The sequence below is a fragment of the Atractosteus spatula genome, chromosome 7 (assembly GCF_055471065.1).
Source record: "Atractosteus spatula isolate fAtrSpa1 chromosome 7, fAtrSpa1.hap1, whole genome shotgun sequence".
NCBI classification, from domain to species: Eukaryota; Metazoa; Chordata; class Actinopteri; order Semionotiformes; family Lepisosteidae; genus Atractosteus; species Atractosteus spatula.
The window spans coordinates 41,165,020-41,229,038 of record NC_142712.1 but is presented as its reverse complement, the minus strand read 5'-3'; the positions used below and the strand labels follow the sequence as shown (position 1 = coordinate 41,229,038).

At 39.5% G+C, this 64,019-nt stretch overlaps 1 protein-coding gene across 4 annotated transcripts; it reads right to left on the bottom strand.

The window, feature by feature from the left end:
* Positions 1 to 3,705: 3,705 nt before the first annotated feature.
* On the bottom strand, positions 3,706 to 33,796 carry csf1a (colony stimulating factor 1a (macrophage)). 4 transcript variants are annotated; one of them, XR_016091315.1, is made up of 11 exons: positions 33,489 to 33,796; positions 26,208 to 26,321; positions 22,317 to 22,379; positions 21,227 to 21,397; positions 19,202 to 19,388; positions 15,349 to 16,539; positions 14,634 to 14,827; positions 13,468 to 13,511; positions 12,690 to 12,748; positions 10,937 to 11,712; positions 3,706 to 3,887 (listed from the first exon to the last, which is right to left on the bottom strand). XR_016091315.1 is itself a non-coding variant. In XM_088920859.1 (10 exons), the coding sequence occupies exons 1-10, from the start codon at positions 33,528 to 33,530 to the stop codon at positions 11,699 to 11,701; spliced, it is 2,079 nt and encodes a 692-aa protein (XP_088776985.1). In that variant the 5' UTR covers positions 33,531 to 33,796; the 3' UTR covers positions 7,514 to 11,698. The 4 variants fall into 4 exon arrangements, 2 of the variants coding, with proteins under 2 accessions (XP_088776985.1, XP_088776986.1); XR_016091316.1 differs by lacking the exon at positions 15,349 to 16,539 and having other exon boundaries at positions 33,489 to 33,777; XM_088920859.1 differs by lacking the exon at positions 3,706 to 3,887 and having other exon boundaries at positions 7,514 to 11,712.
* Between the last annotated feature and the right edge of the window lie 30,223 nt (positions 33,797 to 64,019).

Below are 64,019 nucleotides of genomic sequence, written 5' to 3'. Positions count from 1 at the left end.
AGCATCAAGCCACCACCTCTGCCCACACAGTTTACTAGTGTCCAGGGACTATTTGTGATTGTGAAAATTTCTCCTTGTGCGTGCTGGTGTGATTCACCTCAAAGGTTCTTGAAAACTGCGGGCATGCTCTTTTAGCAATACTGAATTATGTTAATTGTGTGTACATTGTAACTCAACATAAACCAATCCATCCACCCATTTTCTAACCACTTTATCCAATAGAGGGTTGCGGGGAAGCCGGAGCCAGTCCTGGCAAGCAACGGGCACAAGGCAGGGTACACCCTGGACAGCATGCTAGCCCATGGCAGGTTACACACACACTCACTCCTTGGGCCAATTTTCCCTGAAGCCAGTTAACCTACCGGTGTGACTTTGGACTGTGGAAAGAAAACCCATAAAACATGAGGAGAACATACAAACTCCACGCAGATAGAACCCAGGTCTGGAATTGAATCCAGGGTCCCAACACTGCAAGGCAGCAATTCTAACCACTGTGCCACTGCTGTCCCACAAGCCAGTTATTAAAGGTAAATTATTAGTACCCTTCCACATCTTCAGTCTTTTTACAAGTAGGGGTTAATATTTTCCCCGAAAAACTATTGCATTGTGCTGCTAAATAATAAAGTTGCTTAAATTATTAAGATGTTGGTTGTTTTTATTCCAACAACACGATGATATAACGCTTATCAAGATAGTGATTAATTTTTTCCCCATTCGCCAAAGAAAGGGGCCTTTGAAATCTGATGGTATTTGCAAGCTTTAGACAATATTCCTGGCCTTTCGTTACTGCCTGTACAGTTACAGGGGCAATTATTCAGTGTGTGAGTCTCCCAGAAACACATTATTGTTCTTTGTATAGATTTAAACTTGAGTCCTAAAGCACAGCTGCACTTCGGTGTTCTGCAGGTCCTCAACACTGGTGATAAGAGGGGGCGGACATACAAGACTCTGTACAAGGCAAGACCAGGTGATGAGAGAAGGTGGTCTGATAAAACAATGACTTTTTTCAGTTAGCTCATTCTCGCAAAGAAACTATATAATTCCTATGAAGGGTGTTCCTGTGAAGACTGCAATAGCCAAAGCATTGCAGTGCACTAAGTTCTCTGACACAAGCTAAGGGCTAGGAAAATAGTATATATGACTATCAGTTTCCTAAATCTCCTACTGCACATCAAGTTTTAATTTATCCAAAGGATCTTGGGTTTCATAAATCAGGACATTTAGCACTGCAGCACTGGATTGGTCATGTGTGGAAGGGGCCGAAGGTCAAAGCTGCTTCCAATTTGTTGCCCCACCAGGATGAGGGAATGGGGTTTACAGCCCGTGTCATAAAAACGCATCAAAGCCATGGCTGAATTGTGGAATGTCCTTTGCATTTGATGTGCAGAAATGCATAAGCATATTGTCGTTGCTACCATGGGACCATCAGAGTGCATTCCCTGTGTTCGTGCCCTTAATAAAAAGAAAGGCTGATGGATCTGAGGCAGGCTTTATAAACAAAAACTGTTAGACTGTTCTTAATGGAGCTTTTTCATTTTGGATTCTGGCATCAGAAAGGCATGAACTGCAATATACCGGCAACAGTTCCACACTAAGGACAACACCTTTATGATTATTTCCATTTATTTATGATTAATCTCTTCTCGAACAGAGCACTGTGATTTTTGATTGGGTCATTTTTGAGTCTTCCCTTTCTCCTGTAGAAATAAACTTTCTGCTGCATTTTTATGGTTATTAGCACAACCTGTGCAGTATTAATGAGTATATTACTGGGGCTTCCAGGAAATCTGTTTATTATCTGTATTGTTTTTTCTTCAGACTATATAAGTAGCAGATGCTGCATGCTGATGCTGCAAGGGTGATACAGTAGCACATTATTTCACTGTAGTATATAAAGTTTATCTGGTTTATTGAAGCCAAGCACGAACTGTGACTTTATTTGTAACCCAGGCAGACATATGTGGTATGTCCTTGACTGACTTAAACCCTGGGGCAGTAGTTCTTCAGTGGGTTAGACCTAAGGGTCTCTTTTTTATCCCACAAGCAGATCAGTTGAAATAGCACTCTCGCCAGCTTCAAAGAGATTTCATTCATTTGCAGAGGTTTCAAGTTTGGATGGAGATTAGAGTCCAGTCTTTGGACTCAAAGTCTAAGATTCTTAAACAATATACCATGTTAATTCATCTTAATTCATTTCTGTGGTTCTAGATCAGATTTTATCACTTCCTTTTAAGGGTAATACAGTATGTACTGTATGTAATTTACTGTATATACAGCCGTAATTTTGTAAAGTCATTCAAATGCACCTGATTATTTCAAGAACTGCACCTCATATCTTGGTATTTAACAACTAGACAGACTTAATGTTTGTGGGCTGTTTTTCTGGCAGCTCTTTTATTTTAGCCAACCTAGTGAATGTTTTCCCAGATTGATTCAACTGGCATTTCCCCAAGGCATTTCTTTCCTCTGATATCATGTGTTGTATTGGGTGTTGCCACACCTGTTTTTGCTTTTACCTTGAATTTGCTTTGCTCCACAGCAAAAAGAAAACCTGCCAGAGTATGACAAGCAGACATTTTCGGGATACTGTAGTAGTGGTGGGTTCCACTCTCTGTGAGTGATCCTGTCTTGACCTGGTGACAGTCCTGCTCTTTCCCCACTGCAGTGCCATCATCACGACCATAGCACCCACAAACCCCATATTACGATGACATAATGTTACATTTCCAAATAAAATCCAATTATTTAATTGGTGCCTTTTCATTTCTTAATCTAATCATTTGTAGATTTAAATATTTACTTAAATATAGTAAACTTAATTTACTATAATATCAACTTTCCATATTTACATTTAGGATATGCAAGGTCATTAAAGTACTATTTTATTGCTGCTTCACAGCAGTGTTTCTTCCATTTTATGAAGATGCATTGTCTGGGAGACTTTTTCAAAAGCTGGAGTTAACGAGGAAGACGTGAGGAGTAAGGTGTGAGCGTGCTTTCTCTGTCATATAGTTTGAGGAGATGCATAGGCCTGGTTATATTTAGATGGAATCAACATTACAGCAACATTGAGTGTAGGAAACCGCAGTGGAGTCTTAAAAGTTTAAGTGGTGAAAATGCTTATTGAAAAACAAATCTGTTTTCCATGAACACCCTTGTAATAAAAATAGTCCTACAGTATATACAGTAAATGAACCTGAGTTGTGAGTTAACAGGCTTGGCGATACAGTGTATACTAAATGTCACTTCAGTGACAGTAGTAGCACTATGGAAATGGGAAACTGTTTTTTTTCCATCAGTGATGGGTTTTTGTTGGTGGTGTGTAAGGCTTATACACTTTTCCTTCATGTGTGTTTCCTGTAAAGAAAAGGTTCCTTAGACCTACCCCTCTTGTTAAAACAACTTTTAATATTACCTCCTTAAATTGAGACCTGCAAAACAGCTCTCTAATTTGTACGCTGTCTCTAGAAAGAGTCTTCGTTATCCCCAAGGGGCAATTTGTTGTATAGCAGTAGACAATATAAAAGGTGAACCCACAAACAAATGCTACACTTCTACATACATGAGAGAATCATATAGGATGTGTTTTTGTTTGTTTTAGTGATTACTGATGTGCAATCCCAAAACTGTGGTTTCACTCCATCGGTATTGGTAACTCCTGTTGGTCACTGTGTGATCTTGATTATTGAATTAGAACACTTTTACTTGTATAAGTGTTTCGAATAAAGCTTTATTGCAGGTTGTGATTTATCCAGTGGAGCAGTGGCTAACTTCTGGCTCTCTTGTGGGCAAAATGTCGGGGCGTAGGGATGGCAGTGTCGAGTTGTTGCTCTTTCACCACCAGGCCTGCATTTATAGTATTCTTTTGAGTTTGTGGATGTTCTCACCTGGAAAACAAAATTACAGATGAAGACAGTGGTTATCCATTCTCAGCCTGCAAACATTTGAAAATGTCTATTAAGAAACTACATCCGTACTTGCCTTCCCAGTGCTGTGCACTGAACTATCAATATTGAAGTTTTTCTTTCCTCCTAAGGTTTTTGTTTCATTGTTTTGAACTCTGCTTTCACTTTTGATAAAGACTTTTATGGGGTTTGGAACGAAGCATTATCCGTATAACATTTCTGTTTTTGGCGAACGCTAGGGAAAACCTGTCTAAAACCATCATTTTTCAGTTGCTTTAAAGACTTCCATTTGAGTAACCATAATCTAAAAGGCCAAATCAATTAATATTAGTGTATACTAACATTACACAATACTATGGAATATCGGATCATTACAGTGGCATGGTGTTCAGTGCTTCTGCTTCACGAACCTAAGACCCTGGCATCAATTCTAGTTGGTCTATGTGGTCTGTGTGGAGTTTACACGTTCTCCCTAGTTTTGCATTTCTCCCAAACACAGGCTGGATTGGTTATTTGAAATTGACCCATTCTTCACAGCCCTGCGATGAATCTCTCATCCTGTGAGAGAAACCCTGCACTTCTGGGATGATCTCTGGTTTGTCATGACCCTTCCCCAAGATAAGTGGTTTTCTGAACATGGGAGATGTAAGTTTTTCACACAGATTGATAGAAATTGGTTCAGAATGTCATTTCTGGGCACTATCTAATGAGAGTAATACTGTACATAATTCCTTTTTTGATCTCTAAATCTTAGGTCACAGTAAAGTTGTATGAAAATGGCTGCTGGAGTCTAAAGATGTATCTGAGCCCTTTGTACGTAATCCCCACTGCTTTCACTTGCTTTAGGGTAAATGTTCTCTTCCCACAAAGACAAACATTGTTCTGATAGTATGACCTTCAGGGGCTGGTGTCCTTAGCACGCTAAAGAAATCTGGTCACCTATTCTGGCACTTAAAAATGGACACGCATGGCATTTAACATTTTTATTTGGGGTCAGATGCTGCTCCAAAGCCTGAGAGGCTGCAGGAGCACAGCAGGGAAGACCTGATGGCTATTCAAAGAGTCATGCCAGTTCAGGAATTCCAGAAGTTCTTCAAAGATCAAGGACACTGGGCCGGAGTTGCTTCCTGCTGGGTTTTGTTCAGTGTGAAATGCTTAAGTATTTCCATACTCCTGTCGGAATTCTGGTGCCATTGGATGCTTGTCTCTCGAATCTGTACTAACCATGATATCTGATGTCACCATAAAATTAAGGACCTAAGCTGATACTCGTCAATAGTAAACACTTTAGTCTTTTAATTGCCACGTATGCAGAATGAATGAAGATGCCTTGGACAGGCCTGACTGCATGTCTGCATTAAAGGAGTACAATTAAAAGTGGGAACAAAAAAGAAACGTGTTATGAAATGGAATACAGTAGATCCAAGTGCTCTTTAAGATAATTAAATCTTTAAGGTAATTAATTGCAAATATTGATGTCACCCATTTCTTACTGATCCAGCAGCAACTTTAATGATTAGCCCAGTTCTCACTGATTCAACAACAGCTTTAATCATCTGGCTCTGGAGCTGCATTGAAAAAAATGATTTCAGTTAGAATACAACCTATGTTGTACTGAATTTACCCTTGGAAACCCTCTTCCTACTGCATTAATCCCCTGACCCTTGTATTTGTAAGTTGTCTAAAACAGATCATGCAGGTGATTCTTACCTGAAGTCTTTTATGTTGTAGTGCCAGTTGACCTTATGGTTTTTGTCTGTAAAATTACCACTCTGTATTCTGTTTTCCTGAAATTTAGCTTAAAACGTACCAGATCCTTCAGTTTTGTATAGAAATACTCGCCTAAATTTTTTGGGGGGTTGGCAGTAATGTGCCTGTGATTCAGCCTGGTTTCGTGCTTTGTGAACATCTGTTTTTATGTGCACACTAAATTTCAGCGTTCCCATGAGCACAGGATTGTGTTTTGGAGTTCCTTCAAAATCGATCTGCAATACATCTGAAACTACTACTAATATAATATTGCTAAAAGACCAGGTTTTCTGTACCCTGGCTCTCACCCATTGCTTGCCAGAATAGACTCTGGCTCTCCTGTGACTCTGTATTGGATTATGCCATTAGAAAATGGATGGATGAACAACCACGTGGAAATGATCAATCCACTCAAGTCCCAGTTATCAACTGAGATTCAATGAGCAAAGTGGATGAAGATTTGAAAGTGTGAAGTTTTCCTGCTTCCTTTTTTTCACATATATCAATAATTTAAAAACTCAAGGTTGGATATTTATCTACATTTTTTTACCAGTGTTTCCTTCTTCATTCAGGATAATGTGTGTACCATTTGCAAGAAGTTTTATTTTGGAACATTTGTGTAAGTGTGACACTATTGTAGGTGTCTCAGCGCTTTGCGTGAAATGCAGTCAAGACTTTGGTAAAACTTGTTCCTTTAGAGATTGTTTGGCCCTGTTTATGATAGGGGCCTTAAAACCGGTATCCAGGTTAAGTTTTACTCTGGGATTACACAATCTGGCGTTCCATATAAGGTAACATTTGCGACCAAGGTACGGTACGTTACCGTTAACCCAGGAGAGAGGCTACTTCCATGTGAGAGTGTGAGATTAATGAGCCAGCTGTTTTGAATTCAGCGAGTTTTCATATGGCCGTCACCTGGTAGCAGCAAGAACAGTATGTAGTATTGTTTTGATGTAAAAAGTCATTTGTTAAAAATTAAGTGCATACTCTCTTTCCCACATTAATCCATATTAATTACCATCACTGTCTCCTTTTTTTCCAGCTGAGTTTGTCTTGATTCTTGCTGCTGCTTTTGCACGCTTTGCCTCACAAGACTTCCTCCAGATCGTCACTTATTGCAGCCTTGCAACCTTCTTTTGATGGAGACTTTGAAACTAAACATGCAGCTGTAGCAATAATGTAGCACTTATGTTGAAGGAACCATAAAATTGGATATATTCTTGCACTGAGAGTATACAGATAGACATACAGCCTACTGTAGGTGGCTCATCCTTCTCTCTGCAGGTTTTCAACCTCATTTTTTATAATATATCGCCAATTGGGTGTTAACGTCAGGACCCCATTGGCCACCCGAGAGGAGAGTGAGCAGTGTGGATGGCCCCCTCCAGTGTGCCCATCTTTTAAAGCATTGTGTTTTTTTAACACACTGCGAGCTATGCAGTGACGTACAGGAGGTCCAGCTCTAACTTAAGGAGAGGTACAGTACATCCCTTGTGACACACATGAGGCCACAGGGGTCGCCATTTCAAGTGGGGCATGAGAGCCCTGGCCTGCTTATCCGGCCCTACCCTCGGTGGTGCTCGGCCAGTTGTGCATCACCAGCTGGAGAAATCCAGTCACTGACGGCAAGTGGCGTGACCCCGGCTGGACCTCCTGACAGGCTCATAGAGCGCCTCTGCTGCTTGGCCCTGCTGTTTGATTTCAGTTAGTGACTATGATGCTGTATTTGCACGGTGTAATGCACATTTGAAACCAAAAATAGAAAAGTACATGTTATAATGCTGTAATTACATGGGTATGTACATCACACTTGCATTTTACACAGGCTGTAACAAGAATGAAGAACCAAGGAGTACAGGTTTCTAAAGTTAAAATGAATGTTCATTTTATTTATGCAAGCAAAAAGTGTTTTAGTTATTGTTTTTCCAAGTGAGCATGCTGGTATTCTAGAAGTCTTCATTCTTTCTCTTGTAAGTCTCGACCTGCAAGCATTTCCTATAGCTGTAGCATTATTTATATACTGTATGTATATTTACACTGTTTTATTAGTATTATCTTAGGGAAAGATAAAGTACAATACCCATGAACACTTGTAAGTGGGGGTTATTACTCTTGTGCTTTAATAATGTTTGAAAAGAACATCTGGGTCCATCAAGGAAATGCAGGTCTCAACAACAGCAGTGATTGCAAGAAAATATAGATTCGGGTCCATTAAGCAGTGCCAAGGTTAGGTTGCCGAGACCTTTCCATGAAAACCTATCAGTGCCCAAAAAGCAAAATTGAATTGTTTTGCTCGCTTTTGAGAAAACAAGTGCAACATCATTTCAGAAATAATTTGCAAGTCTTGCGTCATCCTTCTGTCTGCTCTCAAGAAGCCACATGTTAAGTCCATTCCCATTTTTCCTCTTTTTTCTTTATTGTATAACTGACTTAGCAAATGGCACAAAACCAACTTGATTCGGCCCCATTTCTTTTCTGACTCGCACACATTCGAATGCTGGATACAGTACCATCACCGCAACAAATGAATTCAAATTAACCTCAGAAAAAGACCATGTGTAGCAGGTGAATGGGCATATCTGTCTTTGCCTTCTAGCTGAAAAATTGTGGATTAGGAAGCGTTCAGTAGGATGACGGTTAACAGCACTGAGAATATGTACACTATGTAACAATGGTTATTTAATGAGTGCTTGTCCATTAATGATCCCCTCACAGTGTTTGTAACAGTAGTTGTGTTAACTGTGGTGTCCTGGTGAAATTCCACAGATTTGGATACTCTTGCTTCCCTAAATGTCCTCCTTAATTCTCTCTCTGATCTATGGTATAGGAGGGCTGCTGGTACATTCTGGGAGCTACAGGTACATATCAGTGATGGGTGGATTAGATCCTTTTTATATATAAAGTGCTTTGGGATTCAAAGGGCTACTGTATATAGATGCAAAGTATTAATACTGTAAAAACATTTAGGCTGACTCTTACAAATCAGTCAGGTAAGCTGCATGATCTGAAAAAAATCAGGTAAGATTTTGTAACCCTCATTCAGACTGTTGCTTTATTAGCAACAGTTAGCAACAGGCGTTTTCTCATCTACTGAGATTTCAGTTATGGTTTCCAGTGCTGCGGATAACTTAAACGAACTCTATAAAATCTACAGTACGTGTCTACTGAGGCTGTGGTGTCCATCCTTCTCATCCCATAATCCGAACAGTTGATAGGAGGATAGAGGTTCCAAATCCACTTTACTCAGGTGCAGAAAATGAATTGGGGAGTTCATTTTCCTTTTCCCATTCCTTCCTCATGGGGGGGTAAATCCCTAAGAGAGTCAGGAGTGGAGCCAATCAAACCTGTCCTGCAGATCTTTGGGAGCTTGGGGGAAGTCCCAGCAAACGTGGGGTGAACATGCATTCGGCTCAGACACCGAAGGAGGGAATCAAGCCTAGAGCTTTGACGCTGTGGTGATAATCTCCACTCCACCAGGCCTCCTGTTAGCAGTTATTAATTTTAATTGGGAAAGGAACATACCCAAGAGGACAGAGAAAGGCAGATTGAGCTGGGGTTTTGCTTCACATTGAGAAGATTTTCCGAGATGTAGATGAAATCATGAAATCACAACTGCAGTCTGTTGCAAGTTAAGCTTTTGGTTTGTGACTATAGTGCAATTTGCTTAGGGTAAAGGAAATGGCATGTGTCCTTCCTCACCATGTGCTATTCTCCAGTGAAGCACCATCAGTTATCAAATCCTGGAGGTTCATAGAAGAATGACCCATGACAGGCTTCATTACTTACAATCTAGAAGTAATCAGTCGAATCATTTTTTTTTTACAGTCTGAGGCACATTTAAGAGATGAGGTTAAAAGAAGAGAAGTGTGACTGGGGGGGAAAATTACTCCTCTTGGATCAAAGAGGAAGAGGACAAAGCAAAAATGATTTCCTTGTATAAAATTTCAAATTTTGTTGAAGATTGTACGTTTCTGGTTTACTGATAATTGGCTGATGTTTGCAGAATTGTCTGTGTCACTTGAAACCTAAGTTTCTGATCATGTAAATCTGATCTTGCAGCATCATTTCAAACACACTGTTTGTGTCTGTGTTTTTTATATACTGTGGAAAATCAGTTTGGGCTAAATGGCATCCTCCTGTGAGCTTTTAGTTTGAGGTTACTAAAAGTTTCTGTTCACAAATATCTGTTTCATGATCCATTTAGTCTCTTCCGCCTTATGCAGAACTGTTAAGAATATAGAAACAGTATTTCATGCTTTCAAGAAGCCAACCATGTTCTGTGCAAACCTGCAGTGTGCAGGAAGAAGCCAGAAAGGGAAGACTCCATTTAGTCCATCACTGGGGGACACTGGTCTCCTGTGATGGGAGACCATCGGCACAGTGAACTTTACTCATTCAATAAACCCCAGGTGGCATCTGTGCTTGGCTGAGAAGTCATAAGTTTGAAACTGCATCTGTGGGTTTATGACTAAACCCCTTTAGGACAGAATCCCCCAATAAAAGGAGAAATTCTAATTGAAAGATTAATGATCAGTAAATCAGTAATGAGGCACTTGGGCATTTGAATGCTCTGTAACTAAGGCTCAGGTTAAATAAAAAAATTCCAACCTGCTGGCTAATTCCAAAGATATGTAGTTGGCTGTTTTCCACAGGATGAAAGCAGGAAACCTCTGGCAAACTAGAAAGGCTCTATTAACTTAAGTATCCGGAATTTCCAACCTGACTTGGTCAAACTTAAGCTTAAGGGGTGCAACATCATGCTTTGCAAATTACTAACAAGACAGTTACACCTGGCTGCCAGGCCGAAGCTTTGTTTTAAACAGGGCCTGAGTTCAAGTGCGGTAAATATGTGTTTTTTATGGTGTTAAGGTTATCGGTAGAGGACTTTTTAGCCCTTATTGTAAGGTGCAGACAGATCTGCTTGAATTTCCACAACTTTGCCAGAGGATGGATTGCTGCAGTTTTATTTTAATTGTGGGGAGAGAAGTCTGTATCATGGGTCTATGTGGTCATTGCCCCTGGCTGTTTTTATTTTACTTGTACAGTATTGCATGGAATAGGAGTGTACTGAACTTATTATTTTGTGAAATCGTGCCCTAATCCTGACACAATCCATTAACTGCCACATAGAACAGTAACAGCCCATGAGAATGATGGTCAGAACTCTTTCACATCATTAAACCCTGAAGCCCCCAAGTAGAAACCTGGACACAATACCTCACTGAGTATCAGCCAGCACTCACACAATATCACAGAGCAGATCCAGTAAATGGGGTACAAACCTTGAGATCTTGAGATCGAGTTTTTTGTCCTGCTGGGGTTCCCCCTCACATTGCCTGAGGACTGAATTCAATTTTATTCCAGTTACACCACAAAAAAAAACAAACTTGAAGCTTTTGTGAAGCCCAGTAAGTGTGGCCCCTGAGAGGGGCTGATTTGTCTTTTGGCATGAAAGCAGTTCAGAGCAGGTGTGGTTCCCAGCCACAGTGGAAACATCTTGAACGTTCTGTCATCTTTTTTTTTAAGTTTTATGGTTTCTGTCTCTTGAAGTAGCAAGATGGCCAAGTCATGTAGGCACAATTAAGGCTGGGGGTTTGCCTTCTCTTGGTATCCAGTGGATCCTGCTACAATATCTCCCTTGTTCCTTTGGAGATCAACTAAACTGAAAATGACATCATCCTCTACAGTTACTGGCACACCGAGCTGAAGTCGCACGCTCAGCCAGGGAATGTTCCGCTCTGCTTCATTTTGTTGGTGGAATTCTTCATCAGTTCAGTCGAACACTGCAATAGAATTAACGATTTTCGACCCATATTCTTCATTATCTTCATCTTTGTTTGATACAATGTCTTTATGTATAAAAATATAGAAACTTTATTAATATTTTAATATCCTTATAGAATTCTATATATATTGTATATACTTATCAACTTAGAAAATCCATATTAAGGAGTGAAATAAGTCCATGCTGTAAAAATCTTTTTGGAAAGGATTTAGTCTTCCTCCGTTTGTTTGTTACTTGACATTTGTGGAGATTCGCCAAGTTACAGAGTTGAATCTGTAGGGAGGAAACCAGAGTTGCTTTAAAAAACAATCCCAAGGAACTATGTCATTTCTCAGACAAAAAGCAGAATAATACAATATAACACCATGGAAAATCATTGCTTAATGCTGCCTGCTTTTATTTCTGACCCATTCCTAATGTGTTTTTTTGCACAAACTCTTAAATGAGCCATCTGCAATATGCACTTGTTGTAACCTGTGGCTGTCACTTCATCCATCAACGACTTAAATTTGAACCTTTTTCATTGTTTGACATGTCTCAAATGAAGGAAATGAGCTGTGCTGTATTTGAGCTTAACGGTTTAGAAAAAAGCATTCTCATAATAATGTAGCCCCTAAGGCAATACAGGGCTTTTGTGGAATGTGCAGTCATTAAATAGGAGAAAAATATGGTTTGTTGTTTGAATCGTATTTCGTGCTGTTGGTCTGTGAGATGGAATGAGAGTGTCCATTACCAATCATTAGTCTGTTATATAGTTGTATAGTAGCACGTGTGTAGGTGAGCATATGTTACCTTCATATACAGTATGGCTGAGTTATGTGTCTTTTGGCCTATATTAATGTTCTATAAAAACCACAGAGGCAAATTACCACTTTCTGAGGCCTGACATGTGCTTTCAGTTTACCATTCTAAAGAAATGCATGTGTTGACTGTTCCTTGTGTGGCTAATCATGAGCTAGGCAAAGTAAAACCTACAGTAGGATTTATGGTGAAAAAGTAGTCTGTGGTCTCAGTAGGAATCCTGTGCATAGGATGGGAGAGTTTGGTAGTGCAGAAAAATGCCAAAGACTGTTTGAGATTAATAAAGGGAGATTTGTAAGTAAGAAAGGGCATCAATCCATGGAGCCTAATGAATTACAAACTAAAGAAACCTAATCCAAGGCTGCTTTAGAAAGAAACATAGCTGAGGTTGGGATCTTGTTTACTTGTCTAGAAGGCTAGAGAGCAAGGGCAGCTGAGAAGAGCCTTACCAGAGTTCTTCAAAGGTTCAGATTCCTGCATTGCAATTCTTGAGCTACAGTTGTCTACCCTGTAGTGGAAACAAACACCCATTCAGTGTTGTCAACATCCACGTCTTGGTGTTTGCATGCTGCTTCATCCCTAAACCTCTCGGCAAATCCCTCAGATATCTGCATCTCTACGGGGTTTCAGTGTAGTTACAACATCCTAAAGCTAAACTTGCATCATTGTAAACAACAGTTTTTAATTGTTTCCCAAAGTATTGCACATGCAAGGGTTCTTGGATATAATCTAAATCCAACCATGAAATTTGTTTTTACAGCAGTGAAACTATTTTTTTAAAAAACCTAAAGGATGCCTATTTTTCAGTAGGTGAATGGGGGTTCTTTGTCTTTAGTGCTTTTCCACAACACAGTACATTGTTCTGCCTGTCTGCTTTCCAATATCACTTGGACACTGCAATCACAAATGAGCATTTTAGGAGTTTCTTACATTGCACATTATGCAGTTATGCAGAAGGTACTTCTCCATCATAACTCTCCATCTTTTTTTCTAAATGTCTTTCTAACATTTTGGATTATTCAGAGAGCAGATGGAAGATAGAGTACCATCTAATTCATGCGTCACTTTCTTCGGAAGGTCTTATTTTAATATTTTGTCATTTTTAAAAAGTCCTGTGCAAAAATAACAGATACAGGATCTGTAAATAAACCCTGAAATGGACATACTGCAACACCTCGTCATTTATACTCTATCTAGGAGTTTAAAAACTTTCGAAAAATAATTTACCTCTCTTCATGATGTTGTGATCCATGTTTTAGTGCTTCAAGTTTCTGCGGGAGAAATAATTCGAAGAGGGTATTACACACTGGAAAGACTGTAATGCAGCGTTATTAGGGAACTGCATTCAAATCTAGTAAATGTTTTTCCATCTCAGAGGATAGAAATATTTTTTCCCCGACAGGCAATAATGGCAAGATCCGTAATGAAAGGAAATTACAAAAAAATAATATTGTGGAAAGCTTTTCTTTGGCAGAAATCAGATAAACTTTGTGGCACGTTTCTATTGGATAGAGAGATGTGGTCATGGAACGCCACCATCGATGATGTGGTTTGAATTTTGGCAGGGTTGAAGTTTTGATTTAATATCTGCTCCTATTAAAATGGCAGTGGGAAGGGGGTCATGTAGTCCTTCTATTCTGCAGTGGTGCAAGAATACAGCAACTGTCTGGAGAGTTTTGAATTACACAGAAACTCATTATTTTAAGAATGTACTGTTACACCATCTATTACACTGTTCAAAATGCTTTTCTTCAAAATTCAAGACTCTTAAAGGAACATACAGCAGCCACTGGCAGAAGACTTTTCCTGAGGTGTCCAGGGCTGTCATACACCCTTGTTTATTTACATAAATACATCAAATGTACAGTACGTCAAACTTTGAGAATTGTTTGCTTAAAGCCTAAGGATAAAAGACTATAGCAACCACTTTAGCAATTCAAACTCTGCTTGCTCTAGTGACTCAAGTAACTGTGTAATGTATAATGAAGCACATATTAATGAAAAACAGCAGCTGCAAATACAATTTACAATGCCATGTGGGAATAATTTAAAGTCATTCAATTTGAAAACCGTATCCATCAAATATTCCCATGTTGTTTTCTGTCTACATTTTTAAAATATCAGCATGCCATTTTCTTCTTGGTACAAAGAGCTACGAGATTCAGTTTTAGTAAGGGTTGAAGCTGGACTGTTTTTTTTGTAGAGGCACTGTAACAAACAACTATGAAGCCTTTCCCATGTCATTCAAAGCAAATTGGAGCTGATTTTCAGTCAGGGTTAAATATTTCATTGTGGCATTTATGCACTGACTTAATAAGACTCCACAAAGCTGTGGTCTGCAGGAAACATACAGTAGTTGCATGGCCATCCTCATGCTAACTATACAGTATTACCTTTTTCTGTATGAAGCAGTAGAGGGTGGTTATAAGCAGTAGTCCTCCGCACACAGCCGCCACAATGAAGGCAGGCTTGTAAGAATTATTTGAGTCCTCTGGAGTCCCACTTTGGGACTCTTTCCCTGAGTCTTGAGCTGTTGGATCTGAAGCCAAGCTTTTGTCGATATGATCCCAGGTGCTTGAATCATGACCTGCAGGCAAAATTGAAAAGGTTTGAGTGCTTGTGCATTTACCATTTGCAGGAGGGAGGGCCTGGAGCAGGAGAGACAATCACACAGACTGTAACACACATTTTCTGTTGCATTGCTGACAGGATGCTGCTCCTGTGGTGAACTCAAAACACTTAGACATTTTGGTAGCATTGACTGTTAGTGGTTGAAATTGAACAAGAGGTTAGAATAAACAAGAAATAGACCACATGTCTTTAGGGGTTAGAAACTCAGCAGCTCTTAGTGGTTAGAGGTGAAGGCAGCATTTGTCCCTAAATGTTAATGTTTGGAACAGTCAATCCTTAGTGCTTCTTCCTCCTTAAGACCTGAAAGGGCTTCTTTTAAAGCGGTCCTCACTGTGGACAGGTGAAATGATCATTTCAAAGTGTCCAGAAAGCTGTGTGACCCTGCCGAATCCCCATGCATCGGAAGGTCTACACTGTGCACAGACGTGAAGCAGACAAATGGTGCAGGTGTTAGTATGAACTGTTTAAACGTACTACCTGGGATGACCTTTTCCTCATTACTGATCTTGCTATTAATCTGTTGACTTTGAGGGGTATTTGAAGGTGAAATAGTAGAAGAGAGTGGTGTTCTTTGTTGCCCTTTAAAAGCTGCAGATAACCTCGGTGACTGCTCTTCAGTTTGCATCCAAGTGGGAATCACCTTTTCTTGCCAGGTTTGCCTTGAAGTGCTCTGTGTAGGTTGATAGCCATTGTAGCTGACAGTTTGTGGAACTGGTGACCCTTTCCTGAAATTACCCAGAATTCTTTCAAGAACTTCCTTTTCTTCTGGATCATTCAGTGTACCAGATGCCCAGGCCCGGTTTATTTGAGTGTCTGTCTCTGAATTATAGAAGGATCCCTCCATCCTGGGATTTACTGATCTCTTGGCTATTAGGGCAATTGCTGTACTTTCTTCTGGTCCATTGGGTGTATCACCAACCAGGGTGTCCTGGGATGGTAAGGAAGTGGTTGGGTGGTTCATAGAATCTTCAAGGGAAGGTGAAGAGTTAATTATATTGTCCTTCCCAAGATGAGCATAGGCTGTGTTTTTTTCAGTGTTTAACCTGGCTAGTCCATCCAGATTTGGGGTATAACTCTCTGTCAGCTCTTTAGTGTCAAAGGTTGTCTCAGAAGGGCTTTTCTCCTCTATAACAATACTGCCCAAACTAGGAACTGTCAGTGGCATGCTCTCGTGTGGTTTACTGGAGAAGTGACTGTGATCCAAGTATTCAGGGGTGCTGGGTATCAGTGATAAGGGTTCAGAATGAATAAATGGATTTGTAGTTATTGTTTTCCGAGTATCTTTTTTGTTGGAAGGTGTGGGAACTGTGCTGTATCCAGAGGTAAGAAAAGAAGAATCCTTAGCTTTAGGAAATGCAGCCACGGTGAAGGCAAAGTAGTCCCAGAGTGTCGTCTTCTTCTTCTGTTTTTTCCCATCAGGAGAGGTCACAGATATAGTATTCCTGCTTCCCTGATGCTTCTCCAGCATGGCAGGGCCAGAGTTTGGAAGGTGTCTGCCTCCGGTGCTTGAGATCCTCTGAGGAGGATTTGACTGCTCATAGGGTTGTGTGGGAGGCTGAGAAGCAGTGAGCTTTGGAAGGCCTTTCCATAAACTGTTGGCTGCCAAAGAACCCCCTTCGGAAGCCCCATAACCTGCAGTTGGACAAGAGCATTGGCATACGACAGGACCTACAGGAAATTGGAAAAAGAAATATTGTAACCTACCAGGGAGAAGCTCGTGGAAGATGAATAGGATGAGCTTTTGGGGAATTATCAAAGCGCAGAAGGACACAAAGATTAAGCAAAGCTTTCAAAGTACCACTACATCATTAACGATTGAGGCTGAAAGGCAAAATTGTGAAGAAAAGCAGAAGAGGGGAAAGTGTCTCAGAAATGGCATGTTTTGACTTTGGAATTTATACTGTAAATCTTGGATATGACTCAGAGGGAATTTTTTTCTATCTTCTAGGACAATCGAGTCTGCAATTGGAAAAAGCCCTGCTGCACTGCCTGCCTCTTTCTGAATTTGATAATGAAGTGTAGGTGGCTTTCTTTGGTTTACATCTTTGTTTTAGTTACATTTGGTGCATTTACATTTTGAGTTTCATTAAAGCAAATTAATTAAAACAAAAGAAAACAATTTAAGTACGCAATTTATTTTGTATAAGAAATACAAATGAGAGATTAATGTTGCTGTTTACAAATTTGGCTGTGCTTCAAAATGTCAACATCTTGCGTAAAAATCCCCTGGCAGTGTTAGACCGCACATTTTTCTAAGGTTATATAAACATTGTTCATCCTTCATTCTATTATCAAATGTTGCTCTCAAAAAATCTCTGAATCGGAACAAATTCTAAAGGAATTCGTAAGGAATGTTTTATTAATTTACATGTAGTTTTAGGAGCACTACTGAAGGAATGCTAGGGATTCATGTGCAGTGTGTTAACAAAGCGAAATGGCTACTATTGTGGTAATGCATATCTTCCTGTTAATTAAGGGGTTCCTGAAATGTGTACATCTGACATGTTTGTGGTTTACAGCTTGTAGTACAGCTTGCCTCTCATTTCCATGAGCTGTAAAGAAGAGTGAAGGCTGGGAACGCTTGTTGCTCTTGCATGAGCTTTTGTCCATGCAAGTATTTCAATAGCTGGCAGATGTTGTTGCCGAAAAAAGAAAAACACTTTCATACCGCCAGAATGTTTTCTTAGAAGCAAGGCCCACTAGGTAGACCTAGGAACTAGGAACTAATAGCATGCGTTTTAGGAAGGCTGTTGTGATTGGTTTTGTAATCTTGTAATGATTGGTGAAGTCCGTGGCCATCAGCAGTCGTCAGCTGTCACTCATGCACTGACGGCACTATCCAGTGATCTGAATCTTGTATTGTTTTTTCACTTTTTTTTTAATTAATGGCCCAACAGTAAAATTTAGGGGGAAATGTCCATCTTGCAGACCTAGACGTCACATCTTTCAATTTTTATTAATGTATCCCACATAGCCATCAACATTTTACCTCCCAACTATTCAGTGTCTCCAAGAACAGGAAAGCGTGCAGTCTTGATATGGACCACCTGCCCGTTTCCTTTGGTCAAATCCTTAACGGATGGTAGAGGTCCCCCAATTACTCCTTGCTTTGTCCTCAAAAACTGAATGACCCCCCACTCAATGGCATCAAGCACTTGTCACTCCAGATCCTGTCTAGTCTGAGCTAGAAATGACAGTGGTCGTTATCTCTGATTTTTCTTTTACTCGGCCTAGGTCTGCTGAAAAAGAATTCTGAAACATTAAGCAGTAGTCTAGGCTCTCAGGAACGTGCCGAACGTGCATAAAATCAGATGCTGCATTTTAAGCTCTTGAGCTGCTAATTCTTCACAATTCTATGCTCAAATACGATAACGGAGTGTGACCAAAATTGAGACTGCTCTTAAAATTGCTAACACAATTGCTAACAGCACCTCCCTGTTAATGACTTGGAATTCAGGATATAATGGTGCATGAATTGAAAGTATTGCCAAAGAATATGGGAAGAAAAGGCTGTGTTTAGTATAGTACACCTGTATGAGTCTCACATCAATTCTGGCCAGAAAGTAAATATGTGATCTGTTTTTAGAAGTTATAATTGCTTCTTCAAGCTTGCCCTTCTTAACTGCAAGAGCTATTTTTGTGGAATATCCCGACTTCTTAAATTTATCTAGTGCTGTTGGAGGTTGTCAGGGAGATAGAAATGTGTATTAATGAAGTAACCTACTCCTCCTGGTTCTAGAGCTGAAAGTAGAATAATACACTATTACCAAATTGTGCCCCTTCGTCACCCTCCCATAACATCAAACACCAGAAGCACCATAATCAAGTAGCTGAGTGATTTGAAATATACAGTACATGTATCCTCAGAGCCTTACATTCTGCAATGTCTTCTAAGATTCCTTTGATGTCCAGTTTCCTGGAATGGTCATTTTCAGTGGAAAGACTCTGAAAAGTCTCTATTCTAGTTAATTGTCTGCCATCTAAGACTCCTCTCTTTTTTAGTTTTCATTTGTTTTTCCTTTTTCCCTTAAACATCTTGTAATTTGCATAGTTTAATACTATTAACGTATTTCCCCCAGGTCTTTCCATAGTCACTCATTTACAGTAAGTTAAACGAGATTTGGTTCTCACCCATTTATAGAGCCTGTATTTTACTAGAGCAATCTGGGTAAGTACTGCACCTTGTTGATCTGTGCAAGAGCAGTAACTCACCTGGGATTTGAACCCACAACTTAACAGGTACCCACAACCCTAACCCAGCAGTGCTCCACACTGCTACACATGACGAATAACTTGTCTGGTCTCAGTTTGTAAATCTATAGTTCTTTACCTGTGGGTGTGTTGACACTGGTGGTGGTTTCCAGGATGTCTTCTGCATACTGGTCCTCGCAGTTCCAGTTCACCGGCTTGTTGTTTTTGGTCATCAGACTCTTGTAAAGAGAGATGACCTTGCGTACTTTTTCTAGTGCTTCTTTTGGAGAGCCAGTGTACGTTTTGGCAAACTTTGCTGGATCATACTGAAACCCACACACACAAACAAAAAGAAATGGAAATCTGAGTCCCTATTTTTGAGAGAGAAATGAGAGGCAGTTTGAATCAACAGTCTGAGCATCTATGTTTGTGCTGTTTTTATGTGTGGGCAACTCCAAAAGTGGGGGAGCTTTTTCAAATTAAAAACAAAACTTTAGCTCTCGGCAGGAACTTTTTTCACATGAGATAAGATGTCTGTGGTTTTTAACGTTTTAAGTCAAGAGTCCCTGAGGCCTGTCTCTCAAATTGTTCTATGAACTAGTTGAGTTATCGGATAAGAATCAGTGGTAGATTCTTGTAGATTGTCAGTCAGTTCCTGCCTGTGACGGTTGTCAAGGAAAAATAGAGAAACAAAGGAGTTTGTAAACTAGAAGTGGCTATGATTAATCTGATCAAGAAATGCACAGATTTATAATCCAGGACACTACTAAGATTGGTTTCATTTAAAAAAGATTAAAACATTTGAGTGACCAGGTGCACTTTTCTCTCTGCAAACTAATGATTGGTGTGAGCCACTGTATTCTTAAAAATATGTGAGCTTAAATTTTCTGTTTTTGCAAAGACTGTACACATGTACCACAATCTAAATAAGGAATTGCTATGGGCCACAATGCGGTTACCTTTTATGGACTGATTTTATTTTGTTTCTGTGTAACAAGTAAAGATACGGGCGTGTTTTAGACCACTTTTCCCTTGTCTCTTTGGGAGAACTCTAGCCTGCATCCACCTTGATTCTGGAGTCTGCCTTTGCTCAGTTCCAATCTTTCCAATCATGATCACTAATTGCATTTCAGAGTTAATTTAGCCTCACTTGGGGGAGTATTCTGGCACTGCAAACAATTACTGGGTGTCACAGAACTGGCAATATCTTAAGTCAACAGGTAGAGTACAGTACCTCCATTATTTCAGACACTCAGGAGACTTTCATGGTTCCCATGTTAAATTGACATAAATATGAGAGGTTACAATCAAGAGTAGGACTGTCCAGTTCATTTGATTTGCTGATACCTAATTAATCTGAAGATCTGGTCCAGTCATTTCCTGATCAGATCCAGGGTTCAACAAGACTACAGGGTAGCTTGGTCCAAACTGCATTTTACAAATGAGCTAGGCCATAGGGCCTCCTCTGCTTGTTTGTAACCTTTTTTTTGTATTCTCATGTTCTTTTGGCTGTTTCTTTTACAGATTTCCCATTTCTTTCTCTCTTCTGGTCTCAAACAAGGAGTTCTTTTATAGGATAATCTGTTGCCCAGCCATGATTTTATTATCATTCCTGTCGGTAAACTATTTCTTCTTTTATTTCCTTTATTTGATTGATTTCAGGGATGGAAAAGATAATCTTAAACACTTTAGGGTCACATTCTAAGTAGATCTGTCCATTATTCTATTACCCAAATTGAATTACAGGCTTCACCAGTCACTTGAGGATGATAAAAATTGTGCTTCGAGGTTATGCCAGTGTTGTCAGACCCTCTTTAAACCCCATTCCTGGAGGTAAAAGTTTTCCTTTGATTTTGAAAATGAACAGCAGCTTTATTTTTACTGCAGTTATGTCTGTACAGTAAACATTTGATTGTTTTAATAGGTAATGAGTGCCTAATCTTCTAATGTTTTTTAAAATCTGAGTTCTCTAGGAGCTGACGTGACAAAACTAAGGCTCTTGAGAATTCCTTGTTCCCTTTGAAGATAATCCTAGGAGGATTGTGTTCACTCACATTCAGTGGTGAGTTTAGGCCTGCTGGCTTTCCCTTGGTCACAACACTTCATGGCAGAGTCGTGTGCTTTGGAATTCACCCAGCATTCCTGCAAAGGCAGGATCACTCACCTCCCTCTCCAAATCGATCTCCTGGATGCATTTTTGTGTGTAAATTTCCTGCACCAGCCTTTTCACCGCCTGCACATATTGGTAGTTGTCTGAGCTCTTGCCATAACTGAAGTGGTCTCTGAGAAGCTCCAGTATTTTGGGGAAGGCAGCTTTGACATAGCAAGTGTCACTCTGCAGATAGACATCACAACACATACCACATAAATACATAAAGAAGGATACAGAGAAAGGGCAGAGAGCTCAGCTCAGTTAAAGGTACTGTAACACTTCATCCTGATCTGTGTGTTGTAGTGTATGAAGCTGCACTGTTTTGTTTGGATGTGTCGACTCCGGCCTGTGGTGCCTTCTGTGGAGACTGCATGCGCTGTGTCTGTGAGCATGCACTGTCTGAAGTGAGACCCATGTGACTCCTCTGTGTTAGGATAGCTCTCCGGCAAGCACTGTGGGACTTTGGCAAGTGTGAAAGTAAATGCACAGTGTTCACTTTTCCTGTAAAACGAGCTACTCATCTCTGCATTGATACTCAATTGTATTTTCCTGGTGTTACAAAGCTTCTGATTCAGCTTTTTTAACACAATGTGGGAAAGTGGATCAATGTTGCACTCTTCTAAATGTGTACTGTTCAGATTCATGCAATTCTCTGGCACACTTCCTTACACACTGAACTGGTCTTCGTTAAGTCTTTTGAGCAGTTCTCTTTGCTGTGCATGGGAGGGACATTATGTAACACACTAAAAAAGGAGCAGTAGCAAAGGATGTTAAAATCTAACTTGAGATGTGTATGATAAAAGAGCAGGAAATGATATCAGCTTGTTCACATAAGCCATTTAAACCATCTAAATGGCATCAAAGGGCCATTTAAGATGCAAATTCCACAGTCATGGTCAATTTCCTGTCCACCTCTGCCTGTGGAAAAAAACATTCAATGTTTTGTTGGTGAATGTGAGGAAGTTGAACATTTACGACCTTCTGGTGATGCCTACTATAAAACTGCTATGAGTTTGATATATATTTCTCTAACTTAAATCATTAACATACTGCTTACGATGGCATCTTAATAAATGGTATGAACTTCAGGAAACATACTTACCAGACTGCCTTGCTCTGTGAACGTATATGTAATTGCACAGCCATTTTGCATCTGGTTTGCAATCTGGAAAATAAAAAATAGACCATTTTGACTTTTGGGTAGTTTAAAAAATAAGAACATGTGGCCTGAGCATCTTTGCAGCTGAAGTGAATCTGCTGGAAGACGTCAAACCTTAATCATACTACAGATATCAGTTCTAGTTTTAGCTAAGGGTTTAATGCATGCTACAGTATAAGAGAAATGTATCCTATACGAGAGAGAGTATATTGAAAAAATACTTGACTCTGCAGAGGAAAGAGAGGAAAAAGCATACGGACACTTACCACTAGATTCTTCAATAGCTTCTATCCACAAGCAGTGAGATTGGCGAACACATTTAGCCATCCCTCTCGGACCACACCTACACCATCACCATCTACCTCATTATGATTTCTTATCTATTGCACATCTCCAGTCATTGTTTACACGTCTGTATTGTTTACATTCAAACTGTCTACATGTTTACTTGTACATTGTCTACTGTTTGTTTGTATATTGTCTTGATGCACTGTTTGCACTTTGTTTTGTTTTTAACACTTGTTTTACAATCGAGAGACTTTCTGTAAGTAAGAATTCCATTGTACCAGTACCGGTTACATATGGCAATAAAGTTCAAAGTTCAAAGTTCAAAGTTCAAGTTGAAAGTTCAAAGTTCAAGTTCAAAGTTCAAGTTCAAGATTGGCCTTGTACCACACACTGCCTTTCATTCACTGGTATGTTTACAGCAGATTACCTGACTTGTAAGTTTTTGTTATTTATTATATCCACGTGTTTTCTTAGAATTCTTAGCTAATTCTAAGAGCGCTACAGGAGGTCATTCTTGCCGTCTGCCATAAGACTGTACAATGCATCCACCTTGCGTCTTGGCAGAGGCAACATCGACAGTGACCTGTTTCTGGACTAAACGCATCTACACATCTACTGCTACATCTGTTCTCTTTCTTTTTCTTTTTCTTTTTCCTGTTTACAACCACTTTTTGTGCAATATATGCCAGGGACCTGTGCAATACATTTATATTTATATCTATAGTTACATATATATTTATATTCATATGTGTGATATGAGTGTGATACGATTTTCTGTGTACTGTTCTGTTCTAGTTTGTTCTTGTGCGTCCGGACTGTGAGTAACTCTTGTATTGTATTGTATGTATTGTACTATTATTATATAATTCGTTACACTGTGGCTGTGTTGTGTGTGTTAAGCTGCTGTTGCACTGCAATTTCCCTCACGGGATCAATAAAGTATCTATCTATCTAATATAAATGGTTGAATTCAGACATTTTTTCTTTAAGCTGCAAAGTTAAGAAAAGGCGAGCTAATTAACTTAAGGATATGGACAAGGAGGGGGATTTATGGCTTGCTTCTTTTGCTAAAATATCAAACAATGGGAGTACGTTATCAGATATTTATATTATTTATCTCAGCACTGTGACCCTCGAACCTGCATGTGCTGAAAGGAGGAATGCACTTTCCTAAGTCCTGATGACCTTCTCAACACTTGACACACGAGCACTGTGCTGTCTTTATACTTTATTAGTTCCATGCTGTTTGGCAAGAAACAGAGCACAGAGCGCTGTAGCAACTGTGGAGTTGGGCACATAGTTTCTGATTGAAGTCCAGCCATCCCAGGCCCAGCCCGGTCTCGCACTGTGTTCCTGCACTCCACGTGTAACATTTAGAAGTATGGACAAATGTATGTGCACACGTACACACTGTGTCTGTGTGTTTTCGTCATGCCTGTGAAGGTGAGTGCATTGTCAAAAGCACCAGCCTGGTGCTGGTCATTGGGGCAGAAACCGGAGAGCTGCGCAGTCGTTTCAGTTTGTTTGCATTTTCAGTCAATTTAGTTCAAAGTTCACAGCGATGAAAGCCGACACCGCTCTTTCGGTTTTAATCAGCCAGGTCTTTTGTAATGCAGCAATGCGGGCAGGGGCATGCTTTTCTGAAGGACTTTGTTTTCCCAGCAACCTTAACTCTTTGATCGGACTCTTTTTTTTTTCTTCTAGCAGTTTGTACCATAATCTGCAGTGGCAAGTTTTGGTACTGTAGATGCCCACCCAATTTGGAATAATGACTAGTTTTTCTACGGCCTGGCTCTCCAGTGTGACATGGGAAGGAATGAGGCCTGTGGATGTGCTCCTTTGGTGCCAGCCTGCAGACCCACTCAGAGAGCCCACAAAGGATAGTTAGTGCTAGTAAGAGGCAGCTTGGCTCTTGCCACTGTCGCTGCATGCTTAGCCAGAAGGCCGAGAGGACCCTGAGCCTTCTCCTGGCAGCATTCTGCCAGTTAAACAGTGCTGCTTGGCATATCTGTTACACATGACAGGATACCCTCTTAAACTATCAACGTCTGATTTGCTATTTTCATGCTGTGCAAAATGAGAGTAGTTTTGCGTGCAGCATTTGAAAAGCTACTGTACTACAATATAATAGATACGATTCTAGAGAGGTAAAGCAGAAGCGACTGAAATTTAGCTCCTTTGGCAATTCTCTGAAATTCCATCCCTGCGTCATACAGTAGGTCCTGCCGTGACACATTGATCAGATTGACCAGAGAAATTAAAGGAATACTGTACATGGAATTATCTACCGGTCACTGCCTGGAATTGCATCTTATTGTAGTGAGTGTCCTTAGTAGCCACCACCCATTGGTATCTCGGTATCTGAGCGGAAGGAGCTGCACAACCATCCAGTTCTCAGCAGGTGTACTCAAGGATACATTTATATGTTGTTGAAAAGTCTCCTGTCTATCCTGTCGAATTGTTGAAATCTCATTGTTTTTGTTAATGAATAATGAGTTATCCGTCCTTCTGATGAAACGTTAAACCAAGGTCCTGACTCTCTGTGGTCATTTAAGATCCCTGGCATTTCTCGATAAGAATAGGGAGATATCCTGGTGTCCGGGCCAAATTCCCCCCCCGCCCCCCCGGCCTCTTCCGTGGCCTCCAAATTGTCCCCATGTCTGATTGGCTTGAACTTGCCCTGCGATGGACTGGCGCCCCCTCCAGGGTGTACCCTGCCTTCTGCTCGTTGCTTGCCGGGTAGGCTCCGGCTTCCCACAACACCGTATGGTATAAAGCGGTTTGACAAATGACATGACAATAATGAGTTATTTTGCTTGTATAATAAGAGAAATGCTTTGTACATTCCATTTTCCTGTCTTGAGATGAGTCCCTGTGAGGCAAGTAGCTCTCCGTAGGAGGATTTTTTTTTCCCCAAACAGAAACTTCTTTATTAATGTGACCATTGTGGCCCTCAGAAAATATTTTTTGGTCTTTCATTTATATGACATCCCATTTGTTAGCTGTAGTAAAGGATCTGAAATCCTGGAATTCTTCCCTAAGAACCATCTCAGATTTACTTTTAAGGTATTGTAACCCTTACTGGAGTAATCTGTTAGATATTTCAAGATACTGTAGTTTCAATTTCCACAACGATCATACCTGCTACATTGTGTTTATTGTGTATTTGTATTTAAAATGTGCTGAAGAACAGGAAATGTGGCTGTTGGAACACTTTTTATCCCCTGCCTTTAAGCATCTCACTCATTCATAAGGAATTAATTGGTTACTTTTTGCTATGACCGACTTATTTTGTGATTCAGCCATTGTCTCAGGCTTAGAAGAGTGAGTAATACTCTCTCTTTAGAAGAGTGAGTAATTACAGTATAAGCTGTACACAGTAACTCACGGGAGCAAAGGGTGGGAAGAGAAGCTCGGTCTGACTCTCTGCACATCTCTGTAATGTTTCAATTTTTGAAACTTTGGCATGCAATGAGCAGAGCTGGTAATACACCTGGCTTACAATTTAGTACCCCTACAAAGCCTTTTAGCAAAGAATAGTCTTACCAGACTGTTGACTTTCTTCAGGTGATCCTCCGTCACCGAGTGTCTGCATGGCCCAGGGACATCTCCCACAGCCAGTCGGAAACACAGGAGGACCAAAAAGCACAGATGCCTAGCCTGTAAAAGAAAAAAATCTGATTACGGAATGTTTTCAACTGGAGATGACAACCACTAAAGCAGAATAAAGCAAAAGGAAGACCTCTGCCACAGTAAATATTTACTTTGTAATATAAGTCTGTAAATTTGGGTCACTTTGCAGCTTTGTTCAAAGCAGAAATTTTCAAAGCTAAGAGTCACATGCAGCAGTCCATTGTTAGGCAGATCCATGTGAAAGTTTTCCATTTCAATATGAAGCTCCTGATGGACCTATACAACAAAGGCACCAGTTGCTCCCACCTCACCTGCTGAGATTTTATTGTAATCCATATTTGTTTTAGTAATAACGATTACAAGGTTCTCATTTGAGAATTCCTCGGCTCCAGGGTCTTGGGTTTGAATCTGGATCTGTCTGTGTAGAGTCTGCATTATCTCAGTGGGTTTTCTGCAGGTACTCCAGTTGTTTAAAGCTATGCAGTACTTGTCTAAACTGCTTTTCCTCTCCTTGCTCTGTATCAGTACTACTGTATGTGAAACTGGTCTACAGAATAGTGCAATATGATCTCACTAGTTAAATGTTTATACACCGTCTTAATAGCAAAATGTGGTTTTGCTCCCCATATGAATAAGAGGAAATGAGAACCAATTGTCGTGTACAGCTGCCCCCTTTTCTATTTTTTATAGTTTTGGAAAAGTAAACTCTTTAGATGGGACATTTTGGACAAACCTGTAGTAGCTCGGTTTGAATAAGTTTGAATATTTCACACAAATAAACCTTAAAATGGAAAAATACAGGGCACATTTAGAATTAATAGAAGGGACATGTTTTGAATGGATTTAATGCTTGGCACAATTTTTGAACTTTAAATCCAATATATTCAGATCTGCCAAGGATCAGTTAGATGATGTGTTCTGGTAATTTTCGTCCAAATTACACCAAAACGTAATCCCACCCATCCAAATAGAAATTCCAAACCCAGTACTTGTTGGCAGTCTTGGTGTTTGCTAGGGAATGTTTTAATTAAGCTTGGGGTTTGAACAGCAGGTGGGCCATCTTCAGTGTCATCCAGACGTAGAGCAGTTATCCCTCAAGCAAGATTAACTGATCCATTTTCTCTGTATGTGTTCTGTTTTTTTATATGGAACAGTAATAAACCCACATGCAACTATAGGCTTTTATCTACTCTTTACATACACAAGGGTTCAAATATACTACTAAAGGAAAAAGCAGTGTTCTGTTTTCTGAGTTCAGAACTTTGAAAAGACTGTGGTATTTTAGCTTCCTTCTATTTCTTTCAAGGCTACCCACTTCAGCCACATCTATTCATGGTATCGGGTCCGCTTTCAAAAAAGAAATGGCCACAAAGCTAAGAAATTAGTCATGCTTAATTTTACACAGTCCGGACCTCATTTATTAAAGAGCCTTTGCATTGAAAAACATGGAGAAAAAATGTCCAAGTTAATTTTGTGGAAGAAAAAGTGATGCTTGTAATTTGTTAAACAGGAGGCATGTAGTTCCTCATGAATTCCAAAAGTTTACCGGGTCCTGTTGCTGGGCAAAAAATAATTGTGTGTTCCTCTTGTGATAAATCGGTGTACTGTAAGTATCCATCTGTGGCATGTTTAGTGTGTGGTGGAATGTAGATATAGACCTTCCTCTTATGCTTTTTTTGAATCCTGGCCCAGACACTCCTCCTCAGCCCTTTCTGCAGAGCGTAAACATGACTGAGAATGATTGCATGAGACCTTATTCCAATTATTTTCAAATCTATTCATATCGTGTTCTGTCCGCTGTCAGTGTGCTTTCTCCCCGTGCTTGGTGACACAATTGGAATGGTTGATAACTCTGTTAAGTAATACTGCTGAAACGTTTCAGCTCCTTCAAGCATGGGACATGCTATACTGTGCAGACGTGAGGTGGCAGTAGGTCATTTTAGGAATATTTCTGTACAATAATGCAATGAGGACAGAATAGAAAAGTCTCGAAGAAAGTTGTTTTGGAAACATAACACAATTGGATGGGCACCCAAAAAAATGTGTTTGATTCAGACCTTATGTACTGTAATTACATCTTACCACAGATTTTCAGGCTTTATTGTCTTTGAAATCCCTGGCCAAGTATAAATATTTGCACTGCAAACAAATTGGAAAGCTGCTGATGACTTGTAAGGACGGAAATACCCTACTCTAGAGTCATTTATTTTAACCAGCAAGAGATTTAAGAACATCAAAATTTGGTTTAGCCAGCATTGTCATATGAGCCTGAAAAAAGTTTCAGAAGTCCCAGAGCTGCTTATATCCCAGACCAATGTGTGAGAGATGGAAAAACAAGTTGTTTAGCAGTTGCATAAAAACCGAAGTCCACAAGATCCAGATTGCTAATGCGTTCAAACCACCAGACCCTTTGGGGTGGGAGAAGTTGTGCTATTTATTTGTTGGTCGTTGCAAACATTGCATTTGACTGGCAGCTGTGGACACAGAGGTCTGTTTCGCTGTTAATGATCTACAGTGCACAGCAGCATATGCCAGGATTGTCAGTAATGCAAGAAGAGTAAGAAGAATAAGCTCACAGTTTTCTGACACCATCTACAGTATTAGTCAGAAAGTTATCTCAATTAGCACACTAATTTGATGTTTCACACAGTGTTGCATGTCTTGAAGTAAAACATCTAATAAACTCAGGTTTATCAGAGGATGAAGCAATCTGGATTTTAGATTAGGTATCTGTTTTACATGCTGGCAACACTTCTTACTTTCACCTTTGCCTTCTGTTGATCCAACAGTAGTGGCAGAAGTTGCAATAGTTGTGATTTGGACTAGAAATTGTAGAATTCAAATGAGAACAATTTGACATATTTAATACCGTATCCATGATCAGCAATCAGTAACAGATCCAGTTAATTTAATAAAATATTTAGTTTATGGCTTTTGCTGGTGGATTTTGCACAATTAACTTAATCTATCCTTATGATAATCTTCTTTGTCAGTGGTTTTTGAGATATGTACATCTGATATCCAGTGTTACACATACATTGTCTTGTAGCGGTGAAAATTATATTAGTTGCAGTACCAGGAGCTGTCTGAGGTATAATCAGATATTTTAATTTGTTAAGCCTTCTAGTCATTGTAATCTCAAATGGAATAACATTTCTTTAGCAGTCAGTTTCCTTTTTCTCATTTTACTGCATGCATGTCCATTATCTGGTATTTGTACTCTTAAATATTCCATACAAAAGGAGCTTATCCAAACAGGTGAATCAGGTGTCTTTGGGCATTCATCAGTGATATATTTACTTAAGTGCAATGAGGTGCAATGCTAATTTCATTCCCTAAGAAACTAGTTGCTTTCACTGCACTCATCAATTTATCCCAAACTACTTTAGTAGAGAGAAATGTGCAAAATACACTGAATGTGCCATACAGTAAGTTCAATAAAGAAACTACTACACTGTATTAAATTAGAATATAAATAAAGGATATTGGGTACCCAGCCAGGGTATTGGCTTTAACAACATGGCTGGGTACCTTGTTCCACATTCCCACAACCTTCTGTGTAAAAAAGTGCGTCTGTTCTCAATTTCAGATACACTTACTCAGATACGCTTATTCTGATGATTTCCACTGGGTTTAATATTTTAATGACTGTTTAAAGTGGTCTACAGAACATTCATGTGTGTTTCACCTGCATTTGAATGGAGGAGAGCTGGCATTTGTCGCAGAACCTACTTAAGAAAACGTTTTTAGAATCTGAAGTCCTTATTTCATCGCACTTTTGCAGTTAACCCGTGTAACAAATCACAAGCATAACAATTATTTATACTGATCAGGCCAGGGTGTCTGCAGCTGTCCCTGCAGAGTGACTGCTGGGAGAGAGAGAAGCGCAGTGGTCTTCTGTAACTTGTTTAGCATGATGGAGGGAGAGTCAGTGCCTGTGCATTGCTGGAACTGGGGACCTCCTACTAGAAATCCCTTTATCCATGAGATTGCATAGCCTCCTACTGGGTGTAGATGATGTGGTACAACAGAAGAATTTTGAAGGTCATGTGAAGGACTCCATATTCTATAAGAATTCTATAATACTTGTCTATGGTTTGGTAATAAGTAAGATGCCCTGCACCTTTAATATTTTTTACTTTCTCTTTCACTCTGTCTAAAATTGTTTGATTATTAATAGCTTCTCTTACAGTCTCTATCTTTGTGGCAGTTTTTTTTTACATCAGAGCGATATACAGTACTTATTTTTCAAGATCTTTCAATAAGGTTCTTTTAAAGTCTACTGTTCTATCCAAAAATGGCTTAGAATGTTCATGTTCAGGTCCTATTTTACAATTGCTGTTTTACCTATTTTAATTGGAATTATTGAATCAAGTAACTCAAGTAGGCCAAGAACATATTTTTGCAGCTTCTTGCATTGGAAGATGGGTTTGTATGAATTGTTACCTAATATATGCAATGGTAGTAAGCTAACTGCACACTGCAGGGGTCCTGGGAGAAATTGTACTGTATATACTGTATAGTACAGTAGGTGAGGGTGATGTTTCTGGCTATATTAGACCTGTCACCCCTCATAGCGAGGTGATTGTAATGACTGCTCACGGCTGGCAAGGGGATGAGAGGCATTCTGGGAGCTGGGTCCCATTTCTTTAGAGACACTTTGACATTGTGGATTTCAAATTGTGTCCTTTATTCATTGGACCACATTCCATCTCTTGCTTTATTCCACATTTAAGACGTGGACTTTCGCAGCCATTAAAATGCTCCTCATGGCAGTTGTTTACTTTTTGCCTTTTTTTTGGAGAGGGCAATGATTTGTGTGGTTAATTGCATCCTGTCTGCAGCAACTGTTTGAGCATTTTGACGGAAATGTTAATGAGAAGCATAATTTTCCATTTTCGTTTCTCTCTCTTGCAGGCACTACTTTATTTATTGAATGTAAACAAATCTGATTGAAAATGGATATGTTAGTCTAAATGATGACATCCTAAAGTTTCATTTTAGCTATTATGACATTTCAAAAAGCAGCAATATTGAGTTAACATACTGCAAGTACAGATGAATACCTTATCTACTATTACTAGTACTGCATTTACCACCTAAATAACAGACTGATACTTCCCAGTATTCCTAGGCCCTTTAAACTCAATCTACATTTAGCAGAAAAATGACACTCTAAGGGATTATTCCTAATGAATCTTAAGAAATAAGAATTTTAAGAATCATAAAAATAATAGAGGAATATTTCAGCACTTTTTTACCCATTTAAATCTAGACAAAAATTAAGTAGACAAATTGCAGTTTTAGAAACATCATTTGTCTTGTTACCTAGATCTGAACTTGAGTACAATGTTGCGCATTTCTGAAATGCATACTGTAGGTTTAAAAGCCATGGTCATATTGTGGTTTTAAAGCTGAGCCATAGTGCTGTCATCTGCTGCAGTTCAGTGATTTGAAAATAGAAAACATGGCCTTTATCCAAGAATTGTTATAACCCCCAAATTTGTAAAAACCATGGCCTGTGCTCATATTGCCTATCTTTATAGGCAATAGATAGTTGAAGATAAGAGTTCTGGAAGTTATTTAGGTCTGTAAGTCTCTCTGCCGTGATGCATTGAAACACTTATTTGGTAACTTTCTCCCTGCAATTACTTGTTACCGTATTTGATACCTGAGGGCTGTTTGGCATGGTTGATTGAACTAACACCTGTTTACCAAAGACATGCTTGTTCAAGCAGCTTTCCAAAAAAAAAAACTACCAAATCTCAAGTGCCTTCTGCTAAGGATTGTCTTCACTGAATAGTCAGATATTTTTACAACAAATAATAATATGGGTATTTTGCACATTTTTTCCCTTTAGAATTTTTGTTGAAGTTAATTGTGGTATCACAATCAACTTCGAAATGAAGAGCACGTTCAGCAATAGACTGATTCATCCACGGTGCGACAGGGAACGCTACAGGAGGTCATTCTTGCCTTCTGCCATAAGACTGTACAACGCATCCACCTTGCGTCTGGGCAGAGGCAACATTGACAGTGACCTGTTTCTGGACTGAACAGTAAACTGCTACATCTGTTCTTTTTCTTTACCCATTTACAACCGTTTTTGTGCAATATATGCCAGGGACCTGTGCAATTCATTTATATTTATATTCATATTGTGCAATACGACTTTTTTTGTGTACTGTTCTGTTCTGGTTTGTTCTTTGTGTGTTCTGGACTGTGAGTAACTCTTCTTAGTGCACTTCTCACTGTACTGATTGTATTGTATGTATTGTATTATTAGTACTGTATCATTCGTTACACTGTGGCTGTGTTGTCTGTGTTAAGCTGCATCTATCTATACCAAGAGAAAAAAGTTAAGATCCTAGCGAGATAAGGTAAAGCATTGTATGTGCATTCCAATAGCTGAGCTATTAGGAACAGATGCCTTGCACTTTTTTTTTTGTGAACCATGGTAAATTTTTGATTGGGATATGTAACAACCTGTCGACCACGCCTTGCTGGATGAATTTTGACACATTCCCTCTATTATCTAACTGTTGCATCTGCTGTAATTTCTGTCAGATTGCTTCTCACTTTTGCCGCTCTTTAATGCAGCTAATGTAAAAAAAACCAGCGGTGTGAGAAGGCTGCAACACGGCTAAAGCTGTGGAATATCAGGGCATGTGGTGCAATTACTTTTAAAGCAAGGAAGCGTAGCTTTGAACCTGTTGATTATTCTGTCTGTATGATACCCATTCCTCATGAGACGTGCATTTTTCATTTTCTCTTAACAGCTGTATTGAACCTTGTTGAGTAACATTGATTAGGTTTACTTTGATTACCTTTGCTTGGACCTAGAGAAAAACAGTGACTTTTCATTACCTAATATCAATCCATAGAACTGCAATTTGTTTAGCTTTTATCAGCATTAACAATTAAAAATTGCGACAGCAATAGTGTATGGTCTAGAAGAGTAAATGACACATTTGCTGTTATTACCTCCGTTTTGTTTCTTTGCCATTATACCTGCACAAATCAAGAGGCAGCAATTGCATTCTATTTAAATGAACAGCAGCAGCAAATTGGGGGTAAAAACATAATCAGTCCTCTTATAGCACTGAGCTAAAAATCAGGACATGAATCTTCCTCTTCAGTTTTTTTTTAAGCCATTAGAAAGTGAGAAGCAGAAAATGAGCACGTTTTCCTTACCTTGGCTTTGCACAAAGTGTGGGCTGGTTTGTATGAGGTCATCTGGCTCACCTATACAAATAGAAAAGAGCAAAGTCCACTGTTTGATGCATTGGAGCAGGTTTTGTTTCCTCTTTGCGTCTCTAGATCTTTGATTTTCTTCAGAAAATTCGGGACTCTGTTGAAATTCCCAGCCTGGAGTTGATGGGAGTTCTATATGGGGTGAGGGGGGGGGGTTTCTCTGTGTTCACTGCGCTAGGACTGTCTTTTTACTGGCTGCGCACAAGGAGCTACTCCTGTTCTGCTCTCCTTCAACAGTGCACTGCTGCTTTATAAGACCTCCTCTTTCTCTCATGTGGTTTACAGGAAATAACTCCTCACATCTCTGGCTCCGCTTCAACCTTTGTCCTTTCAGCCGAGGCTACCAGCGTTTTAAGACAAAGTAATTATAATTCCGCTTTTCTAGGACTGACTGAGCAATCCAAATTAATGTCTGTGCTGGCTGTCTTTGCAGTGCCACCAGTACAGATTGCCAAGGGGCTAGATGTTTGTCTATTCTCAAAGGAGAAGCAAATAATAGCACTGTAAGTCTGAACAGGCTCATCTGTGGTACAGTCTTTCCCTTTATCAATTGTTTCCCTTACTGGGTTTTCTAGTTTGGGAATTCCCAGAATAACATCCCACTGTGTCTCATACCTTGCAAGAATGCCATTTTACATTTTACTGTTTTCGTTCATAATTCTTAATGTGTTTGGCTGACCCTTTCATCCTAAGTGCCTTATAGTTACCTTTTATTGTCAACACTCTTAATCGGTTGGGATTATGCTGACGCAGATTTTACAGTACAGTCTATAGTCCTGGGATTTGATCCCTCACACCTTCTGGGCTCTTGAATGTTTTTCTGAATCAGAATCATTTTCTTCTAGAATCAGAGTTCAGCGCTTGTGATAATACTGAGCGAGTTTGTATTCATTTTCTTTTTGATACTTTTAAAAAACCAAGGGTTACTTGGGGTGAATTGCCCCCAGGAAATGTGGGGCCGGGGGCAGGGCGCAGTGACGATGGGGCAACAGCAGAGGCCGCCAAAGCAGAAATGTCCAGGCTTGGTGGGATTGTAAAGTAAATCAATCCCATGTGGTTTGATTGTTGAACTCGTCCGTACAGCGTTGGCCGTGTAGTTCAGTAGTTCATGAATTGTACAGAATGTGAAATGTTCACATTCCTCGACAGATCTGCTGTAGTATACTGGAATAAGTGTAGACCAGAAGTGTGGGTAGTAGTTTAGTCAAAAGTGAAGTAGATTTAGGTTTATCACCTGAATAAAACCAAGGAAGCCTTCTGGAGTCCATTTTATAGCATCATGAGTGGTTTTCATCTGATGTCCCCAGACAGCCACCTGGAGCTGGAGTTCTTTATCTCTGCTTTCTTTCTGTTCTCTACACCCCTGACAATTAACAGAGGCTAAACGTAACTCGTGAGCTTGGTTGAGCGCGGAGAAACGTACCGAGACCTGGAAATTGCGAAAAGGCATTACGTCAGCTGCATTTTTCTTTAAATTGTGTCAATTGTAACAGGGTCCAGACAGTGCTCTGTGAATTACGGCGCTGCAACACCTGGTTCAGCGCTGCTAGCGGCAAGGCTGTGTTGGTATGTTCAGGCTAACGTCGGTGAGGGACGTGTCCGTGCTCTAGCCGGTGCCGGACCCCCTTGTACGTTGCAGCGGGTCTTGTTATGTGTCGAAAGGTGAAAGGCTCGGTGGGAGGGTAGGTTGGGGGCGCCGGCCAGAACATCCGCACTTTCCCCTTTGTAGGTATGGAGCTCCTGCTGTGTTCATTTACTTGACCCGAGATGTCACAGGCACGCAATTGATTCTGCACAGCAGTCGCAGTTCGGCCCTGTTCTTGCCTTCTCAAAGTACATGGGGAGAGTTAAAACTTTGTTTGGAATACATCATGTTCTACTTATGTTACCCGAGATGAAAGAACGAGGCTGGTGACTCTGAAAATAACTGGTGAGTCTGTGATAAAAGAGATGCTACAGTTAATGAAATTTTGATTTTGTCTCCTGTAAAGTAACTGGTCAAGAAGTGGGAGGCATTTGTGAGACTTATCAAATTTCATTATGTATGTTGCGATTTCTCCCTAATGGTTTATGACTTGTTTTGGATGTAAAAAATATCTGCAGCCTCTCTGCTGGCACAAACCTGAAAAAAAACTACAGTCGCTCCTGTAATGTTTCAGTATAAGAAATTGAAAATTTTCAATAGGTTTTCAAATACACAGATCAAACCACCATCTTGGTTGACGCTGGACACCAGTTTTAGTTGGACATTTTACGGCCTTGTGGTCCCAGTACCTGCCCAGTGTAGCATTGCTCGGCAGCCCAGTGTTCAAACATGAACAGATTAAAAAGTAGGTGAAAAAATCCTTTTATTGTGTCTATAGGCATCCACTACAACTACAGTAACTGGTTTGTTGTTGGTCCGTAACAGTTATTTTCTACAGCATGGAAGCGTCTCCTGGGTATTGTGTTGATATTCCCTTTTAACAATAATCCAGATACGGCAATGGAAAACGGATTCTGATGACGAGGCTTGAGTTGATGCTAAAAGACTTTGACTGTTAACCCACCCAATTATTTGCTCTCTTCAGACACAGGCCTCCTATCAGTTCCCAATATAAAGCTTTGGACACTGGCAGGCAGAGCTGTCTGTCCTGTTCTTCCGAGACTCCGGCTCTGATTCTCCAAGCCCACGTCAGATCATGCGATGCAGGCAGTCTTAACTCACGTTTGTACTCTAGCTTTTAATTCTGCTTTATTTACTTTTGATTTGTTGGATCGCTTATTGAAATTTACAGTGAAAGGTGCTATATTAAATATTTTAATGGAGGGAAGCTAGTCCTCAGGTGTATGAATTGTGGGGAGTATAAAATGACTTGGTCTCCGTTTGTCAGCACTGTCAACCCATTCCCATGTGTTTCTGAAAGTGTTATGTTTTCAAGTCATTTCTTGACTTTGTTCTTTGTTTTGTTTTTCTGTGCTACTTTCAGCAAAAACCACATCAAGACAACATAATCCCCCTGATTTCCTTTGAATGGAGCAAGTTAACAATACAGATATAGGAGAGTGAATGTTCATGTGTGAATTTAAATTTTGAAGCACAGATTCTCTTCAGTCTCTCCTCTGTAACTGTTACTGAATTTCAAGTACTATAATTAAATTATTGGTTCATCATTGGCTCAGATACCTACAGTCATTTCCTGAGACTGAACTCAAGTATTCCTCTGTGAATTCCAATGTTGAGACTGTATTAGGAGGAGTTTACAAACATCTGGAGGAAAGCATTTTAAAAATAATGTAGAGCATGAAATTAGAAATGGACATTGCAGACCCATGTGTGTTTTTTAGCACTTGGAGCAGAAAAGTTTTGTGAAAATAATTTAGAGTGCTTGTGTGCTGTTGATGACTGGAGGTTAATAAGGAGGTTAATAGGGTAATACTAATTAAAATATTGAAGAACCACGCAGATTACTAACAAATTTAAACCTAATAGTTTAAATGACCTACTGCTAGATTACAGCAAGTGTAAAAATGTTCAAAAATATTCCAGTAGTCAATTAAATCAGTAAGTTAAATTTTCAGATGATACCCCTGTGCTTGGCTTACTGTATAGAGAAAGTGGTTTGTCTATGTATATGTCAAGTTCATACTGTAGGTTTGTGTAATGGTGTGACAAACATAACCTGACTTTGAATGTGTAACATTGGTACTGTTGGTGACCATTCATATGTAGTGATTCACAAGAAACTTATTACCCAGTTTAATTCATGTAAGTATTTAGAAATAAAAAAATCACCCCTCTTGTCCAAACAGTGAAGCAGCACTCCTCCTTGCAGACAAGTTTTGAACAATCCATGATTAGACAAGCAAAAAAAAGTATATCAGATCCTTTTAATATTCTTAATTCTGAGCATTAAATTCTTCTCTCTGGCAAAGACTTTCAAATAAAGATCAAATAATGCAAATATTAATTTGTTCCCTTATCTATTTAAGCAATTAATACAAATAAATGGCAAGGGTAAATGCTTTTGTGTCAATATAAACTGGTTATGCTGTAACGAACTACGTAAGCACAATATGTCATGAATATGTTGTAACACACTATGTACAGTACGTGCAATAGATGTGATGTTTAATGGTTTGTGATGTATTCAAATGCACGGAAGTGCTGTGTGCCTATAAAAATGATCTTAGGACAATACATTTGAGCTTATCTTATAGTGTCCTTTTGAGTTTGGCCTGGTTTCAGGGTAAAGTGAAATGTATCAATTCCAAGTTATCATTAATTAATTAAGGCTTGTCCTATGTTCTGCCTTCGTGCTCTGTAGCTTGAAACATTGACATATATTTAAGTTCACTATTTTGAGTGTTGTACTACTCTGTAAGCCATCTGAGATCACAATAAATTAATCCTATTAATTCTTTATAGTCCAGGTTGACATGCATACTATAGGTTGAAGAGCTTGCTTTTAAAAAGCAATGGCAATGTCCTCTTTAGAGTCATGCTTACACTTCTGAAAGCTCTCCAATACCTGAAGGTGAATTAATTCAGGGAAACAGAATTCCCCTTGCATAATGGTTAAGCCATATTGGGGCTTTGCAGTATGCAGGGTCTTATGAGCATCCAGCCCTTGCACATGTCAAGACCTCTTTCTGGATATATACCCAGACAGACCTGAGGAGTTAAATAATATTAAAGTAGGCAAAGCTATTTTCTTTTGTCACTACAATGTCTATTAAAGCCAGCCGCCTGTGAAACCAGATAAGGGGCATGCAGATATGAAAACATTAATGGTTTCCCTTTAATAGGTAGGTGTTTTTTTAAGGCTCCAGAGGGCACATGTCACTGGAGAAGACTTATTAAATCTATTGTCTTTATGCTACTCTGACACAATAAGAAGTCAGCTAGGGTGGACGTTCTTTAATTCAAGATAGTTCACCTGGTAGGTTATTCGCTCTGAAATTCATCCCGCGAAGGGCTTCTGACTTCTGCAACAAAAAAGATTCAGCATTTTTCATTTAACTGGAATGGGTTACGCAGTGTTGCCACAACAACCACAGGAAATAATTAAAATGAGATGTTTAACTAAGCTAAGAAGATGCTGTTACAAAAACTAAGAAAAATGTATAATTTTGTTACACATTATATATGTATAGGAGGTAAATGGTTTTAATTTACGTTAATCTTTTTTAAATGATCAGACCAGAAAGAGATGTTGTGTGTGCCTGAAATGTTGCAGTGCCTTTTGATTTTCAATACTTTTTTATGGTTAACTATGATTAAGGGATTTGAGAGGACTACAGTATACAGTGAGAAGTTTTGTTTTGACCAGTGCATTCTTGAAAGTCATTCAAGTGGATGTTTGGAATAGAAATTGAGAAGTCAGTCACAGCATGGCTAAGTTTTTTCCTTGCTTTCACTGTCACTGACAGCATAGTACCGACAACCAGCATTGTGAATATGTGCTAATGATGACTAATGTGTGGTTTACACATCCTGTCTCCCTTCAGTGACTGTGCATTTTGAGGTGAGATGCTCAGAGTTACAATTGTGTTAGAAAAGGGAACAGACTGAAAAGCAAGCTACACCATTAGGCTCCTGAGATTACTCTCTTTTCTAACTTCAGTGCACAACAATAATAGGACATCAAACAGGTGGACTAATTGTCCTCTCATTATGTGTGCGAAGGTGAAAAGCAGAGTAAAGCACATTAATCATAAAGTAAGTTGTGAAAGACTGCAGGAAAGTAAGGTAAATACATAGCATACACATAGGTTATTTGTCTGTTCTGGGGCATTATTGCTAGCACCCCAGTAAGCTGTCCAACCAGTATACTTCTGGTATATACTGCATGTTGCTCATTGAGCCCAAAGACTGGGGTTGCCCAATACCTGGAATTATACTGCCTATATTGGGATTGTTAAAGGTGGTGGGGGTAGGGAGTGGGTTAAAATAAATACACAGATTTTGTTGTTCTGGGAGTGTGTGTGTGTGGGGGGGGGGAGAATGGTATGATTGGTGTGTTGGATTAAAGCATTTACTGTTATTGAGCAGGTGGGTCTCCCACTCAAATTCCTCAGATCCACACTAATACCTTTGTCATGGATTTGTATGTGTAAGTGTAATGTGTAGCCCTCCCAGATACCATTAAGTGCTTATTTTTTTAATCTCTTTGTCCAGTTAACTTAAGCATCATATATTCTGGATGAGAGATTTATATTTCTGGAAATGACACTGCATCCTCTTTTACACCACTTCTAGGAAAGGTTTAACATAAGAAGATGGCAAATCTCTTGCACTTTTGGTCATTCTGTAAGTGAATTGGGCTATTTTTTTTTTTTACGAAGAACAGAGCTTGGGCTCAATGTCTGGTTGATGTTAACAGTAATGATAACATTGGAGTCCCCGTCTCAGACCCAGTCCTTTTGTACATGACTTTAGCCTGGAGAAAGAGATGGATTTTTTTCCCTCAACCTGTTGAGCCAGAGCCCATCCCAGCAAGCAGCTTGCACAATGTACAGTGCACCCAGGACAGGACAGCAGTCCTTTGCAAGATATAGACACAGTCACCCCAGGGCCAATTTTCCGAAAGCCAATTATCCTACCAGCATGTCTTCGGACTGTGGGAGGAGACCGGAGAACTTGGAGGAAACCCACACTAACGCAGGGAGAACATACAAACTCCACACAGGTAGGACCCTGGAGCTCCAAGGCAGCAATTCTAATCATTGTGCCACCATGCTACTCTCGATTCGGTTTGTCTTTTCAAAGCAGTACGGGTTTTGACTCGCATGTTGTCATTCCCAGAGAGGTGCACCACAAGCGTTGTCAGCATCAGAACAGTGTCTGGTTTGGTATGAGGCTTGCTGTAGTCATCCAAGAAAAGCTGGTGGGGGGATAGTTGTCTTCCACAAATGTTTCACTGCAGACCTGACAGATTACACTTTTGGATTCAGTAGATGAAATAAAAGTTAACTCTTCTTGTAGTATTTTTTTCCCACCTGAAGATACTGTACCTGAAGAAGGTGTTCAGTTGTTCACAGGTTAAAATTCCTAAATGTGTTGTCGAGGGAGTAGAATATGTACTTGCCTGAGGCATCTTGAAATGCATTAAATGCATTTAGAGGACTTATTCTTTTTCCATTAATGATCTTATCTACTATGTAAAATCTGGGTGTCTTTCCCCCTAATTATTGACTTTAGGATGTAAAGATATGAGCAGCACCCTGAAACTCAAGGATCTCTTAAGTGGAAAAACTAAAGTTCTGATTAGATATCTCTCAGTTACATTTCTAGCATACTGTACATTTCTATAGGGCAGCAGTCCCCTGTCCCCATTGCATCCATGCCTTTCTTTGAGTAACTTGCTCATTGTGGAAAACCATCTTTAACAGACATTTTAAAAGAGTTTTTAACCAGAAACAGGCTGGCATTATCTCAGTCCTGGCTTTGTTAGGCGAGGAATTCCACTTTGAAAAGAGAGACCAACAGAAAGACAGATGAAGAAATAGCTGTTTCTAATTCAGCATCTTGTCACGCACAACAGCAAGCTGGGGTGAAAGAGAATGCTCACAACATCCACTTATTTGTACATTTTGCTGTAAGAATTTGAAATACAAAGGTTGAACACCATTAAAATGCAGACTCGCTACTTCTGCAAAGCAGAGACGGTCTCTTAGCAACTGAAGGACTTTCCACACTCGTTTTTATTTCTCACCCTCTTCTTGTTTTCTCACTGGCCAGTCCTTATACCAAAATAAGCTGTGTAATGTCTGTCACCTCATAACTTATGTGCATCTGCAGCCTCATGTGGGGCTTTCCACTATATCTCAAACATTAGCAGAAAATGTGAAGTCCCGAATGTGATGAGGCAAACTTTAGAACCTGTGGGAGAGGTTACAAAAAGTCTGTTAGCCTCAGGGAGCTAGGTCTTAATTTCCACTTGTCATTTTTGCCTTGTGTTGTCAGGCTTGAAGTAGTCCCAAAGGTTTATTTTTTTGGTGGTGTTGTTTAGGACCACAGTTTCAATAAAAAACTTGCTATATCCTAGAGTTGTAATGTCTAATAACAAGGAGTTTATATCCACAGATACAGTATATTAGAATGCACTTCATATAGTTTTATGATTTCATTTCTTGTGGTTTGGGGTAGTTATATGCCAATGCAAGTTAGGATCAACACCTTTTACAGGCTTTTCCCAAATATTTGCATTGGAATCTACTGTACAGTATGTGTAAAGATGGAGGGAAATAACACCTGGCACATGAGATTGTTGTCTCAAGCTTTAAAGTGTATTTAGAAATAAAGTCCTGGCCAAGTACAGTATGTTTCACATTATCGTCCTTCTCTGCAGTTGTTCCTTTTAATTTATTTCCCTTGTATTGAACGTGTTTGTTTTGTTTTTTTGCTGATGCAAAGATTTATGTGGGAATTTGTGGCTGAAAATCATAAATTTTTTAAAAGACCGCTTTTATTTCTCCTCTAGGGGTTTAGCACTTGGGTTTTTTTCTGTTCCCCATCAGGAGTCTTGATCTGGGCTGTAATCAATGCAAAGTCTTGAGAAATATATGGCTGTGAAATGCACCCAATCTCATTTCCCATGTTCAGAGGAATACCTGAGCTATCAGTCGCCTGCCAAAGCTGTCAAAGAAGAATAATTAGATGAGCTGGGCGCCTTAAGAGGTCTCTTGAAACGGCCAAATCGATGGGAGATGAATTGGGAAAGTGTGACTTGACTTCGATTCCATAGCACGAAACCGAAGTCTGAAGTCGTGCTGCTGCTTCTGAAGGAGATGAAGATGAGGCGAAGAAGCTCCATGCTAAAGGCATGCTAAAGGCATGCTAAAGGCAGCCATAATCTGGAGTCAATCAACTAGCATTCCTCTTTTCTTCCCTGTGAAGAACTGGGTCATGCTGCTCGATGTTATCTCAGCGGTTTCCTGATGTGAGACAATCTGTTTTTCAGCAGAAGGAGAAAACGAACAGTAACGGTACTCTATTAAATTATTTCTTTGACTGAGAGCTAAATTTTGCTCAGACCTTGTATCTGGCCTCACTAGTGATCTTAAATGTTCAAGTTTATTTCGTGTCTCTGGCTGGCGTGAAGGTAAAAGATTTGAATGCCTGACTCACGCTTGCCAGTAATCCATTATAATGGAAGTACATGTCCTTTTTGTATTCTCCTTAGGGTTCTCATCTTTAATGACTGCAGCACTGCATTCCTTTGGACAGAGTCATTGTTAGAAAGGGAGATGAAGAATGTGCATGGTGTTCTACAGTGAAGTTAATTAGTCAGTATTTATTTATAGGTAGTAGTATTTATTCAGGTGGCACAATGGTTAGCATTGCTGCCTTGCAGCACTGGGGCCCTGGGTTCAATTCTAGACCTGGGGTGCTATCTGTGTGGAGTTTGTGTGGGTTTCTTCTGGGTGCTCTGGTTTCCTCTCACTGTCCACAGACACACTGGTATGTTAATTGCCTTCTGGGAAAATTGCCTTTGCTGCGAGTGTGAGTGTATGTGCCATGTGATGGACGAGTGTCCTGTCCAGGGGGAGTACCCAGCCTTGCGCCAGTTAGACTCCCACAGTGACCAAGAACTGGATGAAGCTGTCAGAAGATGGATGGATAGTTCTTATTTTGACAATCTTTATTTACTCTAGGAGAGTCCTAGAGCATGGGAAATAACAATTCCTATTTCTGTAAACATGTTTTGTTATATTCTTAACTTACTACCAATTAAAGCAGGAGACTGTAACTCCAGTTGTGGGGGGTGGGGGCAGAGGGTTTCTGGTTGTCTTTCCATCTGAGCCCTTAATTGCTTAAGTGAATTCCTTTATTGTTTAGTTGTCAAGTTTAAAACCTTTCCTATTCTTGAGAAGCTAAGGATGTAAAGAAACCCATAAAACCTGCTGAATAGCGAACCAGAGTTGGGCTTCCCTGATTTTCCTGAATTATTATGTGAGTTTTCGCTGGCCAAATATAATTTTCCAGAGAACTGCTGTTATTGCATAGTGATGCACTGAAAGATCACATATTAATAAAACTGGCAAAGGGAAGAAGACCATCTTTTTAAAAATAATATACTATTTCTGCTTCCACCTTTACAGCTCCAGGATTTGTTGAGCTGAAAGCCAGCTGCTGTTGCAGTTGACGTCTGACTTCTTTTTTAATCATGGTGCTTTTGGATCTGAAACAGTTCAGGCTTAGTTAGATTTAGGGAGTTTCTTGTACATTTATGAAAAAGCAGCCATACCTGTGACCTAGTGGGTTTTTGCAGCCTTGCAGAGATATCGGCGAAAGACACACCACTCCACCATTCTGGGAGAACTCTGCACTCTGTCAATAGATAAATGGCTCTGACACGTGCGGGGCTGGATTCTGGTGCTCGTAGGCCCTGGGCACTTTCACTCCGAAATGTGCAAAAAGAGGGGTAAACACCAATTGAATTACATCGAGTGACATGATGCACTTTAAACTATTCTAATGCTGAACCACTTGATTGACAGAGCGAGTCGAGCGTCACCATCACTTCGATACTTCTAGTTTCTACAACAGCCGCTCGATAGCAGATGGTTACCGATTTGGAGCACCTAGAGTCGATCGCAAGCATGTTGTTTCAGCTCGTTTTTCGTTAGTCACTAGTGTTTCTCGCCTTCGTAGGCCCTAAGCACTGTGCCTAATGGGGAATCTGGCACCAGACAAGTGGGCATGTCTCAGGAGTTCAGGAGTTGTAGCTGTAAAGCTGAGTGTAATATGGCGATTCAAAACTCTATCGGTATGATCAAATATAATTATGTGGAGTCGCCCTTCCAAAATGTAATCATGTGGGGTTGAAAAAAGATCCACTGGATATTGCAACACATTTCAGAATCCAGAGGTAATCTTCCGTTTGACATTTTCTGTGTACATTTGTTTGAAGGACTTTAGTGAGCAGTGAGCAACATGAATTTAGAAAGTGTTATATATTCTATATATAGACCTTACAGCTGCTGCCAAAAAGTTCTACGCCAGCTGTTGAAGCAGTAAAGGTGGAAAGTTCTGTAATTTTACGACATGCATCTGATTTTAATTGTGACATTCCATCTTTTTATACTTCCAGGTTTCATAATGGTGTTGTACAACAAGTATCGGTTTGATGACTCTGTATGGAAAAATAGGAGAAAAAAGATGCCTGATTCTGCCTCAAACCTGTTTTATGTGGTACAATGATGCAATTCTTTGTTTTCCTGGAACATCATCTCATCCTTTTTAGCTTTTGTATACTTAGAAATACACATTACTTTTGTGTCTTTAGAGTTCTGCTAAATGGGCATAGTAACTGCTCATGGTGTTGACAGATATTGGAGAATAGATGCCCTTTTCTCCTAATCGGGACTATTGACAGTTTTCAGAGTTATGTACTGATCCTCTCTGTTGAAACCCTGAGTTTCAAATATGTGTATCTTGAAGGAAATCAGAAACACTTCAAGGAAGTTTTGTCAGAAGACGGATAGGAAGTCTGTTTCCTTAGCCTGTTTCTAAACAAGAAAGCAAGCATGTAGAAATCAGGATTCCTTAAGATAAGAAGTGGAGTATTCTACATTATGTATATTTACAACTTCTTACACTGTTGTTGCACATTGCCTGTTGTTGTTTTGAACATTGCCTGTTGTCTCTGCATTTCTTTTCTTGCACAATTGTATTGTTTGCACCTACAGTACTTACTGTCTGAGAGCTAGCTAAATAGCATTTCGTTATACTGTACCATATATCTGTGTATGAGTATAATGACAATAAACTCAAACTTGCTGGGTTTTGTTAGAGGTGTCTGTAAAGTAAGTTGTTAAGGCTGTTGTAGGCAGCAGTGGGGGCAAACAAGTGAGTCAGCATGCAAAATGAGATTAGACTCTTGGAATTTCCACCTCTTTGTGTCACCTGCCCACTTGAGACTGAGTGCTGTGTGAGCCCTTCCATTTGGAAAGGAATTCCATTGCGTTTCCGGAGAGTTGAGGCTGGAAGTTTGAGGTGAGAGGTCAGACACTAACAGCTACTGCAAACTAACGAGGGGGAATTCTGCCAGACTCTCACTTGAGTGATGTAGTGCTTTCCCCCTCACCACTCAAATAAACTCTGGGATTTCCCTGCCAGCCTGAATGGAGATTTTGTAGAAAACACAAGGAAAGAAATACCATGGATGGGATGGGATGCAGATTCTGGAAATCCCAGGACAACACCACCAAAATTTGAGGAGAGTATAAACAAAGTTAAGCTTCATACATGATTTGGGTATGTTGTGTAGATGTAAATCATTATATCAGATCTTATATCTGTAATCAGATTGCTTTACTTGAGTGTATACAGTATATAAGACAGGAAATAGCAATTCCTTGAACTATTTCAAGACTGGGTGAAAGAGGCATACTTACTATTTGGATAGGCTCAGTGTTGTAGTCATGGTAGCCTGAAATATTACTCTAATTTCTAACGGCCTGTCTTGTAAGTTCAATACTCATATTGTTGTGTATACTCTATTATAGAGTGTTGTGCTGTACATAACTAAAGTACAGGGTAAAGCATTGAGGAAAATTGCAGAAAACTGACAAATGAATGAATCAATCCTAGGTACTCCTGTATATATTTTTATCATTGTTAGATTAGTGAAGCTTTAGATTTTCTCAGGTGATCATAAACTCATGCAGTCCCTCTCCGAAGTCTATTTGTAAACGGCCAAGGCCAGTTACTATAAACATTCTAAGTTAGATTTAAATCACATTCTAAACAATTAAAAAGTAAAGATGGTAGTGACCTGGCTGACCAGACAGTAAAAATTCACATACAACTACTGTAGAGAGGAAAAACACGGTCCAGAAAGGACCATGCTTGCTTGGACCTTGGAAAATAAAATTCCTTATGTTTAGCATTATATGGGATAATGGGAACCTGTTTTCCTTTTGCCTCTTATTGTCATGGTAGGCAAGAGAGACTGATGCCTTTGAAATATCTCTGGTTCAATGTTCAGAATACATTATGTGTAATAGCCATGCTGCTTTCTGTTGATAGGTGGTTAGATAAAATACAATGGATATCTTCTTAGTTAACAGGAAGCTCAGCATCACAAATGTTACCAACAGATGGGTCATATGTAAAAATAACCTTGAAGTGATCTTGCCTAACAAAAACAACATAAAAAGAGGAAAGACATAAAAATCAGGAGACTTTTCTTGGTAAACGTGTGTGCTAATATCCCCCTGGTGCACATTGAATGTGTTTTGAGATGAGGTCATGGTTTCTTCTACCTCATGTACTCTAGAGGAGGCAGTAGTAGCATGTGGGATCCCTCATCTCTGAGACCTCCACTGTGCCTCCTTGTGAATAGCAGGTATCCAAACCTCGCAGGTTAAGCAGTGCCTGGATATCCGTGATTGGCTCTTATCACGAACAGATTTGTTTTCTCATTAGCTGCAGTGCCAAAAGGTGACGACAGCCCTGAAACAGATCTGCTGTTAGTTTTTCCCAGTTTAAAGCAACATTGTGCATGTGATGCCTTTTTAAATTACAGCAAAATTAGTAAGATGTAATGAGCAGCGGCAGCATCCACAGGAGAGCTGGCACCTGTTGGAGGAGCGTTGTCTTTCACCCGCAGCACCGCAGGGTTGTAGAGCTCTGCTTACACGAGGAATGTAAGAATAACGAGTATCCGATAAGCAGAAACAAAGATGGATCAGTATTCTAACACAGAAGGAGCAGGAGGGCAGCCTCTGCCTTCAGATGACACAGCAGACACACAAAGGAATAACTCCCTACCAGCTCCCTTTAAAGGAAAAAGTCTTTGAGAAAAGTTAAATGTGAGATGCTAGTCCATTATAACCTTTTTTAACTTGTGGAAAATAGGAAATTGTAGTTCTGTATTGCCCTTGTGAGGCTTAGGTGATGTTAGCAATGCAGAGGGAGGTAACAATTGCCTTTTTGCCAGCAAGTTTTTCCAAGGATGTTTCCAGAAATGCGCCAAGAAGATATTAACTTCCTGAGACTTGCCATGTCAAGAGCTCCACTTAGCTTTTTGGGACACAGGGTTATTTGAATGCAATTTTTTTTGTCACAAATGCACAGTCTCTGGTTTCACCCCATAATAAATGCTGCTTCTGCCAAATTCATTTTAAAGCTTCATTTTGCTAGTTTTAAAATGAAAAAAAAACTGAGAAATGGAAAATGAATATTCTCACAAGCCACATGCTTTGGTTTGACATTTCCAAAAAAAAAGTTAAAATATTTACATCCAGCTGCACCATCTCTAGACAACCCAATCTGTCTAATCAAATTAAATTTTCCTTGTGATTCTCATCCTGAAGAAACAGGAAACTGCCGGTCTTCCATTAGATGAATTTAAATTAAGACCTTTATGTTTAAAATAGAGTAGGTTTAAAGAAAAGGAAAGATACCTTGGGATTTCTGGTCATTTAATATTTTTAATCTGATGCTTTTCAGCTACTTTGTCACTACATATAAAACATTTTGTATGCTTACTTTTTAATTATACCTATATCTGAGGTTTTTCCTTCTGCAGTTCAGTGTGCAAAATGAAGTAGATTGACTGATTAATTCCCAGACTGAAAAGAGTTAAAGATCCCCCTGATTACTAGCTCAAAGCAGTGTCTGTTCCTGGAACACTGCAGTTCAGTAGAAGACGAGCTCTGGAGTAAGAGAAAGAGTCTGGACAGGTAAACTGCAATAAATCACCTAAAAAATTTGGTTTTGACAGATTTAAGCATGAAGGAATGTGGTTTTTCTTCTGTTTTTAGGACTGTGAAGTGCTTTTCATGTTGCTGTCGGAAATAGACACATGTTGTATGATAGTTTAAGTTACCCCATGCTTTTTAAAAAATAGTTCAGAAAATGTTCTTTATGGATAGGTTTATGATTCTTCTTATTATTCTGCTCACAGTGTTGTTCGTATGAATTAAAGAATATGATGTTTAAGAGTGTTGGCAGAATTATCCATGATTTCATTGCACTATCCTACCTTCTCAAAAAATCCTGGATGACTGTCAACAAAATAACTTGGTAAGGTACCTGACAGGGAAATGGCCTTTGTATGAGACCAGTGAAATGTGATTGCTTCACATTCAGCACTGGTAAGGATATTGGGCTGGAAAGACGTTTAATAGCTCCTCATTCTGATAGCGACTCAATCCTTGTGTACCAAAAGCAATGGAAGTCTGCCTCAAATACTGTATGTGAGTCATTTGTACAGCAGTGAAACCTTTCCTGTGCTGACACTCATACCACATGTATTATTCCCTAACCTTAGATCTTGTATCATAAAAAACAGAGAATGTGACATTATCTGCTAAGGGACCTATATGTTTAATATGTTTTCTCAGTTTGGTAAATGAGCGTGGGAACAAGTCAGGTTGCTAGGGTCTCGTAGGTAATCGTAGACCGCTTGCGCTGCAACTTTAAATTAATGTCTTCCCCAACTTTAGGGTGACCTCTGAGTTCAGTTCAATTTCAATACAAGGCAAGAAGGAGGTTCCTAAAATCTTTCTAACAATATTAAGCATGACTGTAGCCTTCTTGCTACAATGCTACAAGGGTTTTCATATATGCACATTCAGTCATCATCCTCAGTGATGCAAATTTAATGTTGTATCTGTCCCATTACCTACCGTATTTAATGTGACGATGCTTAACTGCCTGATTTAAAAAATAGAGGAAAAAAATCCTTTCAGATTCCTATTGGTTTCCACTGTTAAAGAATCAAAATCATGTCATCTTTATCTGAAAACAGGTAAGTGATTTGTTGTTCATCAGAACTGGTTAAGTTTTCCTCTTTTATTACAGCTAGGAAGTGTCTCCTGGGTGCTCCTTTCATCTTCTCCTGTAATAATAATCTTGTGTTTATCCAGATCTGTCCGTGGAGAATAGATTCTCTTTTACAATGGCGACATGGTCAAGAGGCTTAAACCTATGTTGCACAGAAGACAAAGCAGTGAAACAAAGAAAAAATACAAGTCAATAACAGGCAAGTACATACGTGATGTGTCAGGCAAAAAGGATTTAATCACAAAACAGAAAACACCCTCAGATACAGTACATAGTGTAAGGTGTTTAGTTTCAGGTCACTGTACTGATTTCCAGTCATTGACAGCAGCAGATTGGAATAAATTGGTAATAAAAGTATTACCCATCAAGTTTTCCAAGGACAGTTTTAGAGGCCATTCTGTAAACAAGCAAGGAATTTGAACCTAGAAGAGCATGTCAAGTGAAATTTATGATCAACAAAAGTGCATTTTAGTTTCAGAATTAGAAATGAGCTTTGAAAGTACACTTTCCAACCAGATGCCTAAATACTTTTAAACTGACTTGTTCCAACTTTCTTATGCTTAAAATGTGCTGATTTAAGGGAACAGTTCACATGTGCATTTTTTTTAAATAACTAATAACTAAATAACAAGTTATAACTGCAACGTCTTTTTAAGATAATTTGCAGCCTAAAAAAAACAGGCAACTGTCACCAATTTCCCTGTCGTATCTTTTCCAAAATATTTGACAAAGCGGAGACCCAAGACTCCTATTGTGTTGCAGTTTCAGGATTTACAGTAATTCTAGGAATTTCAAGATTGACCAACTGCTAGCATTTGTGTTAAGCTTTTCTGCTGAACTTGTACAAAGAGGTAATGCTGTTTGAATGTTCCGTGTTGTTTCTAAAAACGTGATGCACTTGGAATATCCTATATTCAGTTTTGGGTTCTTTGGACTATAGAACATTGGCTTGGCTTCTTCTGTAGTCTACAGCTTGTGGAATGTGAAATAGGGTATGGCATTTCCAAAAATAAATGCCTGAGCTCTTTAAAAAGATGTGAGTTTTAAGTCAGAGCCTGTTGGTGGTATAGTCTGGACTAAGGCTGGTTACTAGCACATATTCTTTCTGAGTGAGCTACTAATATCGTCCATGACCAATTGTTCATCTGAGAAATCGGCGATGAAGGTCTGGGCTGCGACACATCTGCAGCACAGCAGCTTCTTCAAAAGGTCTGGTGGGGCCAGTGGGGTGTAGTGCTGAAGCCCCTGGGCCCACCGCAGGAGAGGAAATGTTTTTTAAGTCCTTCACACGTCTTGTGGGGTGTTGAACAAGGGAAATATGTAACCCTGACTGCTTCAATCGGTCCAGCTGAATAAATGGGTAACACTTCTTCAATTCTGTTAAGTGTCTTTTTCCCATCATCTTGAGAATGAAGTGCTTGCTAACATCAATACAGAAAGTCTGAACAGTACTGTATATCACCCATGACATCCAATGTTACTCATCTCTTTTCAATTTCTATACAAGATGTCTCATAAGAGCGTCAGGTCTGCTGTTTTTATATACTGTACATCTTTCATAACAGCTACTGTAGTTAGGTAAGAGCCTTTCTTGTGTTATTCGTGCTTCTAAAACTTATTTCCGGTGTGTCGTTTGCCTTGAAAATAGGCAACAATTTGCTCAATACCGTAGGTGTCTGTGTATGTGTAAAATATGTACACTGAGCTTTAACTACCTCTTTCCAGTGAAGCTATTCCTTTCAGAATCACACTTGAATGTTGGATGAAAACATCTTACAGCTGTGTATGCAGCTGTTCATTAGATAAGAGCCGGATCTATTTTTCTGAGACTGCAAGTGCCTCATAATGACATCCTTTTGGCTATTTGGACTGCAGGGGAAAGTAAAACCTGAGTACATTCCTGTCTGGCAAGGGGCCGTCTCTGTTGTCCTTGATTAGTGAGACTTGCTTTCTTGTAGCACCTCCTATAACAAGCTCCAGCTGCTTCCAGAAGCACATAGCAGGTTGCAGTAATTTTCGAGGTACTGGTACTTGACACTTGCTTTTCTGCCACATGACAGCACAACTGGACAACCAGGAGACCCAGGAGTCTCTCTTCATAAAATATTAGTGTGATATACAATAGTGAAAGTATAATGAACTACCATGAAACCATGGCAAAAGCACAGTGAAGCATACAGTTCCTTGTTTAGAAATACAATTCAAAAGATAACCTTCTAAATTGTTTTGTTCTAAACTCTTTTAAAACAAATTTTGCATTTTGTTGTACAAAAGTAGCCTTTTAATTTAATTGATGTGGAGGGAGGCGTAGATGTAAAAATGACCTGAAAGGCAGTCAGGTAGATGTTATGGATTAGGTGATACAACCCATCATGTTGGCTGCTGATGCATTCTTCACTTTGAGTTGATGTGGTCTAGTTTATGAAGATCCTGATCACCTTGAATTAATCACCTGGTAAACAGTAAGCTTGGTTTCTTCACACTCAAACACAGCAGGATGTATAATTGGTCTAGGCTGTTTAACAGTAGAAATACTAAAGAAGTTTGTGTGTTAGTCACTGATGCTCATGACCTATGTATAATGTCACTCCAGACCTTGCCAGATATAGATACATGCCAATGTAGTGACCTCTTGGTTTACTGTTCCATGTAACCTTATGGCCAGGCAATTGTTTCTCAAACCAAACGTGTTAAAGCGGAAATGTTAATATCTCCACTACTGCACTGTTGGAATTTGTAATATTTTTTCATTGGAAGACATTGCCTAGTGCTGACTTCCATTAGCTTATGCTCATGGTAGGAGTATGTGCATGTAAAAATATATTCAGACTGTTTTAATGAATGTGCCCTTCCTCTAACCCAAAATAAAAACTGCCACTTTTTGTCTGCAGTACTTGTGTGTTTTTAATTGCCTTTTTGTCCCCATTCAACATCTCTTGCTCATCAAGCTCTTTTTCACAATATGCATATATGGGAGACAAATCTTCATTAAACCATCAAACTCTTCAAACCCCATTGAAGAAAAAGACACAGTGGGAGTAGGTTTATGAACAGGTGTAATAATCCATGTTTCTAAGATTCAAAGAAACAGCAGTTATGCTATAAATCCAATATTATATAAATTATGCTATAAACAGCTGAATTTGTGCCCTTATAAAAATTTTATTACTTTAACTGGACCAAATATCCTGCATTGTGTCCTCTTTGGCACTACATTGTAATTTAAATAATACAACTTAAGTTAAATGATTGTTTAAAATATGAAACATGAAAAGGCAAATTTCCTGTGCTGTGGGAAGAAAAACATTTCTTCATCTGTTACAGCTGTAGCTGAATTTGCCTTAATCCATCTTCTTTAAAGTTAAAACACTTCAATGTGAATTCTTACTATAAATCTAAAACATCACCCCTCAGAAGGCATAAATAAAAGGATCATGAATGTCAAATACAGGACTTTCTATTCGTACTACAAGCTCAGCGCTAAGAATAGCTAAACCTCATCTCCTCAGGATGTTGCAGTAACAACTACAAAAGTCAAGGGCATAGTAAATAAAAAGACACAATGGATACAGCGAAGACTGCAGAATATGACAGCAATTGAACTGGGTCTTATGACTAGATGAAAATCAGGAAGACAGATTTATTCATTGTGGAATGCAGGATTTATCTACAGAAGAGCTGTAGCATTAACAATCAAGTATGACTCGTCGACTTCTCGAGGATAAATCATATAATAAAGTGTTTGGTTAGATTTGTTTAAAATGATAGCCAAGTCAAGATATAAGTGATAGGTTAGAGTACAGTACATTCACGCGTAGCATTTTTACTGTAATGTGCTGTCTTTTTGTAGCTACAAGAGAGACACACTTAGAACAAGGTTAGGGACATTACATTAGACTATTCCATTTATTATATTGGGGAAGTGTCACATGCGCAATGTCTATGCTCTTAAGGTCATTAATCCCCATATTTACATTGTTCTTATGGGCAAAAATCCTCCTGTATAATGTACTTCTGGTCCCTGACCCCAATATATATTGGGGAACCCCTGTAAATGACTTCAATGGATGCTCTTGATGCTCTTTGATTTATCCTGAAAAAGGCCAAAGTCACCACACTAGCTTTGAATTTTCCAGTGATGCAATGACTTCAAGTGCAGCAAAAAGATCCTGAACAGCGGCTGTGGTACAGCTGGGGATGTAGAGCAGCCGGTGCCATATTAGCTGGGATGAGATGATTGAGAGGGCAGGATCAGAAGAGTTGAGGTTGAAGGGTTAATCTGTAAAATAGGTTATACTGTATTTAACAGGTTAACAAGTTTGTGATCGGGATGAATTTCCCTCTCTAATTTCTAACCATTCATGTTTTCTTACAGTGTGTGAGGCGAGGACCAGCGAGATACAGTCCTGGCTGTTTGTACCAGGTAGGAAATATTTCTGTGTAAAAATAAAATCAGATCTTTATTGGCAATATACAATTTCTTGCATTAGGAATTCGTCTTTTTGCATATCCCAACTTGCTCTCCATGAGATGCACAGACAGGGAGAGAAGCTTGGGGTCAGAGCACAGGGTCAGCCATTGTACAGCGCCCCTGGAGCAGTTGGGGATAAGGGCCTTGCTCAGGGGCCCAAAGGAGTAGGGTTTCTCTGCCGGCCACGGGATATGAACTGGCAACCTTCCAGCCACAGGCGCAGATCCATAGCCACAGAGCCACCGCTCCACCCCTTGTGAAAAGTACGTCCCTTGTGAATCAAAAAAGATCGCAGGTTAGTTTTTCCACTCCTTTTTCTAATGTCTACAATTTCATTCTAAATGGCTTGATAGGAAAAGTACAAAAAAAGGCAAAATCATAGTTAAATGAAAATGTATCTGTGCAAATCAAAGTAAACTAAAGTAGTTTAACTGAAATGCTTTTTTCTGCACTTGAGGAGAAATTGGGAAAAATATTAAACTTCTCAAAACCACCAGTTTTAGACCCTTCTTTTTCTGATTCAGGAAATCTGATTTTTGTTTTTTTTTTGTTGTTTATGTAGACATGCCCTTGAAATGAAAAAAACAGGGCACTGAGGTCAGGAACCTTGTATTGTTTAGGGGATATTTTTTGCAGCATCACAGGAAATGCAGTATCATGCATGTTTCTGCCAAGAATGTGAAAGGTCAGCTCCTTCTTCCAATAGTACTTTTGCAAATTATGTCAAATGAAAAGGGTAACCTGTGTCCTCTGTGGACAGTTCATTGGCAGTCCCACACTCCAGGCTTTGTTTTTTGAGTATTCTTTTTTGGCTAAGCTCTTCATTTTTTGAGTAATGAGATTTAGTTGTTTTCACCTCTTCAGGAGTTTGGAGATCTTAAGTCAATAATAAAATTCCATGAATAACTTCAGATCTGTAGCTTACTACATGCTGAAAACGCCTGCCAAGGCAGGGGAAAGCCGAGTGGACCCCACAGTGAAGTCACAGATGATTTTCTGAATTAAACACTGCCGGCATCAGTAAACAGTTCCCTTAAAGCCATGTACAAATCCTATCAGAAAATGACATTGAAATGGACTCACTGGCCTTTATTGGCAGACTTGTAGAATGTAATGGCTGAAATCCTGAATATCTGAGATTAAACCTTTTCTATCGGGCATCCCAAGTTTCCACTGACTTCGTTCTGAGGTGCTTGATCTCCACTGATACTGACAGTTATACACTGTGTTGATCCTATGTTTCACAGATACAAATCTGTATCATTAAAGCAAAAGAGAAACAGACGTCTGTTTTTAAGGCGCTTAAAAGAAGTTTCAGACCGTATTCCTCCATTCTAAACACAGAGAAAATTCCGTAAGGATAAATCAGGATCTCTCATGTCATCTTTCCGACCTGGTGGAATCCTATGAGCTCACAATGGAAAGATAACACTGCGTGGTGTATGAGTTCAACAGTTGTCAACAGAGCTTTATTTCTAACAAAATAACACCGCTTTTGTTTCTTTTTTAAAGAAAAATAGAGAATTCTGCACCTTTTTATTTCATTTTTAGATTTTAAGATTGTTTTTTTAACTAGTACTTAGAGATGTCTTATATGAAAGAGACAAGTAAATGCTGGGAGGTAAAGAAAAGAGACACCACATTTTGTTTGCGAAGCCTTCTTCAGGTGTGAGGAAGAGAGAAAGCCTAAGGGAAGACAGGAGGAAAGGTGTGAATGGCCAAAACCTGCAAATAAAGAGAGGATTTAGAGGGAGGTTAGTCTGTCTTTGGAAAAAAAAAGGGAATGTGTAATCTAAGTTTAAAAATAATTTTGGTTTTGGATGTCTTTCTGCAGTAAGAGTCCCGAAACCCTCCATGAGGACGCAGATGGAGAGATCAGAAAGATCATGGCTGTTAGATGGCTGTTAGAGGTGGAATAGGGAACTGTCGGTCACAGAGGAGGTCTGGGACTCCTGTTGCAGAAAGATATCCAAAAACAAAATTATACTTCAACTTGTGAAAGCAGTTTTCGGCCTTCCACGCCTCTTCCTCCTGTTCTCCCTTAGTTTAGACACTCCTCACCTGCTGTACGCCCATTTCCCCCTGCTCCCTGCCCCATTCTGTCCTTTGTTCTCCTTCCCCTTATTTCTTTGCAACTTTTTCTCTCTCCCTCGCATCTAAAGGCTTCACACCTGAAATGTTTCTTTTTCTTTACCTTTCAGGTTGAAATGCATCTTTACCTGTTCCTTTGCAGCCTGCGCATGTTGACACAGCTCCCTACTCGAGCATCTTATATGAAAGATGTTATACCAGATTTTGTTGTGGTCAGTGGTTGAAGGAAAAATAGTTTATTATGAACGGATTCCATGTTCAATAAAGCTTATGTTAGGAAAGTAACCAAGTCAGTTTAAGAGGATATGAGGGCTGGAGACACAATAAAACAGCACAAAACAATATTGGTTTTGTTTACACTCTTAACATATGCATACTGTAGTTACTCCTGTTGTGTGAAATGTTTTGCAGATCACTGTAGGCAATATACTTTACATACACCTTCAGCACAAAGTTCTTACAGATGGTTTTCTTTTAGCATGTTGATTTCTTTTTTACTACTGTGCATTGGCATGTTTCCCTGATGAGGAGTGGCAAAGGGGTGCTTTCAGTACTGCAGGAGCAAGCCCAGTTGTTTTCAATTTAAAATGAAGGACTGAGGCCAATAACCGAATCCAGGTGCTTAATAGGGTGGTTTAGGGCAGACAGTTTTGTTGTCTGGATGTTTTTTGATGCACTGCACCATTTTTTCTGGGATGCTGCCTTGATGGATCAGTTGGTGCTGAGATTCAATATGGTAAATCGCAGAGCTTCCTGGAGATTTGAAGTCCTCATGCTGCTGTATTCTCCTCTCAGTTGTTGATCGATTTTTGTCTTTTTCATCTGGAAAGCCAATGCCCCAGAACACAGCCATGTTCCACAGCTCTCCCTGTGCATTGTGCATTAAAGCACAGAGTCTGCAAAAGTAACATCACGCTTTGGAGGATGGGTCAATATGAAGTATGCCTATGACAGCATCCAAGACATACAGTAAATACATCTAATAAGACATGCAAATACAAAAAAAATAAAAAGAGCAAATAGGTAAAAGTGAAACAATGAAATTGTGACACCATTTCACAGTCCCCAATGTCATCTGTCTGTATCTGTACAGAGGTGTTGCATTATATGTATTTTCAGTATTGGTACTTTTGCATTGGAAGCCAATTCTGAGACATACAGTATCATGGAACAACAGCAAAACTTTTTATGTCAAGTTTAGGATAGGGCGGTAATGCAATAATACTTTCCTCTACTGTTAGGAACCCGTTTATCATTGATACTCCTAGATTTCTTTGAGCCATTCTGAAAAACAGGCCTTGATGGAAATAGTGGAGACCATGTCAATGACACCTGGGCTTCAAAGTGCTGCAGCTCTTTGTACAGTGGTCTTTACTCATCATGACAGCTTGGCTAGCCCAGTGCGCTCGATGTCTTCAGACAACATGTGCACGGAGTGTCATTCATGCCAGTGATTGGTCATTCATTTGCGGATCATGGGACAGTGTTTATTAAAGAATTGATTGTTCATCCACCCATAACTTCCCATATTGTTCATTCTTTCCTAAGGAAAACAGGGCTTTACGGTAAGTACTGATCTCATACTTGAGAGTGTCTTCCAGAAATGCTTAGGAGATTGCTCAGTGATGGCTCTGTCGGGATCGCTGACTGCTGTGTGCATTTGTAGCCCACGCCCTACTTCCACTTTTGAGCCAGGCCTGAAGGTTTGTGTGGGATTGTCTCTTGATGCTCAAGCACCCCTGATTTTGGAGTAGCTGAAATCCTCCACTTCCACTTTGGGGAACAAGGACTGCATGATTACTTGCCACTGGTAGATTAGAAGACGACCACTGTTCTGGAGTTCCTGGAATAACAACCTTGCGTGTCTGTGTAACAGCACTGAGACAGCTGCTGGCTTTTCTTGCTTTGAACCACGCAGTGTGTCATGTCACACATTGGCTTCAGAGGTTAACTGCCCTTTAATAAGCCCAGATTTGTATTAAGGAGGCTGACCTTTGGGCTGATAAAATGTAATTACTCAGTGCTCCAGCAACATTTTCACAGATGTGATGGCTTGAAAAACACCCGTTCTTTTAATGAAATGTCTGATGCCCCCACAGAAAGAAGCTGAAGACGAATTATTCTAATTTAAAAAAAAATCTCTTTACCAAGTGCAAAATAGTTCAAAACTGTTGAATAAGAAAGTTGTTTCCATTTCTGAATTTTTAATAACTTCAGGAACAGGCATGTATTTCCTGTCTGTTTTGTACAGCTGTGAATCAGACTGAGAGAAATGACCTAATCCTACAGAAACCATCTGTAAAATGGCAAGTCCTTGGAGATAACATTTTTGACATGAAATGTGCTGCAGTTTCACAATAAATACACATTCTTTGCTTTAAGTAATATTCTGTTGTTTTTTTTTATTTGCTTCATTTAATATTCCACTACAAAACAGAGAGACCATGGAGTGGTGTAAGCTTGGTGCATTGGCAAGGGCTGTGTAGCCATTAGTGGAGGTCATTTTATTCAAGTCTCCAGATGCAGACAATGCTGTAGTATCATCGAGGAAGGTATTTTACCCCAGCTGTTGGACATGGATAGCAGTATTTTCTGGATGTTAACATGCAGATGTGTCACAACATCCCATCTGAAGGAAATCATTGACGGAAGTGCCTTAAGTCTGGCTACATACTAGGATGAGTGGTTAACTACATATACTGTTAAGCGACATGGGTTTTTATACAAAAACAAGGATTATTTCAGACATAGTACCCTGGGCGCATTTTAGCAAAATGTTCAGCTGTTGGGCAATTTTTTTTGTATGTCTCCAATGTCCACCTTTCTCCACAGGCAAAGACAGTGAAGTCTGTGCAGTCTTGAGCTATACATTAGACTGTTGATTTGTGTCCTTTTCATTGTCATGTACAATGCCTGTTTACCAGTGGTACTGTAGGTAAACATCAGACACAGGACCTGAAGATGTTTGTCCCTCCAACCACCCCCAGTCTCCCGCATTGTGAAGACATTGGAATCATCAGAAATGCAGTGGTTGCTTTAATCGTGCAAGGGTGTGTGAATACCAAGGTTAAGACAACAGAAATAATATGTAATATGTGTGACCGAACAAGTTTTAGATTCCCATATTTGAGAACAAACTGATTGTCTTGAAGATTGGGGTTTTTTTAGGGTCATGACTGACATAACCAAACCCTTTCTGTCTGAGAAAAATGTGTTTTAGATTGTGGTGAGAGAGTCTATTTTTATAATGACAGAAAGGTTTGTTTTTAATGGGACAAAGCCTGCCCTCAGTTTTTCCATGAGGGCTGAGCCTACTCCAGATCTCTCATGAGCGAAATTAGTATGTCTTTCATGCACTCTATTGAGATAGGTGGCTGCCCTTTTTAAGTGATGCAATGGTGAACTCTGCAGCTTTCAAGGTGGTTAGTGCTTCACACTTAAAGAACTGTGAGTAGTTTCCAGTTGTACAGTACCCATCCATGCCAGCTAACAGCATTTGCAGTTCATCAGTTCAGGGCATACAGAATGATCCCTAACAGCTCGGAGTTCCCTGAGGCAAGGAATCAGCGAGCAGTCCAAACGTCACAGCTTATGCAAGCAGCTAACAGAATAAGCCAAGAGCACTAAGAAACGTTCGCCAAATCAAATGTTTGGATGACTTGATGAACTGCACACAGGCTTGTTATATATGTGTTAAAGCCTGGCCAAGACTCAACTGCAGAAATGACAAGTCCAGTTCCTTACCTACAGTGTAACGCATTTAATGTCTTGTAATTACAGTATGTGTTTCAGACCCAGGTACAGGCACCTTAAATTCTGAATTTGTGTTATTCTGTGTTGAACCTGCCATCTACTGTACGTTGTGATTGTAATCTATCACTGGTAATGTTCATTGTAATCTGAGCTTCAAGTAACATTACAACATCAGCAAGTTAAAATTCCTTTTAGACATATTTGGAATGAATCTCGAAAAAATCATTTGTATAAATCCCAGACTCTTTGCAATGGTCTGGAGTAAGTATTTTAAGGGACTATCCCTGAGTTCATGAAGGCCCCAAATGGGATCAGGGTATTCTCACCTGATAACATCGGAAAAGGTCCCGTGATGGAGAGGGAGACCGATTTAATCCAAGGTTTTCCCTGCGATAATGTTCATAATGATTAAAGTCTTTTGCAGTTCCTAAAAATGTGCAACTTTTAAGTTGCTACTTGCACTTTATACCTCATGACGGATTAGGAGCTAAAAAGGAATAAAAATGAACGTGTAAATGGAGCAAAGCAATGTTTGTTTTAAAGATCAGAAGGCAAGTGCTGAGATGGAATGAAAATCAAAAAGTCCTTGATAAGGCATATTTTTCGACCAATCAATCAGAGCTTGCAGAACTGTTCCCATATCTTAATAAACAACATTTTGAACCAAAACAGTAACTAATCCCAGGCTTTTTAAGCCTTTTTAGGTTTTTAATTATAATTTCATGTTTTTTGTAGAAGCTCTTGTGACTTGACGTATTTTGTTTTCGGTCTACTGTGGCAGAGCGGTTAAACACTGAATGTGACTGAGGGAGGCTGGGGGTGGGAGAAATGAGGTGGGTGTGTACTCAAAGCACCTACAAGCCCACCCAAAGTGTAGTACCTAGCTGTGCCCCAGGTCATGCTGTATGTGTAAATTGCCCTTTTGCTCCAGCCACATGTTTGTCTGACACATCTGAGCGCTGTCAGTCCAAAGTCTTGGCGATGCCTCCAGGACGCCAAGGTGTCCTGCCATTAATGGAGAGCCTCCAGATTTTTAAGATCAGTTTTCTGGCTCTCAAGCTGTCACGTCATGTGAACCTTCCCCTGGTCCTCTGAACAAAATGTCAAAGATGTTTTTGTTTGCTGCATGGCTGTGCATTCACATCGCACATCCAACAAAATATTTTTGGCTAGTGTAAGAAAAGAGAAGGGCTCCAAGTTTTTATAATGTTCAGCAAAGTCAGTTCAAATAAGTGCTGCTTGGGAGAAAATCTGTCAATTTGTTATATAAGAGTCGGCCACAAGCTAGGCTCCTTTGGGTGCAAGTGATTTAATACAGCCAATTCCAGTCTTGCCGACTGCTAAGACTTTCCTTTCACTCCTACTTATCTGGCACCCACAGGCACTGTGGCATGAAACATTTGTGTCTATTTTAGAGGGTTTTTAATGCATTTTAGTAGGAAGTGCATTTGTACTAGAAATGTAATCATGAATGATTGTGTGTATACCTAGTGTACCTGAAGATGGATTTATTTCTAAGGATAAGGTAAGGTATCTTTCAGCACTGAGGTCTTTTTCTTGTTCTTAAAATTGATCTTAACAAGTAACTCTGTGATGACTGAATGCACACTCAATTTACATTTATTAATGTGCAATATAAGCAAATGCTGTGCTTCATTGGGATCTTTTTGCAGCTAAAAAATAGATGCATCCTTAAATCTGTTTGTCTTTGGTTAAGTTTGAGTGCACAAAAAAGAAATAGTCAGATGGGGATTTCTATAGACCACAACACAAACCACGAGGCCCCTTATGAATAACCTAACCAGCTGTGGTTCTGATTAAAAGCATGCTTATGTTTCAATTTTTTTATGGATAGCTCAGACTGAATCAAAGGGGCACCCTTACAAATGACGTGAAACACAATAACCTCTGCCTGTGGTTTACCCAGGCCCAGACAGTTTGTTTTAATTGACAGTTTCCGGCATCGGGTGCCAGTTCCTGCTGTCACAGAGCAGTCCTTTTGGCCACAAGAAAAGATGCTGAGCCAGCTGTCATCCATGCATGGGCTTTGTATGGGCTTGTCTGTCTGCTCACACAGGCTGGACAAGAACCCAAATACCCCGTTATCCGCCTCATACTGTACAGTATGTTACCAAATTCACCAATAACAGAGCAGTGACACTATTTCCCTTTAAAACCGCACAAAAATAATTTGAATTGAATTAATCGGTATAATCATTGACATATGAGAAAGTACAAAGCAGTTACTATAGTGATTTTTAGGTCAAAAGTTTTGCCTTATGATATCTGAAATCTAATTTATAATTTTGTAAGAAGAGTTTACTCTGCTTTGTACTGCATTTTTTAATTTTGGGGGGGAAACCTCTTATTTTATTGCACATCTTCTTTTGCTGTAATACGTCTTCCAAAAATGAATAATTATACGTATATGCGTTTATATATGGCTTTTCATACCAAAGGTTCACAAAGCCCTTTATATACTGTGTACAGGTAGGAGGGGACCCGCTGTCTCTATCACTGTAGTGCAGCCCCCACTTGGTTGACACAAGGCAGCCATTCTGCACCAGGAGCCCCACAGCACAGCAGGTAGAAAAAATAAGACATTTGCTTCACCGATTGCATTGAAGGGGAACTTTAGGGAGCTCAGAGTGCACAAGCCTTTAGTGGAACTTATACAGAGCATCTGGTTTAACACCTCTAGCACTTAAAAAGTGTATTGGAATTTTTAATGACCAAATCTTCAGGTCTTTGGTTTAACATCTTCTCTGAAGGAAGGTATCTCCCTAGGCATGTTGTTCCTGGTCCCTGTAGTGGATCATTTGGAAACACCAAATGCAGCAGCATTTCCTTAGATTTCTCCCATCCCGGTACTGGTCAGGCCCAGCCTTGTTAATATTCTGAGATCTAACCAGATTGGGCCTCAAGGTGGAAACCATCCTCCTCAGGTAAGAGGGAAGTAGCTGTGGAACTGCTGTTTAGTAGCTTTGTCCTCGTTTATATTACTTCCTTTCCAACTTGACCTTTGAAAATAGTTATTTCTTTATCTTTGTGGTTACAGATGATTACACGCAAAACAATTCACTGCAGATTAGTACCATCTAAGAAAGCATTATGAACTTTTTCTTCCTGAAAAAATCTTTTGTAGTTTCCCAGTAATTTTGTATTTTATTATATTTTGTTTTGTAATTTCCTAGTGATAAAAGTGCATTTGTTACCCGCCTGAGAGTTCTTGAGTTTTTCAATGATTTACTAGGATTTTATGTAAAATGAAATTCTAAGCAGTCAAGTGACAAGCAAAACGCTTAAAATATTTTTATAGTCAGTCAGTAGGGCTTACTTTTTTATCATTTCCATCTAGTTGCCGTGAGATGAAGAACTTTTGCACATGGTGTGTATTGTTTGTTTTTTTTATTTGATCAAAGATGTGACAGTCACAACAGTCTATTTTCAAACCTTTTCATGTACACCAGATGAGAATCCCAGATACAGGTTTGAACACTCTATTCAAAACTTCATGATATTTACTAAGTTAAAGGCTGAAAGGCTACTCTGTTCAGCTCGACTCTTGAGGAATCTTAAGAAGTCTTCCCTAAAGTCTTAAAGAGATAACATTAAACTCCGGGCACTTAACAGGAGTACATACAGTATTATCGTAGACCAGTTTTACTTTGGGTTCACCCTCTCAGACATTAGAATCTATAATTCTCTGCTGCTACTGGATATAAAGTAGGACAACTTTGTTTTCTTAATAAGATCAAAGTCAGTATAGTTTTGGAATTCCCATGCTTTGATAAATTAGCTTTTCTGTGTGTTCCGTCTACATTTTAAGATCACTTTCTTCTTTCAAGGAAGAAATTAAACGCATTGGAGTCCAAAAAAACTGAAATTGGTCGTCTGGCTCCTTAATATTATACAATCAGTCTTTATGAAAGCTTGGAGCAGCTTCCAATATCAAGTTTCCTAAGCTTGAAGGAGAAGCAGCTCTTACCCAAAGAGTTGAAAAGGAGTGTGGCTCCTATTGATAATGAAGTCTGTAGTCAAGATAAGGGCACTTGGTGACAGCAGAGAGAGGCATACCTATACAGCAGTGTAGGCATTTGAGGAGAAAGTGTGCAGGGCAGGTAACCTCATATTGTAATTTGCCTAGAGAAGAAGGTCAGATACATAAAGTTGTATCAATCTAAGTGAAAGCAAAATATCACCATCTTTTGTGTGCAATAATTGGTAGAAGCAAAACTGCTGACCAGTGTGGGACTCTGCACTGTCAGTGGTTTGCAGAAATCCAGTCTCAATTGAGCGTCTGGTGCATGATCAGATACCTGCCTTACACAGAAACATACCTTTCCTGAGGGTATGTTTCTGTGAGAGTTGAGAA

Coding starts and splice junctions, on each gene's coding strand:
- csf1a (XM_088920859.1), bottom strand. CDS start 33,530: ATGACCTCATACAAACCAGCCCACACTTTGTGCAAAGCCAAG. Junction 26,322..33,488: donor ACACTTTGTGCAAAGCCAAG/GTAAGGAAAACG, acceptor TTTCTTTTACAG/GCTAGGCATCTGTGCTTTTT. Junction 14,828..15,348: donor TGAGGAAAAGGTCATCCCAG/GTAGTACGTTTA, acceptor TTTTGCCTGCAG/GTCATGATTCAAGCACCTGG.